Source organism: Papaver somniferum, chromosome 9 (assembly GCF_003573695.1).
Source record: "Papaver somniferum cultivar HN1 chromosome 9, ASM357369v1, whole genome shotgun sequence".
Classification (NCBI taxonomy): domain Eukaryota; kingdom Viridiplantae; phylum Streptophyta; class Magnoliopsida; order Ranunculales; family Papaveraceae; genus Papaver; species Papaver somniferum.
Window position 1 is genome coordinate 25,046,909 of NC_039366.1, and position 72,089 is coordinate 25,118,997.

At 35.5% G+C, this 72,089-nt stretch overlaps 1 protein-coding gene and 1 pseudogene across 1 annotated transcript; both read right to left on the reverse strand.

Annotated features, from left to right (window-relative positions):
* Nucleotides 1-24,192: 24,192 nt before the first annotated feature.
* On the reverse strand, nt 24,193-26,109 carry LOC113313520 (probable serine/threonine-protein kinase PBL7). The gene is made up of 5 exons (XM_026562304.1): nt 25,917-26,109; nt 25,484-25,653; nt 25,218-25,395; nt 24,746-25,140; nt 24,193-24,632 (listed from the first exon to the last, which is right to left on the reverse strand). The coding sequence occupies exons 1-5, from the start codon at nt 25,996-25,998 to the stop codon at nt 24,363-24,365; spliced, it is 1,095 nt and encodes a 364-aa protein (XP_026418089.1). The 5' UTR covers nt 25,999-26,109; the 3' UTR covers nt 24,193-24,362.
* A 660-nt stretch (nt 26,110-26,769) lies between these two features.
* LOC113307584 lies at nt 26,770-30,513 on the reverse strand (annotated as a pseudogene).
* Nucleotides 30,514-72,089: the final 41,576 nt, after the last annotated feature.

The following is a 72,089-nucleotide window of genomic DNA, read 5'->3' on the forward strand; positions in this document are numbered from 1 at the left end:
ACTTAGACCTTGACCTTGACTGGACTTAGACATTGACTGTTAGTTGACCTGTGACTGTTAGTTTGGCCGTTAATTTCAGATGGACTGGACCTTGGCTTAATGGGCATGTTTAGTGAACTTGGGTTTATAGCCAGTTTTCCTAATGAGCATATATTGGACTCTTATGGTTTGATTTAGCCTTTGGTTCCTTCTACAAAGTTGTAGATATTCTTAAGGCTATTCAAATGGGCTTAGAACCATTAGATAGACTTGTATGATTCTTGTGTGAGCCATTTTGGTGACTAGATTCTTAGACTTCTTGTGTGATTAACAATTAGTCTTTATTCACAACGATCAATTCAAAGGATGAACCAGTGGATCATGGATCTCGAGGTAGGCGTGGCTTGTCATCAAAAGAGGTGGGAATTTGTATTTAACTCTTTTGCGATTATTGTTGTTTTCTTTTACCAAAGTTTATGTTTAATAAATTCATGCATTGTCTGGTTGTGTATTCCTTGCATTGTTTAGTTTTAAATTCCGAAAATTCTGTTATCTCTTTTAATCTTTCCAGGGCGTGGAAAGAAAATGTAATGCTTTGTTTGTCTTTATGATTGTCTTTGGGAAATGAGAATTTCCAACTATGGTATATAGGATACGCTCCTTCGTTATTTTACTTTTGTGCTTTATTCGGCGTGGAATTGGCATCAATATTATGGGTGTGTACAGTCACCCACAGACTATCTAGGTGGTAATGGCCATCAATATTACGGTGTGTAAATGTCACCACAGAAAGTTATCAGGTGTGTAAATATCACCCCAGAAACTAAAGAAGGAGTTTAGGTCCATATACATGATTGTTTATTTCAGTGGTTTGGTTGTCTTTTAATGTTTGGGAAAACATGTATTGTTTTCCAAATCATGCCAATGATTACTTAAAAGTTAAATGTTATTCCTACGGGGCACCCCTTTTAGGGATCATGTGCTCACCCATTCCCACTTTCAGTTTCAGAGACAGATAAGAGTTGCGCAGTGGAAGCTTCGAGGAGTTAACTTCGTTAATTAGTCAAGTTCTGTTATATTTATTATGTCTGCAAACCAAATGACTATTATATATGTATCATTTGAGAGGAGTTCTTGTATATATTTCAGAGAGGGGCTAGTTTTTGGGTTAAGTTTTGTAACAGATTTATTAATTGAATGTTCATGTAAATGTTTTAGATCTTTAGTGCCTCTTCATTTAGTTAATCTCTTGGATCAGTCAGCTGTTAGCTTTGGGGGCGCTACAGTTTTGGTCAAAGGTCTTTTTAGGAAATTGTTCTTTATCTTCTTCCTTTTAAGTTGAAAGATTTCCTTAAGCAAGCATTTTATTTTCTTTATCCCATCATATCATCTTCAAGCCTTTACAGTAAAGAAGATGATGTCTGGATTGTTCTTTTTACCTCTAAGAAAGTTCGCTTTGGTTCCTCCGATTTAGAGATATGTCAAGACAAACGTGATTCCTCGTCTGATGTGAATCCTACCGTCTCTCACTTTGAATAACTCTCATTAACCATGAACCTTGTCTTGGAACAAGTATGTGCTTTGAAAAGTGAACTCGAATCTTCAACCAAAAGACTTGAGGACAAGATGGATAATCTCAAATCCATGATTGATCTAGTCGAAGATGAACATGATGATTATACGGAATATGAGAAGAGTCTTCAGAGTAAGTGAAATTTTGGTTTCTTGCTTAAATAATGTCTAGGAAACTTCTTATGAGAATTTCATTATTGTGTTTTTAAAAAGTATAACTAGGGTTTGGAATAACAATTATTGTGAGTACACATAGCTATTGCCAATGATTTTCATCTTGCAATGTTTTTAGATTTATTTATTTAAATTCTAAAGTTTATCTAGAAGATGATTTTGCAGTATTAATCTTTATTGGTTTTATATATTGCAAAAATAATATTACGGGATATGAGTGTTTACGTTCGTGAACAATGAGTGTCCCATATATGCCAAAAGTTAAGTTTATTGTGTCATTATGCAAATATTGATGGAAAATATAATTAACTTTTGATTGCAAAGATTAAGTCTATGAAATCATTATGCAAATATTGATGAAAAATAGAATGAATCTTTGAATATTCCGCAGTATTGAACCTTCCCTGATCCACTTCTATGTGAAATTATTGTATGGCTCCGTAAGTTTTCTTATGTTGAGCATTTCCGATTAAAATTAATTTAATTAATGTCCAAATAAATTAATTTAATTAATTTAAATTAATGATTAAATTAATCATTGAGGTTTTTTGTGTGGTTAATTTAATTGAGTTTTCTAGATACAGATTCATGTTTCATGTGATTTGTTAATGTCCAAAGAAATTGTTTTTTTCTTTTAAAAGTGAGGTCGCTCTTGTTGTTCTTTCGGGAATGACATTTTATGGGGGAGAAATTTTAATTGAACTTGTGCTTAATTGTCAAATTTTTCTGGGGAGTGCGGTTCTGGAATATTGTAGGAATTATCTTGTATCTTTATAAACTCCTTGATGAATGCATTTAGTTTCGACTATATGATTGCATCTAAATAAAGTTGATATGTTATCTTTTAGTCATGAAGTATCTGTATGAAAATTTCATTATGATCCCACTAGTTTTCGTACCTTTGCCAATTTATATTGACAAAAATGGGGAGAATTATTTTTTAGTTCACACTACATATACATATGGTTTACGGATCATTATGTAAGGGGGAGTGGTTTTCATTGTGAGATGAATTATTGACTAAGGGGGAGTGATACATATCACCGCAGTATTATTGTCAAAGTTGCGGTACAATTGAACTTTGATGTTGTGTAATAATGCTATGAAACTGTATAACAATGATTGAGAACAATTGTTTTCTTATTGTTATGGCTACGGATCTTCAACAACTATGATGCTGAGTTGAACATGTTCAGAATCACTGGAGTACTTTGAAGTGACGAATATTTCGAGTAATGTTGAAAAACCAAGGAAATCAAGCATTTGGATGAGAAGCTACAAAGTTTATTTATTGTGTAATCCATATGTATTGATAGTTTTGTCACTTAAATTGACAAAGGGGATATTGTTAGAGCAACGCTCGGTCGAACTCGCAAGTGTTGCTATCTCAATCTTGTTTGTCAAGTTTAGTTGTCAAAACTATAAGTCTTGATTTCTATACTACTTATAGCTATGTCTCAGATTAAGATAGAATGTGTAGTTGAGCTTTATACTTCACAGCGTTCATCGATTGAAAAAAAAGAACTACTAAGGGGAGCTTGTGGAATTTCATCAACAAAAGGTATGTGGAGACTTGAACTTATCTATCACTCCGAAGTCTATTTCTATTCTATCTCCTATTGAGACAAAAGTCGTAAAGCTATATAGACTTTACATTATACAATTTGATATTTCGAGCTGAGTTTAACTCGTTGACATATTTCTCGAAATACGTGTTGGCAAACTTTCGTTAAACCAAGTTCATCTTTTATTCTTGACGAAAGTCAAAAGATGATCATGTGAAGATCGCCTGGTAACATCTTGCATGATTTGTGTGAGACAGTCATTTGATGTATACTTGGAATGTTTCGATTAATTATTTGATCACTTGAAAATTGCTTTGAAGCTAATAGTTTGTGTGAGACAGCTATTCCCGTCTTCCAAGAATCTTTTAATGATTGAAATGGAGTTTAATACAATTAACCTTTCATTGGATACTGCACAGTATGCGTAATATTGCAGATATACTCCAAGTCCAAGAATTGAGTATGCATACCCATATGCGTACTGATTCAACAGTTGAACAACTATAATATGCATACCTGTATGCGTACTGATTTCAACAGAGTTCGGTCGTGAACGACAGTATGCGTGCCCGTTTGAATACTGGCGAACAAGACCAAGTCCGGGGGACTTAGGTATGCATACCTAAGTGGGTTAAGTTCTAAAATCGGTTATGTATGTATACATACTCATGAACTAATACATTTATATATAATAAGAAATGCATCTTTGCAAATTGTGGCTATAATGTCATGAATCGATTCAAGAGAATCAAAACCGATTTTGCTTCAATTGTGTCTTGTATACTTCTATGAGAATATAAACAGTTGAAAAACTCCTTAACTAGTTTCATTTGAGTCATTTTAACTAGTTGTGATTAAAATGAACAAGGTTAATATGAAGGTGTTCATATGGCTAACTTCGGTTAACTATTGTTGAGCAAACCAAGTGTATATGTTTAGGTACAGTTGGGTATATATAAATGAAGGTACATTTCACATGTGTGTAACAAGCTAAGACAATCTAACAATTGAAAGATATTATCTTGAATCTAATCAGTTTTTCATCTAACAATGAATATTGAATGCTTTGTTACCAAGGTAACATTGATTGCAAAACCTGATTTGAAGACTATATAAGGTAAACTCTAGCAACTAGGAAACCAAATACCTACACCTCCTGTGTGATAATAATTGCGACTAGAGTCGATTCTCCTTTAACCTAGGTTTTTCCTAAACCCATTATAGGTTAACGACTTAAGGACTTCATTGGGATTCTGAAGCCAGACCCAACTATTTTCTATGTAGTTGCGTGTTCTGATCTTACTTTGTTTTATTGTATTGAGTACTATCTTCTCTAAGATTTGCTCGAGATTTAATCTCCGATAGGGAAGATAAAAAGTAATCACAAAGCTCTTCATCTCATTCTTTGTGATTCCATAATATTTTGTTTCGCTTCCATACGATTAAGATTATTGTGAAGTGGTTGATATTACTAGGATGTTCTTCGGGAATATAAACCGGTGTATCAATTGGTTACTGTTCACCTGGATTTATCAAAATACGAAACAAAAACTCGTACTGTTCACCTGGATTTATCAAAATACGAAACAAAAACTCGTAGTTATTTTCTATGGGAGATAGATTTATCTATTCAATAGACTTTTCTGTGTGAGACAGATTTGTTTATCAAGTCTTCGACTTTGGGTCGTAGCAACTCTTGGTTGTGGGTGAGATCATCTAAGAGAATCAAGTGCGTAGAATCCGTCGTGGTTATAGAGGCGTAAGGAACGCGATTGTACCTTAATAAGTGTGAGATTGGTTAGGTCTCAACTACCTTCTAGTCCGAAGTTAGTTGGTAGTACGCTAGAGTCTGTAGCGGCTTAATACAGTGTGGTGTTCAAAACTGGACTAGATCCCGGGGGTTTTCTTCATTTGCGGTTTCCTCGTTAACAAAACTTCTGGTGTCTGTGTTATTTCTTTTCCACATTATATTTTATATATATTTGAAATATCACAGGTTGTGCGTAGTTCAATCAATTGGATAATCCAACCTTTGGTTGTTGATATAAATATATTGGAACTTGAACATTGGTCTTTGGTACCGTTCAAGTTGTTTCTCATATTAATCCGTCTCACAAATTTCCATCTGTTCGATTGCAGATTGATTTGAGAAACTGAGATATAACTCTTGGATGTATTTTCCTTGATTGAGTTTGACTGTCTAGTTGATTCTCTTGGAATTATATTGGAGTTAGTCCATACAGATTTCCTAAACGAAATATTGGGTGTGGTTGTTAGACCCTCGCTTTTTCAGATATCAATTCTTTCTCGTCCAATCATAGTCCTAAAGCACCACTTCTCAAGATTAACATAAAAAAATATTAGCATAAAATACTTTTGTAAGAAGGTCAAATCATTTTCCCAATCCAAAAAAGATATTTCCTAGTTGATATTTATCAAAACAAGCTAGATCTTCTCTTTTAACATATCCTTCTTCTAATTTATTTTCTATAAGAATTTCTCTAGTAGAAATTTTCTCATAGGTTTCATGACATTCCTTATTGACAAATATTACTCTATGTTTTTCTTGAAGATTGGATTCAAGAACCTACTTAGGGTTGAGTTTCTTACTATCTCCTTTGTTTCTTCTCATAGTTGTCAATCAAAAACACAAAGAGAATGAATTAGATCTTACTTGAGTGGTTCCTTTCGGAGATGATGATTAGATTGGATCCTTCTTGACAATCCTTCTAGCTATTAATAGAAAAGAGATAAAAAAAAACTGAGCAACAACCTTTAATTTATGAATACAACACAACGGTTCGTAAACCCTTACTCATCCTCAATTCGCGTTCGCGAACACAAAGATGAAGAAAGAGATAGGGAGTACACGTACCCTATTTATAAATCCTTAATGGGATTTTCCGAGTTCGGTGACTTGGCCAGGTTCAGGTGCGCGAATTATGAACATAAAAGAATTTTACATTTTTTGTTAGAGTACATAATTCTATTAAGTTAGATTCCCAAGACCAACTCTAAAAATAGAGAGTATCACTTTAATAAGATGATTAATCTTATTCTTAGCTCAATGAAGATGTTTCAGAGCACAAGGTAAATTGATATTTACATATAAAATTTTTGTAACTAATTGATCTAATAGTATCATAAATTGAATCCAACTCAAAAATGTGTAATATTATGATCACTTTTGATTATAAGAACCTTCCTTTATCCAAGGTCAATCAAACACTTGATGGAAAAATCATGGAACATAAAAACAACCATTTACAAATACATGCCCCATCTCAAGATAGTTACATGATCAGGGTGATGCCATAATTTTAACAAGAGGTTGAATGAGCAAAATGCTCACAAACTATTCTGGTATGATAGTTTTCTGGTATTGTTTCTTTATCCTCATAATGATCAATAGATGATATTCCGTAACCATCTGGAGTAGTCAAGTATGTTGCAGATCTGCAAGCCTTTTTGACATGCCTAGGTTTGCCGATTTAATAACAGGTTTTATCAGAGACTGGGACGGAAACCATAATGGACTTCTCCTTACACAAGATCACTGCAATGTAGTCCAAGAACTCGAATGTTTTTCAAAATCCAAAAAGAGGTCTTCGTCAACCAACCTTATTTTGTTGCATTCCTTAACTAGACTTTTTAACAATCTTTTAAGAAAGCGAAGCTTTTTACTCTTAACAAGACGTTTCTTGTTTTTCAAAATTGTAGAGGATTCTTTATTTTTTTCCTATAAATTCTTCACAAGCAATCAAGCTATTAGAAATCTTGAATGACTCGAGAGCATCCTGTGAAACAATAATTCTTGAAGAAAATAACCCCTGAAGAATCGTTATGGAATTCCAGTGTACGTCTTTAGAGATTTCGTCTATGTCCATATAGTCAGACTGCTTCAAATACAGACTTATTAGGTCTTAATGTGTTTTTCTGCTCTGATACCAATTGAAAACGCGAGGGTACCAAAATACACCACCGCGTTTTTCTTAGGAAATCCGTATCGATTAACTCAATACAATATTGAGAGTAATAACTCAATCAAGGAAAAGTACTTAGAGTTATATCTCTCTTTCTCTTGCGATTAAAATGTTTACAGAAACTAGTCTGTGAACCTAATCACACAGAGATTTCTCGGACGGTACCAAAGACCAATTGTCCAAGACTCAATCTAGTCTTATCCAACAAACTAGGTCGGATGTATCAACTAAGATTGATCAACATACAATCTGTGTTATTTCAATTATAGAGATAACTATATATTGCGGAAAAGAAATAATACAGACACCAGAAATTTTGTTAACGAGGAAACCTCAAATGCAGAAAAACCCCGGGACCTAGTCCAAATTGAACACCACATTGTATTAAGCCGCTATAGATACTAGCCTACTACCAATTAACTTTGGACTAAAATGTAGTTGATCCCTAAAAATGTATCACACCGATTAAGGTACAGTCGGTTCCTTACGTCTCTTGAACCACGCCGGATTCTACGCACTTGATTCTCTTAGATGACGTCATACCAACTATGGGTTGCTTCAACTCAATTGAAGACTTTGAACCAAATCTGCCTCCCACATATTAAACCAATAAAATTTCTTTCCTGATTACAATCAAACTTTTGACTAATCAAAGCGTTTGATAAAGGTGATGGAAATCGATAACAACTTGAAAAAAGTCTGTCTATCCTCAAAATTCGGACTTATGCAACCCGAAGTTGAGAAAACTTGTGTAATCAACAAAGTCTGAGACGAAGAGAACTTTGTGGATTAATATCTATCTTGATCGTTGGAGAAAGCTCAACAATCAATTAAGATCAGGATACTCAAGTTATCAAGGAAAGATAAGTGGACCTGGCTTCACGAATCCCTATGAATTCCTTATAGTCGCTAAACCCTAAAGGGGTTCGGAAGAGGACGACTCTAGATACAACTAGGACACACCAAAATGTAGTGCCGTGATTCAAAGATCCTAATTGCTTGAAGTTCCCCTTTTATAGACATTCAAAGCATAGATTGATTTCGGTTTAATCTAAGATAGCTTTGGAACCAAGAAAACGATATCCACCATTCGATGAATCTTTGAATGTGATTCACATAAGCAAGATATACACACAAGTTTGGTGAAACCGTACCTGAACCGTGTACAAAGACTATGTTCAATATGGTTATCCGAAACTAGCTGGTTTGAACTTAAAAGCTTGACATTCATTTTCATGAACACATACAACATTAACTTGAGTCACAATTACGTGATCAAATAAGTCTAGTGTTTTTGAGAATAAAAAAAATGCAAATTATCTCATAGAAATAATTTAATCGCATTTGAACACAATCCACATAATTTGTAAATGCACTAAGTACAAATACTTGAGTCGTTCGTGAATCGGTTGAGTCAAGCTACGCGGACTGGTTTTCCAACTTTGAGCAAAGGCCGAGTTCCAGAGTTATCAGAACATTTAGTTCACGTACCGTTTTTCCAACTGAGGTTCAAAATTGAGTTCCGGAGTTCACAGAACTTTTCAGTTTACGAACCGGTTTGCCAACCTTAAGACCCTACCGGTTCCGGAGTTCATATATCAAATAAGTTTACGTACCGGTTTGGGTACTAAACTGGTTTTAGAACACATAATTATATTGGTTCACACACCGGTTTGTCTACTTAAACCCGGTTCCATAACCATAGTTCCTAAATGGTTTTTATACGAACATAGATACCTATCCGGATCACGAAACAAACAGATTTTCCTATGATGTGCATACAAATATGTGTATCACACAAATATGTAAGTCGATATATAGATACTCCACTACGTGTACGACTACATGTAATACGGCTTCATATATATAACAGTTGTCTCAGTTTGTAAGACTGATACCACTGTCTTGTATCCCGAATATAGTAGTTCTATATTTTTCTGTAAGTCAATTCGAAACATTCCTGAATAATATCAATGACACATATCACTGTTCCAGGACATTTGCGAATGATAAACTTGAATCATGATTTGGTTCCGAACAATAAATTGTTCTCCACCGAAATTCATCAACCATGAACAAATATTCATTAAGCTTAGTCATTATATTTCTAGAAAACCTGTTAACTAGAATTAGTTATTCTGCTTGAAATTCTTGTATATGCAAACTAGTCTAATTAGTTATGCGACATCATATCAAATCATAGAAAGGTGAATATAACTTAAGATATAGGTGGTTTAGTCTTCACTTACCTTTTGTTGATGAATTTCTCCAAAAGCTTCGATTGATCTTCGCCTTCAAACGGTAGAATGCAATGATTGAAAAAGCGGGAGTCTAACAACCACACCCAATATTTCGTTCGGCAATCTGAATAGACAAACTCCAATATACTTTCAAGAGAATCAACTAGACCGTCATACTCAATCTATAAAAAAGTATATCAAAGAGTTATATCTCAATTTCTCAATTCAATCTGCAATCAAACAAATAGGAATTTGCGAGCCCAATTGAATAAGAAAAATGACTTGGACGGTATCACAAACCAATATCCAAGTGTCAATCAATTCAATCAACAACCCACAGGTCGGATTTAAGAACTGATTGAACTTAACGCACAACCTGTGGTATTTCTGTTATATAACAAAATATAATGCGGAAAAGAAATAACACAGACACCAGAAATTTTGTTAACGAGGAAACCGAAAATGCACAAAAGCCCTGGGACCTAGTCCAGCTTTGAACACCACACTGTATTAAGACGTTACAGACACTAGCCTACTACCAATGAACTTCAGACTGGAATGTAGTTGATACCTAATCAATATCACACTTATCAAGGTACAGTTGCGCTCCTTACGTCTCTGAACCCCAACAGGATTCTACACACTTGATTCCCTTAGCTAATCTCATTCACAACCAAGAGTTGCTACGACCCAAAGTCGAAGACTTGATAAACAAATCAGTCTCACACAGAAAAGTCTATTGGAATAGATAAATATGTCTCCCACAAAAATACCTATGAGTTTTTTTCCGTCTTTTGATAAATCAAGGCGCACAAGAACCAATTGATAAACCAGACTTATATTCCCGAAGAACAGCCTAGTATTATAAATCACCTCACAATAATCTTAATCGTATGGAAGCGAAACAAGATATTATGATATCACAAATGATGAGACGAAGATGTTTGTGACTACTTTTAATATTACCTATCGGAGATAAATCTCAAGAAAATCTTAGAAAAGATAATACTCAATCACGATAGTAGAAGTAAGATCAGAACACGCAACTACACAGAAAATAGTTGGGTCTGGCTTCACAATCCCAATAAAGTCTTTAAGTCGTTAGCCTACATGGTTTGGTAAAAAAGCTAAGGTTAAAGGAGAATCGATTCTAGTCGCAATTAATATCACATAGGAGGTGTGGGGATTAGGTTTCCCAGTTGCTAGATTTCTCCCTTATATAGTTTTCAAATCAGGGTTTGCAATCAATGTTACCTTGGTAACAAAGCATTCAATATTCATCGTTAGATGAAAATCTGATTAGATTCAAGTTAATATCTTTCAACCGTTAGATCGAACTTAGCTTGTTATACATAAATGAAATGTACCTTTATTTAGGTTTGAGTAACCGTACCTAAACATGTACACTAGGTTAGCTCAATAGTAGTTAACCGAATTTAGCTATATGAACACTCTCATATCAACCTTATTCATCTTAACCACAACTAATTCAAATGACTCAAATGAAACTAGTTATAGAGTTGTTCAATTGCTATATTCTCATAGATGTATACAAGAACACAATCGAAGCAAAATCGATTTGATTCATTCGAATCGATTCATGGAAATTAAAGCCACGGTTTGCAAAGAATGCATTCGTTATTATATAAATATATTAGTTCATGAATAAACCGATTTTAGAACTTTAACCACTCACGTATGCAAACGGGTACCCATACTTAAGGTAGCCGGACTGAGTTTGGGTTCGCCAGTATGCAAACGGGTATACATATTTCCAAACACAACAGAAATTCCCGGACCCAAACCCTTCGCCAGTACGCGTACGGGTATGTGTACTTAGGTACTCGGAATTTCACAACTAACAGGTACGCATACGGGTATGCATACTATAGTTCCGGTCATGGATCACATATATGCAAGAACACATACTGTGTTTATAATCTAATGATGGTTAAGTGTTCTAACTCTATTTAAATCATTGAAACATTCTTAGAGGATGAAAATAGCTGTTTTCACGAACTATTAGCATCAAAGCAATTTCCAAGTTATTGAAATAATCATTACGAAACATTCCAAGTCTACACCAAATGATTGTATCACACAAACCATTTAAGATGTTACTCGGCGATTTTCACATGATCATCTTTTGACTTTCGCCAAGAATATAAGATGAACTTGGTTGAAGCGAAAGCTTACCAACACATATTTCGAGAAATATGTAAGCGAGTTAAACTCAGCTTGAAATCTTAAATGTGTATAATCGAATAGTATATAGTAATACGACTTTTGTCTCAATCTAAGAGATAGAGTAGAAATAGGCTTTCCAAGTGATAGATGAGTTTTATACTCCACATACCTTTTTTTGATGAAGTTCCACAAGCTCTCCTTAGTAGTTCTTCGTCATCAAATGATGAACGCCGTGAAGTTTAATGATCAACTACACAATCTATACTAGTCCGAGACATCACTATAAGTAGACTAGAAAATGATGACACGATCCTGAACCGAGCTCGACAAATTGGAAAAATGATGTAGAAGGTCAACGTACTAACAAGTAAAGGGTAAATAAGTAAACTTTTAAGAAAGTAAACTAGTGTTGACTAATTAGGATGGAAAACTAAATACTTGGGACAATTTAGAAAATTTATACAAAACGGGGATAACAAAAAAACAAGGTCAAAAAAATGGGAGTACTTTATAAATTATCCCTTTTTTATTTAGTATCATTATTAAATCTCGAATGCAACGTAAGCCTAACTAATTGTCAATTGTCCATAATTCCACTAGCAACATCAGGAAAAATGAGTTTCCATGGATCGAGTCGTTAACTTCGTGGTGTTAACAGAAAGTAGAGCAAGGCATATTTCTTGATGTTTGAATCTGAAATTTAAGTTTGGATTTTCCACTCAATCTTTTTGAATTGTTTATTAAATCTACGAATTAATTTGTTAACAGATTATGAACTGGTATTACTAGCTTCTCCCAATCAGGAAGAAACGTTCCTTAATCACATCCAATAATCCAAATCCAAGAGTGGATAGAGAAAACAATTGGGGTTATACAGACTAACCTCAATAAATGAATATACTTGGGACCGGAAAGAAATATTCGTTCAGGAAGGTTATTTTTATCAATAAAGGACCGATATGTTTATATAGAAAGTAATTTTAGCTTTTACATTTAATATTTGATGTTCCGAACCAAAAATTGGTTAATCAATAATTAACTGATGTCATATCAAACTTTGTCGAAAAAAAAAATGTCATATCAAACTTATCCTACAGAAATTGAAGGGGTTGAACATTTTTTGCATTATTCTAACAAGAATATTTTTGCAACTTCGGAATAGCCTACAAATAGAAAAATTATTGAGTCAGTAATAAATGATGAGAATGATTCTGAACCAGATGATAGTACGTAGTGTTACGCCAAATGTGTCATCAAAAGAGGCATTTCAAGCATTAATCACCATAAAAAATGACTTGCCATAATATGAGCAGAATATTCCATAAATAATACATGTAATGCAAAACATTAAGGATGCGGTGCATTTTAGTTTAGGCGGAAGGAAAAAAAATCGAATTTAGATGCATTTTTCAAGAAAAAAATGACTTCTTATATGATTGTTGACTTTATGAAGTAATTTGGTTTATTTATACATACTTTTGTATGAAATCTAGTGATTATTCATTTATATTTTCATTGGGGCCTTTAAGGACTCAATTTTTTTATTCATTTAGCACCTTTGCCCAAGTAAGGACCGAGAAAAAGTATTCATTTGACGAGGCTACTGCTTCTTTTATTTATGAATTTAGATTGAGATCTGTTGAGATTTTTTTTTGCCAGATCCAAAATCAGTTGTTGCTTATGGTGGTACTCATGATTATTATGGTGAAGACCGTCCTACTGAATATTAACTTGTTCCTCGTTGAACTACCTCTATTTTTTTTTGACGAGGACAAATTTTTATTTATAGTAATCCTCATTAAAAAATGAGGTGTTGCATAATACAATCAAGTGCCTCATCATGATACTACCATCTGTTTAAAGAGTTTAAAATTGCGTATTGAACTAAGTCATGCGCAATAAAGTTAGCGTCTCTAGGAACAACTACAAAACTAATTTTGCTAAATTCCTTAACACGATCACGAATTGATAAAACCGTAGAGCGAATACTCCATGGAATTGCATCCGTATTCCCTCCTATAGCTTTTGGAATTTCATCTGCATCACCTTCCACAACTATTCTTGAAAGCTGCAATCTTTTCGCCAATTGAATTCCAAATCCATAAGCTTTTGCTTCAGCTACTGTTGAAGAGAAGTATCGAAGCATAGTGCACCACTTCCCATGTGGTTTCCATATGAGTCTACTGCCACTGCAGCCACATCACCTTTGCCATTGTTGAATGCAGCATCCACATTTATCTTCACGAATGAGGAAGGAGGAAGTTCCCAAACTGCAACAGTATTGTGATTTACTCCAATTCCTGAGCAGTAATTCAGAGCATGATGAAGATCAAAATTCTTGAAATCCTCGAGAGATTTATGAATGCAAAAATCAACCGCAACCTGAGTATTGTTGAAGATCAAATCATTTCCTGCCTTCCATATATTCCACATAAAAAATGTCCCCAAATTTAATATAATTCCCTGATCATGGTAAGATACCCAGTGTTCAACTGTTTGCAGAATATTTTCACCCTGAATCTCAATGAGAATTGGACTTGCCTGATAAATTGCCAATGAAAATTGACAATTAAACAGAAGATGGAAGCCAGTTTCTTCAACCATGTTGCATACAGGACAAATATTTTGAAACTGATGGTTAGAGCGCTTCAGATTTGTGTACACTGCTAGACCCTCATGCAGAGCCTTCTACAGAAAGTTCTGAGTTTTAGGTTGAATTTTTATCATCTTCCAAAAAAAATTCCACGGAAAAGCTACCACCAGAGAATTCACCGAGATATTGTCAGATAATAACTTATAACTCGACTTTGCAGTAAACTTACCTGATGGAGTTTTCAACCAAATTAAGTTGTCCTGAACTTCCTCTTCCTGGGGTATGTAAATACTTGAAATTATATCAACCTGATCTTGTGGAAAAATTTCCGTCATCAAATCAATGTCCCAAGTATTTTCACCTTGTATAAAAAGATCTGAAACCCAAGTTACCTGAATATTAGAACTCTGAAGCTTTTTAGGTCTAAAACCAGGAAGATTAAGAACCCAAGGATCGTTCCAAATATGAATTGAATATCCAGAACCTATAAACCAAAAACAATTGTTTAGAAGGATATCTATGACTTCTAACATGTCTTTCCATATGTTTGAGTCTCCCGGCATTGGCTGACAATCCCAGAAAGAAGTATATTGTAAATACTTAGCATGAAATAGTTGCACCAAAGTTGAATCTTGACTGGTTATAAATCTCCAAACAAGTTTTTTCACCAGTGATTGATTCACCAGTTCCATATTCCGAATACCTAAACCTCCATCCTCTTTAGGTTTCATTGATTTTTCCCATCTAAACAAGTGTTGTTTTCTTGTGTGAACATCATGTCCCCAATAAAAATCCCTTTGAGTCTGTGATAACTTATTAGTAACACCTTTAGGAAGAATGCAAGTACCCATCGATTAGTTTGGGATATTAGATAACACACTTTTAGACAAAATTGTTCTCCCAGCCTGATTAACGAAGAATGATCTCCAGCCTGATAACTTAGAATAATACTTTGTATTCAAAGGTTCAAAAGTATCAAAATTATGATCATATTTCAACAGATACGTTCCCAAGTACTTCTCTTCTATCTGCATTTCATTGGCCCCTAGTTTCTGAATAGTCATATATCTGTAAGGTATCGTACAACCTTTACTGAAGTAAACAGATGACTTCGAAAAATTAATAACTTGTCCAGAAAAAGAAGAATAAGTATCAATGATGAGTTTGAGTTGATCTACATTGTCTTCTGAATTTTTTCCAAAAAAGAATAAGTCATCAGCGAACATTAAATGACTAATTACTGGGGAATGAGTGTTAAACCTATAACCACTGTAAAGACTTGTGTTTTCAAATTTCTCCATAAGAAGTGATAATCCCTGAGAACAGATGATGAATAAAGATGGGGATAAAGGGCATCCCTGACGTAAACCTCTACCACTTGCAAAATTCCCATATGGAGCACCATTCAAGAGAATAAAAAAAGTTGATGAAGTAACATAATTCATTATAAGATTATGAGAGTAATTATGAATACCCATTTGGTGAAGCATATAATCCAAGAAAGACCAAGAAACTTTATCATACGCCTTCGACATATCCACTTTTAGTGCAAAAAATCCCTATTTAGACTTTGACTTGTGCATAGAATGAAAAATCTCTTTTACTATCATAATATTATATGTAATTTGTCTATTCTTCACAAAAGCATTCTGAGACCAAGAAATAAAAAACCTAGATACGGACTTAGTCTTATAGCAAGAATTTTTGCCACAAATTTATATAATACATTACATAATGCTATATGTCTATATTCTACATCCGAAACTGGATTTTTAACTTTTGAAATAAGACATAAGTGGGTATGTTTTATCTTACTTGGTATATCTCCTAAAATGAATATTTTCTGAATATATTTTGTAGTATCTTCTCCAACGATAGACCAACATTTCTTGTAGAACACAACTGGATATCCATCCGGCCCCAGTGAGCCATAAGAGTTCATTTTCCGAACTACATTCCAGATTTCATCAGCTGTGGGAATAATTGAAATGGAAGTATTTGCTTCTGGATCCAAAAAATTAAATAAGATTGTTGCATATTTGAAGGAATGCTGATGTTGGTATCTTCTTGAAATAGGGATTTGAAGAAATTGACCTCTTCTGCAATATTTGTTAGATTTGTGAGCCATTCTTGAGAAGAATTTTGAATGCAAGAAATATTATTCCTTTTTCTTCTTTGTTGCACAGATAGATGGAAATGTTTTGTATTTTGATCCCCAGTTTTTAACCAGACCCGCTTCATTCGTTTCTCCCAATATGTTGCTTCCATTAGAATATATTCATTTAACAGATCAGATATTCTTTTTTCTTTTTGAATAGAAGCCGGATAAGGTGGCAAACTTTATTTTTGATACAACCAATTTTTTCTTTACTCCAATTCTTCAGAAAACTTCCCAATGATCCAAGTTTGGATATCAAATCAACCGAGAGATTAATGTTCCAGTTTTCCAAAACTACTTTAAGAAAATCAGGGTGAGAACACCAGTAAGCTTCAATTCTGTAGGAAGGAGGATTTATTTGAATATTTCTCCTTGTATTTAAAATTATCACATCTCAGAAATCTTTTATTGGATTATCAAGCTTCTTCTGGTCAAATTATTAACACTGCCAAAAGTAGATGCTTTTTGGGTGGAACTTCAAATGCTAGGAATTGACAAATTGCTGGTTTTTTTAATATGGAAATATCTCATTTTCCTGACAAATATCTTGGGGTGATGTTGGTACAAGGGAAAGTCAAATCAGTTCATCTTTGGCATTTAGTGGAATACATGCAGAAAAGACTTGCAACCTGGAGTGGTAGACTATTAAGCTTTCAATGAGGCAATTGATTTCGACACAAGTCATCAAGAAGAGGACGACATTTGAAGAATTATATTCGAAGAACAATATGTGAAGCACTGCGTATGAAGTTCTATTGTACTGCACAAGGGGGAATGTTGTAAGGCCTATGGCCCATAGATGTGCGGCCCAATTAGGTAGTTAGGGTTTTCCCATGGTTGTATATAAAGCATACTCTGCTATGTAGTATGGATGCATCCTATCAATAGAATCTCTCTTGTCGTCTCTCATATTCTTGGTCTTCTCTCTGTTTTTCCCTCAAAGAATAAATAAATAAATAAATAAAATGGAGACGGTTCTTTAAGAGTTTCTTACAACATCCATCTACCGCCATGACTAAATCTTGATAATTCAATATCAAGTTCTGACCCGCGAAATATTTAGCCTACAAATTTCAGAAAAACAAAGTTACATGAACTTTACCAACCATTATTGCTTATAAAAAAGTTAACTGAAATTTATCTCTAAATTATGAACCCACTAACCATTATTGGTTGCTATAGCGTTATCAGCTTGTTCCCTGGTTTCGAAATTAACATGAACAAAATTATGGCAAGGATCATCTGGAGGAATGTAGTAACTATGATGATCAGGAAATAAACTCTTGATATCTTCTGGTGTTGGACGGTACATATTACGAACAATTAAGATGTATACATCAGACATAAATGGAGAATCAACTGAGAAGATATTGAAATAACCCTGAAACAAAGTAAGAATAGTTTCAATTATAAACCTGTGGTGAGTGATAATCAATCAATTATACCATACAACTCAAATCCAAAAAAAAAAAAAAAAAAAAAAAAGATATAATTTTCCTAACCACCTCCTCCTTCTTTTCCCAAATCATTACCTCCTGCTGTTGTTGAGAACAAAAATCATATATTGACTAAAACACCCATTTAAAAAAACCCAAATTGTAAAACCTAGGGTTTCGTTTTAAAATTGAAAGAAAATTGAACAGAAGTAGACTAAAGTTGAAGTAAAGAAAACAGTAATTAAACAAACCTAAGAAATTCTAACACGAAATTCATCAAATAAAGTAAGATTTACTAAAACTTTAATATTAATTTTCCCCAACTGAAAGGTGCTGGTGGTGATGGTGCTTATAGTGGTGCTGGTGGTGGTGCCGGTGGTGGTGGTGTAAAGAAGAAAAAGAAAAAGAGAGACGAGTGACGAGTAAGGGTTTAGATTCTTTTAAAAATTTATTGATTATTATCATCTCACGCACAAGGAGATGAGACTTGAGGAGGATTTAATAAGAACGATTTTTTAGGGATCATGGTTTTTTTGGGGGGACCATGGTCCTATTAGGCCACCTACCCTACAATTTTAAGGTATGTCCTAAAATCATGAGATTACTAATTTGGCACTTACCCTAATTAAAATTAATCCTAACTTAATAACTGCCTCTAATTTAATCTAAAATAAAACCTAAACTAAACCTAATTCAAAACCTAAACTAAACCTAGCCGCGCCCAAAAAAAAGGAAAAAAAAACACTTTTGAGGAGAAAACTATTCTCCCTCTTGTTCTTCTCTTCTTCCCCATTTCAACGTCATCTTCATCGATTAATCGTCGATTCATAACATTTTCATCGTCGATTAATCAATCGACTATAAGAATGGTTCTTCGAAAGAAAACCAAAAGACTCCCAGGAACAAGTCCCCCATTAGGACATCTAGCAAATCAGCCAAGTGATTTTGAGATTCATAAAGAAGTGGAAGAGCCAAGTGAATCCATAATCCAGTATAATAGACGCAGTAAGAAGCCTGATTCTTCCATGGGACCGATTCGCAGGTATTTCCCGAGAAACCCATTTCTTTTAATTTGATTTTCATCGATTCAATTGATTAGAAATCATCAAAATAGGGTTCAAATTGAAGTTATAATGTTTAGTTCGGTTAGAGCGTCTTTTATTGTTTCCCTAGTTTCTTAACCGAACTCCATGAAACGAAGAACACGGAGAACAGTTCGGTTTTATAGGATTGAAAACTAGGTAACCGAACTCGTGAGTTCGGTTGTTTTGCAAAAAAAATTGTTGAACTGCCATGTAACCGAACTATAGCCATATTACCAAAAATAGGAAAAAAATCCATGTAACCGAATTGTTTGATTTTTCCCAAAATTTCTAGTACCCACACTACCGAACTCTAGCACCTTTGTTCGGTTGTTTCGCATAAATGTTTAAAACTTCCATGTAACCGAACTATACCCTTATTACAAAAAAAAAAAAAATTCGCCATGTAACCGAACTGTTCTTTTTTTCCCTATATGTTTAGTACCCATATAACCGAACTTGTTCCAATATGTTCGGTTTGTTCGCAAAAAACTTTGACAAACCGAACTCTTGGCTATTTACATATATATGTGGAGTTCGGTTTTCTCGAAAAAAATAATTGAGTAACCGAACTCTACCCTGGAACACATTCTTGAGTTGGTTTTTTTTCGTGAATTATTCCTTATTTCTTTTGTTTTTTTTTTAGTGGCAAAGGTAAGAAATCTAACCAACCATTACCGGAAGATTTGAGAACTCCCACGCCTAGAGGACCAAAACACTTAGGTGCCGATAAGCGTGGAACCAAAAATACTAAGTATGGAGGTGGGTCATTACCGGGTGTTGTCATCCAAGATAGTGTCAATAGAGATAATGTTGACAACGTAATCCAACAAGTTAATGAAGAGATCGTGGAAGAGGTGAGCAGTCAAGAACATAATCAAGGTGGAGAATATGAACTAGCTCAAGGAGGAGGAAATGAGGGTGGGGATGATCAGGGTGAAAAAGATGAGGAAGGCGGAGACAAGGATGGAGATAAGGATGATGATGAATCAGAGGAGGGCTCGAATGAAGAGGAAGAAGAAGAGGAACAAGCAGACATAGTGGTAAAAAGACCTAGAAAGACGCCTAAAAATCCTTGTGCTAGATATTCGTACATTCCTCATAAGGATTTGTGTTTGCCGCCAAAGAATCCAACATATGGTACTCCAAGAGATGGCGGGGAGGTATTGATGGGCTACAAAAACTCATGGGCTGCCAAGATCTTTGCAACAAAGGTATGGTTCAATCTTAACCATCAAGATTTAGATTTCTCAGTAATTTTATTATATTTTGACATATGTTGTTCTTTTCTATATATATTAGTATATAAGATATGATGTTGTTTTTTTAGGATCATAAAAATGTTGTTCATGTTTTGAAACGTCAAAAGAACAAGGTATGAAATATAGAAAATGAGTGTGATGAGGTCCGCCTGGCGGTATTTGATTGTGTACTATGGAACGGGATACGACATGCGCACCAAAAATTTGATGATGTCACTGTTACTGCATTTGCTGAGAGGGCTTATCCAGAAACGGATACCTTTCATCTACCTTTTGGTGAGATGGCAGTAACTCCGGATGATTGTTTTAGAATCACACCCCTACCAATTACAGGAACAAGTGTTCGAGATGGCTACGATCCCTCGATGAGTTATGAAGTTCTTGAAAAACTAGTCAAAAGGTGTCTAGGATGGAGCGATAAAAAGGCACAATGTGAGTTTAGGCGAGCTAACAAAGAGCCTAAGGAAGGTGATGAGTATAATGAGTTTGAGGAAGACCGCACGTACAAGAAGAAATTGAAAAAGATCAATCTCAAAACCTTGTTTGACGAGTTTTCAGGGACGAAAGATTTGGTTGCTCAAGGAAAGTTGGTGATGACATAGGAGAAGACTAAGCACCATGTGACTGCTTATTTGTTATATCAACTTGGAACCATCTTCTTCCCTGACACTTCAGGCCACGTGGTAAATTCTCATTACCTCCATCTATTGGACCCCTTGGATGAGGTGAACAACTACTCTTGGGGCATTGCGGTTCTTTCATTCGTTCAAGTGGAACTCAGAAAAGCTTCGAGGCTTAGGAGTCTATATTTTGGAGGCTTATAGACCCTTGTTCAGGTACCCCGTTAAATTATCGTTTATGTGTTTGAATATATAAATGAATGAATGTATATTGTTACTAATCATATTGCGAATGTATTATTTTTTGCCTCTTCTCATAGGTTTGGGTGTACGACCACTTCCCTAAACTGCAATTGTCTAATGCTCGCACTCCTTGGCCTTATGGAAGCCTACAGCTGGTAAATATGAATTTTTGAACTCACAGGAAAAGAATAAGGAAAAAAAGGTGTTGGAGTTGAGGGAGACATTGGATAAGTTAACAGTGGAAGATGTGGTTTTCCATCCTTACAACATTGCATCAGATGAAGACGAGGAGGATGTTGATGTTATTAATTTCTCACATGTTGCGGGTTATAATGGACCGTTGTTTCATTATGGGGGTTGTACAATGTATAATCCTCGAAGAGTACTAAGACAACTTTATTGTGTCCAAAGTGTCCCACAAGTGGAAAAATTCAAGGGAAAGAAGGTCGGAACTAAGAACATCGAGAAGAATCTCATCCCCAAATACGATCTTGCTCCATCAGTGGACCACCGGAAGAACTTTGGGGATTATCTTGTTCCAGTCGAAGAGTTACAAGATTCGTTTGATGAGCCAAATGCCGCTGACGATGGATATATGGAATGGTATGAATATTTTTCTCATTCTCGTGTAATAAACAGTATCCAACAAGCCCGTGCTGATAAAGCAAAAGCGACGGCAATGGAGAAAGAGGCTTAGAAGATTATGAAGCCTACCCCTATGTGTGGTGATGAGGCCTTGATCTTGTGGAATTCGGCGGTAAGATATTTACTCTTATTTTTGTTTTTCAAAATGTTATAAAGTATTGAAAAATAATAGTGACTTATGTTTTTGATGAGAAAAGGTGAAGGCAAGTGCTAAATTGTTGAAGAAATTGATGGCAAAAATCCGGAGTGGAGAGCCGATGGACACTCGAGAACAAACAGACCTCTACAACCAAATAACTAATGTTTTTAATCCCGACCTTGTCGATATAAGCCAGGTTGATCCAAGCCAGACCATGTCGTTGAAAAGGAGTCGCCAACAAGGGGAAGGTTCAAGTCGGATGGTTCAACAACAAAGCAGTGGAGATGACACTCCTAGTGACGAAGGACGACCTCAACCTCCTAAACGCAAGAGTAGAAAAGTTTCTCATAGTAGTCGTGGTAAATGAGTGATTGCAACAATTAGTACTTTGTTTTCTTATGTTTGGAAGACTTTTTTATTGCGTATTTGGTAGTTTGTTTCCTTATGTTTGGAAGACTTTTGTTTTGCGGATTTGGTAGTTTGTTTTCTTATGTTTGCTTCCAACATTTAGTTATATGGATTACTAAATGAATTTCATAATTTGGTCTTATGTTGTTGTTGTTACAGTCATGCTTAAATTAAAATTTTGGATTCAACACAAGTAGTTAGGTTTGATCGCAAATTTACAGTGTAACCGAACTCAGCGTTCGGTTATATCGCAAATGTCCAGTGTAACCGAACTCAAGGGTTGAACAAAAACGAAAACATGCCAAAACATCCAGAGTCAGGTTCGTTTAACAAGGAAAAAACGGCATGTCACCGAACTGAACAGTTCAGTGACCTACAAAAAAATACGGTGTCACCGAACTCAACGTCCGGTTTTATCCCAAATTTGCAGTGTAACCGAACTCAGGGGTTGAACAAAAACGAAAACATGCCAAAACATCCAGATGCAGGTTCGGTTAACTTGGTTCTTGCTCGTCCTTTAGAAAGAAAAAAAAACGGTAAACGGTGACTTCGTCGACGTACGACCAACAATGTTCAACAATGGCATCTCGTATTTGTTTGTCTTGTAAGTTCAATCCATTATAAGAACTTAATGGAATGATTGAGCCAATTGAACACTCTTCGGATGGGCAATGAAGAGATGAGTTATGTCTTCTTCCGGACCTACCTTCTTTTGAACCGCGTAGCCTTTCTCTTGAGCCAAAAAAATTAATTGTTGCATTATTTTTTTATCCTTCCATTCATTCCTTTAATCATCTCAATTGCATTGTAAATGGTGTATAAAGATGATACGTTACCCGGGTTATCTTGCTTTAATAAGCGAAGCATTGTGGAAGGTGGAATCCACAATTTCCTATACTCGGCTATTTTTTCCATTTCTCGAGGAGTGAGCCTTGCGTCCATTGCATGCCCTTCAAGATCATCCGGACGAGGGTGGTTATGACGACCTACCACCTTATTGATAGATAGAAACCATTTCGTCGTTAATTTGCTCTTGCTAAATACTATCTTGAACGGACATTTGATTTTCTTTGAGCACGTTGTGTTCTTCCTCGTCGTCTTTCCTTTATACTCATAACCCTTCGTCTTGTGACTAACATCGGGATCTCTACTTCTCTCACAAACCATTTCAAAACGAGTGTTGCTTTCTTTTCCATTCAAAACCAAGACGCAATTGACTCTCTTGGCATGTTCTCTAACCCAATTCTTCGCATCAATAGGTAAGTCAAATACCAACTCATCCGCATAGTGAGTAGATGTATCTTCGAACAACATACCAATCAGAGAAGGTTGATCATGCATTGGTATAGGTTATGATTCCATCTACAAGAAATGTAACAACATCAATGCAATCATAAATAAGTTCGGTCACATAATAATTTTATCGGGGAAACCGAACTTATTGTTCGGTTGGTTAAGCAAGTTGCAAAGCAACCGAACAAATAAAAGGAACCGAGTTCGGTAACGTGTGAATTTTATCGCAACAACCGAACTAATAAAAAGAACAGAGTTCGGTTACTTTGTATTTTATGTAGATAACCGAACTAGACACTGGAACTTCAGATTTTGTTTGTTTGTTAAGTTCGATTGGTTATGATGTTAGGTTCAAGTTTGCGAAACAACCGAACTTATTAAACATAGTCCGGTTAGATAGTTGGTACATGCCGTTTGCGAACCAACCGAACTGTATACACTTAGTTAAACTTTATTTTTACGTAAAGTTCGGTTAACTTAGTGCCCTCTGCCTGCTCAGTGTTTATGCTATAAGAGAAGTGCACTATGATAGAATCATGCAAACTCCTCAAGTAAGCTATAAAAACCAAAGGCCACATCACCAGCAAAACCTCCGGCCAGAAAGCAGTTGATATGAATACGAAGAATAACTAAAAAGTACTGAATTGCTGACGAATTCAAGCTTACAATGTCAGACTAATAAAGGAGTTGTTTAATTACAACAAGGCAGGTCTAAATTACCAACATGACAGTCTTACATCGTTGTTCCATAACTTCACTAGACCTCTCACCCCATGATTCAAACTATGCAACTGCTACTGCACCGCGCCACATGGTTAAGGGAGTAAATGGATCAGCTTCGGTTGTACCCTGTGCTTCTTCAGAAATTTGGGAGCCTAAATTCGAAAGAGTAGTCACAACTTCTGCTATACGGGGTCTTTTGTGAGGTTCTGGTTGTACACACATTTTCGCAAGATCGAGAGCTTGGACAAGTTCACAATATGGATACTGTCCTTTCATGAGTGGGTCAGCAATTTCTGGGAACTTCTTACTGTCATCAAGTAATGGTCGTGCCTGCAAAGTCAACATGGTTACGCTAAAGAAATGCACGAGAAAAACAAACTTCTAACTCTCATCAGATTGGAAAACAAGAATAAAAAAATGGAGAAAGCGGAAAAAAAAGTTACCCATGAAGTAAGATCGTGCTTTCCAGAACCACGTATGTTTTCCTCAACTAGCTTCTGCCCAGAGATCAACTCCAGCAAAACAACACCAAAACCAAAGACATCAGATTCCAAAGTGAGTACGCCAGTCTTCATATACTCTGGACCAATATAACCACCTCCTCGCACCAATTTTGAATGTATCGCCACGTAATTACATTCAGGACCATGTATTGCACAGCTGAAATCTGACAGCTTCGGATTGTAATTCTCATTGAGTAAAATACTGGTGCTTTTCAAGCCACTGTAGATTACAGGAGGATCGTTTTGATCATGCAGATATTCTAGAGCCTTGGCAACACCCTCTGCTATCTTCATCCTAGTCTTCCAGTCTAGAGGCTCTTTGCCGGGTTTAAGGTCTACAACATAGAAGATCAAGTTAGTTCTTATAATTGCTTCACCATGTCAGGATACACGAGATGGTGAGAAACCTTACCATGTAAGTAAAGATTCAAGGATCGTGATGGCATCAGTTCAAAAACAATAATACGATCTTTCCCTTTATTACAGTAACCTATCATCTTGATGATGTTAGAATGCTCTACAGAGCTGAGCATTTTAACCTCTTTGAACAAATCGGCCTCCTCATCAAACATCTTTTTCACAGCAACTTCCTGAAAATTCAGTTTATTGGAACATTAAACAGTCATCTAATAACATTTAGGACTGAACTTGCTATGTATAGGTAACAACAACTCTCACCTGGCCGGTTTGGAGAATCCCCTTATACACACGCCCCAATGTTCCTTCACCTAAAACACATCTGGGATCGGACATATCAGGGGCGACAATTATCTCTGTTGATTCCAATAAACGAGCATTGGCAACACAACTAAGAAGTTTAGGTTGGTCTGCTTTAACACCTTTAGTACCTGAAATCAAAACATATGCCCTGCCCATCAAACAACATTAAAAATTAAACTTCCACCATTCTCAGTTGGAACACAGAGAACAAATGCTCCAGACAACAACAACCCTAAATATTCATTGAGCAAAAACAACAAACACCACAAAGTCATCACAGATGATAGAAAAATAAAAGTTACATTACATACAGAAAACAAACCCAATATGCATAAACTAATATTCAAGTAGAATAAGAAGTAATTAAGATATTAAAGGATGAATTATGTACCATAACGATGTTTTTTCTCGGAAGATTCTTCAGTTTCGCCATTAGTCGATCTAACACAGGAGAAAAATGGAAACCTAGACATACCCACAGCAGAACAAGCGCAAGCAAATCGAGGGAAAGATGTTTTAGAGCATCCACAGTCATGACCAAATTCGGGGACTATACCCAAATTTGGTCCAAAAACCAGCCACAGTGGAAGTGACTAAAGCTATATATAGTCTGGAAAACTAGGGTTTGAGACTAAATGTAGTCGTTGACCCAGACCAAATTAACATATAGTGGGGCGTAAGTATTAAGAGCGTGTGAGGATAGGCGTTAGTATAGTGAACGTTTCAGTCCAGGCGTGAGTATAATTAACGTATGAGAGCGGAGCGGAGGTGAAAATGAACGTTTCAATGGGACGCACTTATAAAGTACGCCAGAAAAAACGCATGCAATACCCACGTCCCATACATACGTTCATAATATCCTCGCCTCACTGTTGTACGCTCATTATACTCGTTCGCCCCACTAAATTTTAGTCTTTCACCGTTGTAGTTCACCTCCACGATACCCATTTTTTTTTTAGCTTTTGGTATGACTTTTAGTATTTAGTCCCCTCCATCACTGTGGTTGCTCTTAGAACGCGTAAACAAATACTCTAATGTCACGTGACCGAAACTCGTTCTTAGACAATGCCACGTAGAATTCTCAACAAAAAGAAATCTATATGTGATGCCCACGTTTTCGTCGCCTTGTGTAGAGGTTTTCTCCGACTGTATACGGCAGTGCTTACCCGCCTTCTTATAGGGTCTACCATTTCCCGATGATTGCGTGGTTCTCAAAATTATGGTGCAGACTGCAGAAAGTAATATGCTAAACGCTACTTTACCATTACAAAAGAACTTCATGTATTTGAAATTTGCTAAAACATGTGACCCAAAGGGTTTGAAAAGTATACAAATTCAAAATCACTAAAAAAATTGCTAAAACTAGAAGCCAAACTTAAATCTTTCCAGATTATGCTAAAATTGAAATAGGCTTCGTTCACTCAATTTGCATTCTGTTTTTCGGGTTTTTTTTCGTGGCTTCTTGGTGCCGTACTGGGATCTACCTCTTTTACGCTCTGGAACGCCCTGCAAGTCCCTGGTTCCTCGAATGCAGTGGTAATTCACACCTGGCAAATCTTTGACTCCACCTCCTCCAACTAAGACAATGCTATGTTCCTGTAAATTATGCCCCACGCCAGGGATGAGACAAGTTACGTCTTTGCCATTACTCAGGCGTACTCTGGCTGTCTTACGTTGGCCTGAATTTGGTTTTTTTGGCTGTCACCTGAACTTTAAAGCATACTCCTCGCTTCTGGGGACAATTACTCAATCTTCGACCTTGTGCTTTGTGCTGTTTCTTTGCTCTCCCATGACGAATCAATTGACTTACTGTAGCAAAGCAGACATGACGCTGAATGCGGTGAGCTGCCAAGTTTCCAAATGCAGAAACACCAATACGCCTTTTTGGAATAGTGTAATAACCAAATCCTGTAGGTGGTAGGTTACAACTGATGCTTGATGATGATACCTGGAAGTTTCAATTCAAAATTAAAATCAGAGTCACGATGCTGATTAGCAGTTCAAAATTCAAGTCACTGCTACCACATAAAATGGCTTTATCGACCTACTAGAGAGGCATCTGCCTCATCCTAGGACAATGTTACTAACACAACCTGAAATAGATTAAGTTTAACACATAAGAGATGGACAGAAGAATCAACACTGAATCTACCACACAAAGTCCTGCTCCAACAGCAATGCCAACAAGGGACTTAATTTTTAACTGGGAATTCTCATACACTGATTAAATTTTCAGTGAGAACAAATGTCCCCACTGAAATAGCAGTAAAAAGGGCCACAAGAATGATTCTTACTGAGCCGTTTTCAAAATTGCACCCGTATATAACGCACATGCTATGGTAACCGATATATTTTTGACTTGTGATCTCTAATAATGGCAACGTGTCGTAGTTTTATTTCTCACAACCTGCATCGCTTAAATAGCTAGTATAGGACGTCTATAACACTGCCTTAATGTATAACTACTCTCCCACCCTATGGTTGAAGAATTGTCAATGAAATTCATTTTAATAACGTTTTGCCATGCTTGTAAAGAAGTTCAAAAATAGAAATCCAAAATTTATTGTAACTTGCATAAATTTAAATATGGTTTAAAATAAAAAGAATATGAAAGGGTAAAATGTCACTAATGATCTTACTATTGAACTAGCATAATTTGGCCCAGAGACGTAAACCAAACCATCCTGAGAAATAAAATTAAGAGGAGTCTTCAAAAAAAATACTTCACCCTGAATTTACATTATCAATATAGATATGCAATTGGCTTTCATACCTTGGAAGTGAGCTTCATTTTTTCGAGACCGCTCGTGATTGCTGGAATGCTTAAGTTAGATTCTGGATGTGCTTCCTGTTAGACACAAGGACAACCAAGACGCGCTATGTAAGAATATGAAACAGCAATAACAAAATGGACTTTGCACATCCAAATGGTTCAAATGGAACGAGAAGTATCGAGATTTGCAATGAATCTTATTCTAAAACATGTATGTTTCTCACACCAAAGAAAAATGTTGAGGATTGGCCTAATCAAACACCTAAAAAGGGTGGCTTTGACAATCCAATGGTACTGTTAGAGAAGCATACACAAGAGTTCTATCATCTAGAAACAAATATGTCCCAGCAGGCAGATGCAACAATAGAAATGAATTTTGTAAGGTTTGTTAAGAGTCACCTATATCCAGCCAGATTGTTTTCTTCAAAAAGTATGGTTCACTCTGATCAAGTCTTTCAGATCTTCTGTATGTGCAATGTCTAGACCGAGCCAATACATGAACTCTTATGAATTCAAAGTGCAATGAACCTAACCCTTCATTCAAAATGTGAAAGATAAGCATCAGAACATATGCAGGACTGAGGATAGAACTGGGTGAGGCAACAATCCTCTCCCCTTAGAAGATCCAAATTACTGTAACCTTTAGACCTCATATCTACTCGTGCAAATAGTACACACTTGAAAAAAAGCTATTGTGAGTCATGTAGGTCAATAATCCAGTAGGGTCCAACTAGACAACGATGGGATCAACTAACTAAACTTGGGAATGGAACAGAAGTCAAGTTAATACGGAACTGGAATTCACTCTCCAAAACTGGCGAAGGAAAATCCCAAATGCTGGTAGTGGTAAAGCTAATTAATAAATCTCAGATGGATCAACTAAAACAAATTTGTTTTGGTGCCATAGCAACCCGCCTCAACCATAACCAATTAACAACCATTTGGGAAACAAAGGAAAGAATGAAGTCATAGGAGCATTTAAATACCATTCAACTAAAAATAGGAGCAAGAGAGTAAAACTTGATTTGTACATACCTGACTATGACCCATTGCTGGTGATACAAAATCAATCAGACGCGCATTAGATTGTTGTGCCATCCATGAATCTTTTTCCAAACCACTTAAACAGGAAAAAGGATATCCAGAGAATAAAGTTTTCTCTCGTTCGAATGCATTTTTCTTTACAACACATCTGTTGTGATTTCCTTGTTTAAGCAACGGGTGGCGCATCCAATGACCTGTTAAAACTACAAATCACTCGGACAGGATATTTGTAAAAGCAATGATAATTATATCCCCAAATGTAGAAAAGGAAAAAGAAGTTGTTTTCTGCTGCACCAGCTGCATTATGGTTTTGCTAGCATGTTGAGGAGACCAATTTCAATTGTGGACAAATGACCTCAAATGCACGTCAATTGATATGTTTAAGCAAAAACATCACATACACGTCCCATGTAACTCAACAGCTTATGTAGAAACCAACTGACCCTTAATTTCGCAAGCGGTCAGCACAGCAGACAACTTAACCTCTACTTTTAATTGTAACCTTACCACTGTATGTTCATTAGGACATACACGTACTTCTCTTACTAATGTATAAATAGTCCGTTTGGCATTTGGGCTATGTGTATCAGCATTCAGCACGGAGCGATTTTATGACCATGATTGAAAAATGACAAGTCCATCTAATTAAGAACTCCATTTTAACGTCAATTACATTCAGAGTACATAAAACTCCATTTTAGTACCTGAATTCTGTAGTGGGAGCATACCAAGCAGGCCCGAGTTTCCATTTGAATGCAATTGTTTCCCACTGTATCGAATTGGATCTATACAGCAAAGATACGAGTGGTGGACACAGCCTGCGAACAAAGTAAGCGGATCATGATGACAAAAATAATTGCAGTGTGCGAATAGTTCTAAGAATTATTTCCTTACAAAAATTCATAAAGAAAAAGAAAAGGGAGGGGTGGGGGAAGAACTGACCTAACATATTTTGTCCGATTTATCAAAGAAGGAGATTGGCGTCTTCCAAGTTCTCAGTAGAGTAATCATAGTGATGTTAGAGCCTCAGACGATCATACGAGAACTTGTGTCTTGTAAGAAGGAAGAGACCGAAGTCGCTCTGTCTGACTCTCAATAACACAACACCGGCGGTCCGGCACGCACAAGAAGATGAGAGAGATGGAGGAGGATGTTATCTTTTTATTTTATTTTTAATTGTGAAAAAGATTGTAATCGACTAATCCCCCCCGCTAGAACTTAAGCGTACGCCAAAAAAAAAAAAATTCTTACCCCGAGACCCACAATTAATTTCTGATACAGTCGCACCCATAATTATTTAAAAATATTTAAAATATAGTGAAAGACTCTATTACCCTTAATCGTTTTTGGGCATAATTTTTTTTCTTCTCCGCCGGTTTCTTTCCCTATTTTTCCATTAATCTTTGTAACGGATCTGCAAAGATTTTTTCTCCATCATTTAAAGAAATAAATCATTTAAAATCGATGATTCAAAGAAGTAAATCTTTTTTGACTAAATCCTAGAATACATTTCAACAAAAATGGATGAAACAGACGAAGAAGAAAAAATCAAGTAGAAGAAACAGAAAAAAAGTTATGCAGCTAAATTTTCCCTTATATTGTCTTATGCATTAAACAAAATGATGCAGAAGACATTATGCACGTGCATAAAAATCCATAATTCAGAAAAGTGAAAAAAGTAATGCATAAGACAATATGCAGCTAAAACAAAATAATGCATAATGTCTTATGCATCTAAAAAAACTGATGCATAACCAGAAAAAGTGAGAAAAGTAATGCATAAGACATTATGCAGCTAAAACAAAATAATGCATAATGTCTTATGCATCTAAAAAAACTGATGCATAACCAGAAAAGTGAAAAAAAGTAATGCATAAGACATTATGCAGCTAAAACGAAATAATGCATAATGTCTTATGCATCTAAACAAAACTGATGCATAACCAGAAAAATGAAAAAAGTAATGCATAAGACATTATGCAGCTAAAACAAAATAATGCATAATGTTTTATGCAGAAATAATAATGGCATAATGTCTTATGCACTAAACAAAATGATGCAGAAGACATTATGCACGTGCATAAAAATCCATAAATCAGAAAAGTGAAAAAAGTAATGCATAAGACAATATGCAGCTAAAACAAAATAATGCATAATATCTTATGCATCTAAAAAAAACTGATGCATAACCAGAAAAGTGAGAAAAGTAATGCATAAGACATTATGCAGCTAAAACAAAATAATGCATAATGTCTTATGCATCTAAAAAAACTGATGCATAACCAGAAAAGTGAAAAAAAGTAATGCATAAGACATTATGCAGCTAAAACAAAAATAATGCATAATGTATTATGCATCTAAAAAAAACTGATGCATAACCAGAAAAGTGAAAAAGTAATGTATAAGACATTATGCAGCTAAAACAAAATAACGCATAATGTCTTATGCATCTAAACAAAACTGATGCATAACCAGAAAAGTGAAAAAGTAATGCATAAGACATTATGCAGCTAAAACAAAATAATGCATAATGTTTTATGCATCTAAACAAAACTGATGTTATGCATAAGACATTATGCATAACATCTTTAATTCAAATCTAATCATAAATTTCCGATTGAGATCAAAAACATGGAGACAAATAAGGTATGAAAATTCCCAATTCAGTTGATATCGAAATACTGCAACACACTTCTTACCCTTTTCAACTTCAATTTTAATTTCTTTTTACTTCTCGAATAATCAAAGACAACAGAAACCCAAAATCCCCAGATTTAAACCGCAGATTTTGAAATAGAAACCCTAGTTTTATTGAGAAGATTATTCAGAAAAGGATTTGGGAAAAGATTTGACAAAGGCAAAAATCCAAATGTTAAAAACGAAGAATCGGAGTTCACCATTGTTTTCTTCTCGCTTCTCTCTGTTCGTCGCTCGAAGAAAGGGGTAGTTTGGCCTTTTAAAAACTGAGAAGCAGAATTTCATAAATTATGGGTCTGCTACGAATTTTTGACGGGAAAATGGGTGCGCGCCTGAACTTTTCTGTCCGTGGGTTTGACAGTGGAAAAATCTGGGAGAATGGGTCTCCCTGTAGTTTTCACTATATAGATTCGACATTGAGAGACCCAACAAAATGGATCCTTCGCTATCAACTCCATACTTTCAGATTTTGTTATTTCTAGGCCCAAAACTTTAAGTATAATTCAGGTCTTGTCAATAAAGTTTTCGGTTTGGGAAATTTGGTAATGTCAAGAATGCCCTATACTATATATTTCTAATGAAACTAGCTATACGGTTCATTTCCACATTCATTTTCTTTTTCACTTTCTTTCTCTCGGCTAAAGAATTCTAGGGTTTTTAGATCCCCATCAATCTCTGGTTATCTAATGATGAAAAGCAAATCTGAAACAACGAACCTAAATCAATCTCTGGTTTCTTTTTATCATCTCCAGTCAAATGAAAAAGTGTTGAGCAGATCTGAAGTAGAATCATACCAGTGTAGAATCAATCAACGAACCTAAATCTGAGCATAAAGAAACTCGATTCATTTCAATTGTAACTCGATTGAAAAACCTAAATCGCTATTAATTAGGAGTACCTGTTCTTGAAGGCAATTTATGAAATACAGGGAAGACATGTTGAGAATCAATATATATATATATATACAAAGATTCATCAACAAAAACGATTGGAAAGATAAGTTTATCTCTTTAGTCTTAGTTATTTGTTTGAAGTTCTTCGTTTGATTTCCAAAAAAAAATTCAGAAAATCTTTTACGGTTTAAAAAACCTAGCAACTTCAATTTTACCTTCAATTTTTAATTTATTTTGAAATCGATGTTCAGTTTTTTAATCTTCTTATCGTTATCTTTTATTTGAAGTAAATTTCGAAAGAAAAAAGTCAATCAATTTTTTTAACGTTTTTCGTTGTGATTCAACTAATCAAGAAAACTCTTAGTTTGCCGTTCTGATCTACATATTTATTCGAGAATGTTCTAATCTATTTACGAATTTTAGAGTTTCTGGAAAAGATTTTAATTGAATTTTTCCTAATTTTGGTTCTTCATCAATGTTATCTGAAATTCGATTGTAACAGCAGCTGAAGGTTGTTAATGGTTGAAAACAACTTATTCATGAACTATTTAACTTTAATCTTTTTTTCATGATCTTAGACCATGATATTTTTTTATGTTACAGGACCAACTTCTGCATCTTAGATCAAAGCAAGCTCTGAATGCTAAAGAAAACATGAGCCTCACCAATCTTAGCACCATTGTCATATCGTTAAAGTTCATGTGTTATTATTGTCTTAAAGAAAGCATCTTATAATTAAAAGGATTTCATGGAACATCTATGACAAAAAGATAAGTATTCAGTATCTTGCTTTAAATTTTTTTCTTGTTACAAAGACCTGCAGCTTGTGTTTCTTATCAATCACTAACTTTTCAAATGTATAATATGTATGTGTGTTTTATCACTTATTTTTTTAAGCCGCATATTGTTTAATAAACCTTTAAATTCTTTTTGGCGGAAAGTTTGCAACATAGATGTGTAACTGCCGCGTACACATTCTATATGCATGTGTAACTTCCGAGTACCGAAGTTATATGCATGTGTAACCTCTAAGTACACATCTATTTTCGTAATCTTATTGTTCTGATTGCTTTAAGTTATTTATTCATATGGTTTGGTTTTCATACTTCAAGTTAGTTTTGATATGTGTAACTCATAGTTGTTCAGGTTTAGGTTTAAATTCTCATACTTCAACTGAGATTTTTTGATGTTTAATTTTGTTGTTCAGGTAACTTTTCGTGTTGAATTGGTAAAGAAAATAGTAAACACAAAGTGTTAGGTTCCAAATACTGCAGTACAACTATGGGAGGTAAAAACTGAACTCTAGGAACTTTGATTGTCTTCTCAATTCTCAACATTCTGTGAGCAACTGTAACTCTCATTTATATTAGGAAGATGCATGTGTAACTGTGAATCATCTGTGACTATTTATGTGACTATATGTTAATTATTATAGAATTATATGAAAAGCCTGGAGCCTTGTGTTGGTATGAACCCATTTTTTTATGAAATTGTGCTGCTATAAGCATGTGTATCTACTAGTTACACATGCTTTTTAGGATGTGTATTTGCTGGTTACACTTGCATATTTGATGTGTATTTGTTGATTACACATGCATTTAGGGATGTATATCTACCATCCTTAGATGATTATTCTTTTAATCGAAAATCAACTATCCTCGTTTTTCATTTGAACCTTGCTTCATTTGAGATTTTTTTGTCGGTGAATTAATGCTGGTATAAAATTTCTTTAATTTGGTCACGACTAACTATAATGGTGGTGCATTTAAAAATTTTACACAGTTGCTACATATTAGAAAATTCATTTGTTGCTTATAGGTTGTTGTACCGGGGTAAAAGCTTGCATTTCATCGTTACGTGTGCATACAATACTTTCTAATTTAGTAGGTCTTACAACGAGATTTGTGAGAGAGTTGTCAATTATCTTTCCTGTACATGTTTTGTTTCATTTGTCTCATCAGCAACTGTAATCATTCACTGAATGACATGTTTACGTCTTCGTAGGTTTTGGATTATGTATAGGGCTAAGAAGGATGGCCCAGTAGTTTTGGTAAGCATCTGAGCATTTCACACTTTTTTTTACCTTCTGGACCTTTCAGTCATCACCCGTAGATTAACCTTCACCATCTTCTTGGTCCACAGGGTTGGAGACATCCTTGGGAGGGTCATGAAAATCACTCTCACGGGCATGGGCATGGAAATGGACAGGAGCATGGGGTACTATTTCTAGTTCGTGCTTCAGTGCATGTTACTCTGGCCAAATGACGTTCTTACAACTCTATGAAGTTGAAAAAAATATTGAACACAGTAGTTTTGGGATTAAATTTCAAGTCTAGTTAAATTCTAAGTCGTGTTTCATCGCACAGTCATGTTACTCTGGCCAGTTGACGTTCTTACAACTCTATGAAGTTAAACAAAAGATTGAAATCAGTAATTTTGGGATTAAATTTGAAGTAGAACTGTGTGAATTTGTAGTTTATGAATTGATCTCATCGTTCTATGTTCACTGCAGATATGGATTTGACACAATCCATCAGTTGGAAGGTAGTTGCAGAGACAACAGATTCATCAGTAATATAAGGGTATTATTTATTGAACAGGGAATGCAAGAAGTATACCTCCAAAATTAAAAGTTACCCAATATATACAAGAAAGGTTAGGACAGTATCACTGCACAAGGATAGCAAAATTATGACCGTAAACAATCAAGTTATTTCAAATGAATATTTGAAGTTATTAATTTTTGTGGAGTTACACAAGTGTACTTCGTAATTGCTGAGTACAGAAGTCATATATATATGTAACTGCAAATTACACAAGTAGGATGTATATGTAAATTCTAGTTACACAAGTAAGATGCATGTGTAACTTTCGGTTACACATGCCATATGCATGTGTAATTCCCAGTTACACGTGCATTTTGTATGTGTACAAGCTAATCACACTTTCTTGTTTTAGGAGTGTTTAAACTATGGTATCTCAATATTTCTATGGAAGTAAGTTCTGAATAATTGTAACCTTTTCTGGATCGATGTCTGTGCAGATCTCGATATGGTTTGCACGCACTGACATGAAACTAGCTTACTATTAGAAGCAAGAACATTTACCAAAGCTTTGGGTTTTTCTAGCAGTTTATGCCTGTATAGATAATGATGCTGGCTACTGTCAAGGTGAGCATTGTTGATCCTTAGATCTTTACAGTTGAGAATGTGTGTTTAATTAGGCTTGAATTCTTAACCAACCTTTCAATCAAATTATAATGGAGCAAAAGTAGATGCAAAGGTGCAGGTTATATTCTGATGAAAAAGTAGTATTTGATTTGGGTTCACCCGAATGCATGTTATTGTTGTTATGTTGCTGCATTTTCTTCACCTGTGGTCTTGATTAGGTTAGTTTACCTGACTAGAATAAGCTTGTAATAGTCTGATGCTTGTCATTTGACTTGTCAGTCCTTTAATATATCAATGTTGTTGTTTGACTGAAGTCGTTTCAAAGATTTCAGTAGATGGAGACCTAGGATGTAGAAATTAAATAATGAAAGTCATGCTACTAGAAGATGTTGATACTTGTTTGAATCGGGAAGAATGATTTTGGAAAATTCACATATTATATGCATGTGTAATTAAGAGTTACACAAGTCAGATGTATGGTAGTTACATTAGTCAGTTTCATATGAAACTGAATACGCATTGTTGTGTGTTGTTCATTTAGCTTTATAAAAACTGTTTTCTCTTGTTATATTTCAGGTTGTCGATAACTTCATAAAAGATAATTGCTTATTCGTGGTACTGGTCTCACTGGATTTGGAGTTGACGCTGATTACACAAGTCGAATGCATATTGTGGATCACCCTTGGATTTCTTGCTCATACATGATGTAACTCTCAATTACACTAGATATATGCATGTGTAACTCTCAATTATACTAGACAGATGCGTGTGTAAATCCTAATTACGTATGCTAAGAAATTATTGTAATTAAATTGTAAAGTAATACATGTATTTTTCATATGTTTTTTTTTATGTGTAACTGCCGAGTATACGTCCGTATGCATGTATAACTTCTCCTTACACATGACATATGGATGTGTAATTTCTGGATACACATATGCCATATGTATGTGTAACTTCTGTGTACACTTTCCATACACATGTGTAACTACTGAGTATACATCTATATACAAGTACAACTTTTGCATTACACATGCCATATGCATGTGTAATTTCTGAATACACATGCCATATGCATGTGTAACTTCTGTGTACACATCCATATGTTGGCGGTGGTGGGTGGTGGTCGGCGGTGGTGGAGGAGGGTGGTGGAGATTGATAACTTGAAAAGGATAAATAATCAACCAATTTAGTTTCTTCTACCCTTTGAATAAAGTAAGAACCTAAAAATGGAGATTCTTCTCAAATAACTTACAATTTCTACCAAATTAAACTGGAAACTATAAGATTATGAGAGGCATCTAGTTGATACTCTAGAATTAGATGATCTAATTCCCCCTAGATTTAACAATTAGGTTTGAAAGAAGAGAACCTTTCATTCTTCGCATAATATTCTAAAACTCCAAAACTTGAACTCCCCCTTTATCCTTATGTCTTCTAATTTATAATAGCACCAAGGGCATACTTGGCATATTCAAAGTAATTCTAGGATGGACTATAAATGGTGCTTCAATATAGATATGGGACATCCACAATACATCATCCCCCCTTCTTTAAACAAATTCGTCCTCGAATTCTTCAAAGCGTATTCTCCATTTGTGCTTGAACTTATTCCTTGCTTGAAGACAATTCTACCTCTACACCTTCCATTATAATTACTCACCAAATGTAGCACTTTTTGGTTGTAGTAGAGAGCATCCCCAACTAGTGATGACATACCAAGTATTTCTTCGTCTGTAAATACATCATCCTCCCCTTGTTTGAACAAATTCGTCCACGAATTCTTCAAAGCATATTCTCCATTAGTGCTTGAACTTCTTCCTTGTTTGAAGGCAATTCTACCTCTACACCTTCCATTTTAATTACTCACCAAATTTAGCACTTTGTGGTCATAGTAGAGAGCATCCCCAAGTATTAATGACACACCAAGTATTCCTTCGAACCTTACACGATGACTAAAATCATGAAACTTGTCTTCAGTGAAATCCCAAATTGGACCAACATATATTGATTCCACATTTTGTTGTATTTTGAATAAAGGCTTGCTTCCGGTAGTCGGTTCACATACTTGAAATTTTTCTCGACATGCTTCTAACATAGCATTTTCCAATTCAATATCATACCTTGGTACACCAAAATCTTTTACTTCACTACCATTAAATACCTCATAAAAAATTGAACACAAAGGATTGTATTCTTCTTTCTCTTGATTCTTACATGATAGCACTTGGTCCATGATAGTAAAATAATCAAATATTTGATCCACATTCATACCATCTTGATATATTGGAAGAACACCTGCTATTTCATTTTCCTCACGACTCAAATAACTATCAAATTTTGGTGGAGACATTTTATCAAACACCTTGTGGGCACTTTGTTTATCCTCACATCCACCAACCAAAATTGATACATCTATTTCACTTACATCATCACAATCATTAGGTATAATCCTTTGTTGGTTATGGAGACTTACAATTTTCCAATAATATTCTTCAAAAATTTCTCCCATTCTTAGATACATATCATCAAACACTTCATGTACAATATTCATTAACACATCCTTTGAATGAACCCTACCCAAATTAACTTCTCTTTTGTAAACCATGGTGAAATCAATATAAGATTGAAAAACCCAATTTTAAAATACTATCAAAGAACATAAAAATCAACCCAAAATACTTGAGAAAGAGATTAGTAGTGTTCACCTCAAAAACAAATATCTTCACCGATCACACCTTTTCCCCTTTAGAATCAAACCAAAGCTCTTGATGCCAAATGATGAGAAGCGGAAGCTTATAATTGAAACAAATTGAAATTGATAAATTAAATGGATAAATAATCAACCAAATTAGTTTCTTCTACCCTTTGAATAAAGGAAGAACCTAAAAATGAAGATTCTTCTCAAATAACTTACAATTTCTACCCAATTAAATTGGAAACTATAAGATTATGAGAGGCATCTAGTTGATACTCTAAAATTAGATGATCTAATTCCCCCTAGAGATAACAGTTACGTTTGAAAGAAGAGAACCTCTCATTCTTCACACAATATTCTAAAATTCCAAAACTTGAACTCCCCCTTTATCCTTATGTCTTCTAATTTATACTAGCACCAAGGGCATACTTGGCATATTCAAAGTAATTATAGAATGGACTATAAATGGTGCTTCAATATCGATATGGAACATCCACAATACATCATTGTGGGAGGTGTTGGGTGGCGGTGACGGTTGTCAGTGGCGGTGGTGGTCGAAGGTGGTTGGTGGTTGTGGTGGTGGTCGGAGGTGGTTGGTGGCGGTCGGAAGCGGTTGGCGGTGGATGTGATTGTCGGAGGTGGTGGGAACATCATCACACAAAATTTTAATATTTTTGGGCTTAAATTCAAATTTTATTTAATTATGGACTTGCCAATATACATAAGGGTATTAATGTCTTTTAATATTTTGGGGCCTAGATTTAAATTTCTTTTAATTAAGGGCTTGATATTATGGGTAACCCATGGGTGGGGCCCAAGCCTAAATTCCCCTTTTTAATTTAGAGCAAACATCTGGAATTCCGTGAAAAGCTCCGGGCAAAAAAAAACTCTTCTCTCCTAAAAAACGCTATGCATAACCGTTTTCTCTCTTCCTAAAACTTCTCCCTAAACTAAATATTCAAAATTTGATTTTCCTAATCCAAATCTGTTTGGTGATCAACTGATTTATTCATATTTTCTAGCAAGATTTGGATATAATAAATTAATAGTCGTTAGATTATAATTTTAAATAAAATAATCGTTATTCTTAGGTTTTTCTTCGTCAATTTCATTCAACTCTCTAATGGTGTTATACCCATCAGAGGTTTATTATAGCCTTTATGGCATCTCCGTTGGTTGCAGCAATCGTTTCAAATATGTTAACAAGGACGATTTTTCCCGTTGTGACGTGATTCTACATCAACGGCTACCGAAACTAATCGTGATAATGGTGTTCTATGCGTATTGTTCCCTTTTGGAGCAACTTTTTCTTAATGAAGAAGACAGTGAATAACAAAATTTCTTCAAATTAAAATGGCATAATCTTAATTCAAAAGCCATTATTCAAATATCATCAATTTCCTTCTGAAATTCATGTATTTATATATGATGTATTGCAATTTTATTTTGATACAAAACACTTGTATTTTATTATGTTTTTCATCTTTGATGTATTTGATCTTGAAAAAGCGGGGGTCTAACAACCACACCGAATATTTCGTTCGGCAATCTATATGGACAACTCCAATACATTTCCAAGAGAATCAACTAGACAGTCAGACTCAATCACGAAAAAGTATCCAAGAGTTATATCTCAATTTCTCAAATCAATCTGCAATCGAACAGATAGGAATCTGCGAGCCGAATCGATATGAGAAATAACTTGGATGGTACCAAAGACCAATATCCAAGTGTCAATCAATTCCTATCCAACAAGCAATGTCGGATTTACCAATTGATTGAACTACGCAGAACCTGTGATATTTCAATTATATAAACAAATATAATGCGTAAAAGAAATAACACAAACACCAGAAATTTTGTTAGCGAGGAAACCGCAAATGCAACAAAAAAAAAACCGGGACCTAGTCCAGATTGAACACCACACTGTATTCCCGCTACATACACTAGCCTACTACAAGATTAAATTCAGATTGGAATGTAGTTGAGCCCTATCCAATATCACACTGATCAAGGTTGAAAAAGAGGGGGTCTAACAACCACATCCAATATTTCGTTTAGGGAATATGTGTGGACTAACTCCAATATATTTCCAAGAGAATCAATTAGATAGTCAGACTGAATCAAGCAATATACATCCAAGAGTTATATCTCAATTTCTCAAATCAATCTGCAATCGAACAGATAGGAATCTGTGAGCCGGATCGATATGCGAAATAAGTTGGATGGTACCAAAGATCAATATCCAAGTGTCAATCAATTCATATCCAACAAGCAATGTCGGATTTACCAATTGATTGAACTACGCACAACCTGTGATATTTCAATTACATAAACAAATATAATGTGAAAAAGAAATAACACAGACACCAGAAATTTTGTTAACGAGGAAACCGAAAATGCAAAAAAAAACCGGGACCTAGTCCAGATTGAACACCACACTGTATTCCCGCTACATACACTAGCCTACTACAAGATTAAATTCAGATTGGAATGTAGTTGAGCCCTATCCAATATCACACTGATCAAGGTTGAAAAAGAGGGGGTCTAACAACCACATCCAATATTTCGTTTAGGGAATATGTGTGGACTAACTCCAATATATTTCCAAGAGAATCAACTAGACAGCCAGACTCAATCAAGGAAAATACATACAAGAGTTATATCTCAATTTCTCAAATCAATCTGCAACCGAACAAATAGAAATCTGTGAGCTGGATTAATATGAGAAATAACTTGAATAATACCAAAGACCAATGTTCAAGTGACAATCAATTTATATCAACAACCAAAGGTTTGATTATTAATTGATTGAACTATGCACAACCTGTGATATTTCAATTATATAGAAAATATAATGAGGAAAAGAAATAACACAGACACCGGAATTTTTATAAAAGAGGAAACCGCAAATGCAGAAAAACCCCGGGACCTAGTTCAGTTTTGAACACCACATTGTATTAAGCCGCTAAAGACTCTAGCCTACTACAAGTTAACTTCGGACTGGAATGTAGTTGAGCCCCAACCAATCTCAAATTCATCAAGGTACAGTTGCGTCCCTTAAGCCTCTGAATCTCATTAGGACTCTACGCACTTGATTCCCTTAGCCTATCTTACCCGCAACTAAGAGTTTCTACGATCAAAAGTCGAAGACTTGATAAACAAATTTGTCTCACACAGAAAATTCAATTGAATAGATAAATCCGTCTCCCACAGAAATACCTACGAGTTTTTTGTTCTGTCTTTTGATAAATAAAGGTGAACAGGAACCAATTGATAATCCGGACATATATTACCGAAGAACAATCTAAAACTATAAATCACCTCACAATAACTTAATGATATGGTAGTCGAACAAGTTACTGCGGAATCACAAACGATGAGACGAAGATGTTTGTTCATACTTTTTATATCTTATTTATCGGAGATAAATCTCGAGAAAATATTAGAGAAGATAGTACTCAATACGATAGAACAAAGTAAGACCAGAACACACAACTACAGAGAAAATAGTTGGGTCTGGCTTCACAATCCCAATGAAGTCTTCAAGGCATGAACCTATAATGGTTTTAGTAAAAACCTAGGTTAAAGGAGAATCGAATTTAGTCGCAACTAGTATCACACAGGAGGTGTGGGGATTAGGTTTCCCAGTTGCTAGAGTTCTCCCTTATATAGTGAAAATGCGGGGGTCTAACAACCTCACCCAACATTTGTCTTAGCAATCTGTATGGACTAACTCCAATATACTTTCAAGCGAGTCAACTAGACAGTTAGACTCAATCTTAAGAAAGATATATCAAAGAGTTTATATCTCTATCTCTCAATTCAATCTGCAATCAGCAAATAGAAATCTGCGAGCCCGATTGAATATAAGAGATATAAACTTGAACGGTACCAAAGACCAATGTTCAAGGACCAATCAATTTCAATCAACAACCAAAGGTTGGATTTCACAATTGATCGATATAACACACAACCTGTGATATTTCAATTATATGACAAAATATAATGCGGAAAAGAAATAACACAAACACCCGAAGTTTTGTTAATGAGGAAACCGCAAGTGCAGAAAAACCCCGGGACCTAGTCCAGATTTGAAAACCACACTGTATTAAGCCGCTACAGACACTAGTATACTACAAACTAACTTCGATCTGGACTGTAGTTGAACCCCAATCAATTTCACACTGATTCAAGGTACAGTTGCGCTCTTGACGTCTCTGATCCCAACAGGATACTACGCACTTGATTCCCTTAGCTTATCTCACCCACAACTAAGATTGCTACGACCCAAAGTCGAAGACTTTAATAAACAAATCTATCTCACACAGAAAAGACTATGAGAATAGATAAATCTATCTCCCACAGAAATACCTACGAGTTTTGTTTCGTCTTTTGATAAATCAAGGGAAACATGAACTAATCGATAACTCAGACTTATACTCCCAGAACAACTAGAATTATCAGTCACCTCACAATAATCTTAATCAACTAGCGAAACAAGATATTGCGGAATCACAAACCATGAGACGAAGATGTTTGTGACTTCTTTTATCTTGCCTATCGGAGATATGAATCCCAAGCCAATTCTTTCAATTGAGCTTATACGATAGAAACAACAAGATCAGATCACGCAACTACATAGAAAATAGTTGGGTCTGGCTTCACAATCCCAATGAAGTCTTTAAGTCGTTAACCTACAGGGTCTCGTGAGAAACCTAAGGTTAAAGGAGAATCGAATCTAGCTAACACAACTAGTATCACACAGGAGGTGTGGGGATTAGGTTTCCCAGTTGCTAGAGTTCTCCTTTATATAGATTTCAAATCAGGGTTTGCAATCAATGTTATATTGGTAACAAAGCATTCAATATTCACTGTTAGATGAAAACCTGATTAGATTCAAGATAATATATTTCAACTGTTAGATTGACTTAGCTTGTTACACACAAATGAAATGTAACTTTATTTAAGTATAGGCAACCATACCCAAACTTGTACACTTAGTTGGTTCAACAATAGTTAACCGAAGTTAGCCATATGAACGCTTTCATATCAACCTTGTTCATCTTCATCACAACTAGTTCAAATGACTCAAATGAAACTAGTTATAGAGTTGTTCAATTGTTTATATTCTCATAGAAGTATATAAGATACAATTGAAGCAAAATCGGTTTTTGATTCATAAACACAAAAATCAATTCATGAACATTATAGCCACGTTTCCAAAGATTGCGTTCCTTATTATATAAATATATTTATTCATGAGTTTGTAAACATACATAATCGATTTTAGAACTTAACCCACTCAGGTATGCACACGGATACGCATACTTAAGTTCCCGGACTTGGTCTTTGTTCGCCAGTATACAAACGGGTACGCATACTGTCATTCACGACCGGACTCAAATGAAATTAGTATGCATACTATAGTTCCCGGACTTCACCTGTTGTATCAGTACGCATACGGGTATATATGCATACAATATTCCCGGAATTGGAGTACACATATGCAAGTAGCATAATGTTTATTCCAATCAAAGGTTAATTTTTCTAAACTCCTATTTTAATCATTGAAACATTCTCGAAAGACCGGAATAGCTGTCGCACACAAAGTATTAGCTTTAAAGTAATTTTCAAGTGATCAAATGATCAATGTCAAAAATTCCAAGTCTACATCAAATGACTGTCTCACACAAATCATGTAAGATGTTACCAAGCGATTTTCACACGGTCATCTTTTGAATTTCGTCAAGAATAAAAGATGAACTTGGTTAAAGCGAAAGATTACCAACACATATTTCGAGAAATATGTAAGCGAGTTAAACTCAACTCGAAATATCAAATGTGTATAAGATAAAGTCTATATAGCTATGCGATTTTTGTCTCAATAGGAGATAGAATAGAAATAAACTTCTGAGTGATAGATGAGTTCAAGTCTCCACATTCCTTTTGTTGATGAAGTTCCACAAGCTCCCATTAGTACTTCTTCGTATTTAATCGATGAACTCTGTGAAGTCTAGAGCTCAACTACACATTCTATCCTAATCCGATACATAGCTATAAGTAGACTAGAAATCAAGACTTATAGTTTTGACAACTAAACTTGACAAACAAGCTTGAGATAACAACGCTTACGAGTTCGACCGAGAAGTGCTCTAACAATCTCCCCCTTTGTCAATTTTAATGACAAAACTTCAATACATTTGGATTACAAAATAAATAAACTTTGTAGCTTCTCATCCAAATGCTTGATTTCTTGGTTCTTCAAAATTACTCAAAATCTTCATCACTTCCAAGTACTCCAGTGATTCTGAACGTGTTCAACTCGACATCATATTCGTTGAAGATCCGTAGCCATAACAATATATAAAAACAAGATATTTTCGTATTGTTATACAGTGTCATAGTATTATTACACAACATCAAAGTTCAATTGTATCACAACTTTGAAAATAATACTATGGTGATATATCTCTTTCTCCCTTAGTCAATACTTCATCTCACAATGAAAACCATTCCCCTTTACATAATGATCCGTATGTAGTGTGAACTACACAATAATTCTCCCCCTTTTTGTCAATATAAATTGACAAAAGTACGAAAACTAGTGGGATTATAATGAAATTATCATAGAGATACTTCATGACTAAAAGAGAACATATCAACTTTGTTTCGATGATTTCACATAGTCGAAACTTTGTGTATTTACTAAGGAGTTTATAAAGATACAAGAAAACTCCTATAATATTCCACAGTCGCACTCCCCACAAAGATTTGATAATTAAGCACAAGTTCAATTAAGAACTCTCCCCCATAAGATGTCATTCCCGAAAGAACAACAAGAGCGACCTTACTTTCACAAGAAAAGAAGGATTTATTTGGATAATTTGATAATAAATAGAAACAAACTACCAATACTAGAAACAAATGAGGAATTGAAACAACACTTCACTGAAACTTCAATATTTTATTTCCCAAAAGATATTGATAGATCCAGAGGCAATAAAACATCTAGAAATCTAATGAACCAAAACAACATCAATACCTTGTCGTAAGTGTTAAAACATAGCAGTATCTAGAGGTTTGTGAGAATATCAGCCACTTGTTGTTCGGAAGGCACAAATTCCATATTAATGATACCATTTTCATAGAGATCTCTAATAAAATGATACATGATGTCGATGTGCTTAGTTATTGAGTGCTCAACAGGATTCTCAGTGATGCGAATCGCTCTAGAGTTATCACAAAATATTTTCATTATTGCAGTGTCAATTCCATAATCAATAAGCATTTGTTTCATCCATAGAAGTTGAGTACAACATGATCCTGCAGCAATGTATTTTGATTCACACGTTGAGAGGGACTGTGAATTTTGTTTCTTTCTATGCTAAGCTACAAGATTTAATCCTATATAATAGAAACCCTCAGGTGTACTTTTTCTATCTTCTACACATCCTGCCCAATCAGCATCTGCATGGGCAGTAAGATCGGTGTTAGTATCAAAAGTATAAGATAGATCATACCCGATAGTGTGTTGAATGTGTCGCATGATCCTTTTTGCAGCTGCAAAATGAGACTCCTTTGGATTATCCTGAAATCTAGCACAACATCCAACACTAAAAGCAATATCAGGTCTAGTAGCCGTGAGATATAAAAGCCTTCCAATAATAGATCGATAAAGTTTTTGATCCACATTCACTCCTTTTATCATCTCGATGTAGTTTACCAATGGTGGGCATATGAGTCAGTTTTGGAGTTGACTTATCAATACCGAACCTTGTAAAAAGATCCTTAGCATACTTTTCTTGATATAATTAAATTCCATCCTTGTGTTGTTGAATCTGTAATCCTAAAAAGAATTTTATTTCACCAACATTACTCATTTCAAATTCCATACCAAGGAAAGGGGTGAAACATACCCCCTTTATTCCTCCTAAGGATGGTGTTATGATAGCTAGTCTCAATCTAAACAAGAATTTAGAAGATGGAGCAGTAATGGGAAAGGAGTTGACTGAGAATGCTAGACTTGGAAAAATACAAAGGAGCTCAACTGATCCTATAAGTATCTCCAAAAATGATGGTCAGATTTCTCCCAATCATACTCAAGCTAAAACTGAGGATTCCACAACAATGAAAAAATGCACTAATGAAAGGAGCAAGTTTTTGCTGTGAAAGAAAAAATCTTTGCAACAAATGGAGAGAGTCAGGTATCCACAAAACTTTATAAATCCTTTTCTTTCGTGTCTTATATTTTCTTGCCTCACTTTATTCATAACAATTTTTGCATTATAAAATCTTTTTTATCGTTTCAACCATGAAAATTTTATCTTGGAATGTGTGTGGCTTTGGTAACAAAAATACTAGAAATCATTTAAAAGATATGATTAGGTCAGAGAGTCCAGATATTATTTTTCTAATTGAAACTAGAAATGTTAGAAAGAAAATGGACCTATATACTGCTCCTTTGAACTATCCCAATGCTTGCTTTTTTGAACCACTAGGCTTATCTACAGGACTTTGTTTGCAGTGGAAAGATGGTATTGACCTTCAAATCCTTGAAAATATCTCTGAAAAATATCCTTTGCAAAGTAAAAATTGATTCTAAAGTGGATTTTCTTTGATTAACTTTTTGTATAGTGCACTAAATGATCATAGTAGAGCTCTCCAATGGAGTCATATGCAGGACACTGCTATTCAAGCCAATCTTCCCTGGTTATAAATTTCATCATTAAACAGGAAGAAAAGGAAGGAAGTATCCCTGTCACTCAAAATACTTTAGATTATTTCAATGATTTGCTTGATTGTAATGATATTCATACTCTTCCTTATATAGGTAATCCATTTACATGGACTAACAGAAGAAAAAATCAAGAGCTTATCCTTGAAAGACTTGATAAAGTTGTAGCTGACACTAACTTGCTATTTAATTTTCCTAAGGCTATTATATATCACATGATCCTTTAGCTAATGACCATTGTCTCATCATGTTTGTCACAAATAGAGAAGATTCTAGTACTTATAAGTCATTTAGGTTAAATAAAATGTGGTTCAGAGATGCTACTTTTAAAGAGTTAATTTCCCATAATTGGAATGTTAGTGATAGTGGTCATGCTGCTTTCAAGTTTTCCAGAGGTTTATTTCATACAAAACAGATTTTGAAAAAACAGAACTATGAGTATTTTGGAAATTTCAATACTCAAATTACCAAGGTTAAAGCTCAGATTGAACACTTATTATCTTTGAATAATAGTCATACTGGTAGTCAGTTAGTTCAGTTACAAGATAGTTTAACCTATTGGTATAATGTTGAGTCAGATTACTATGGTCAGAGAGGTAAGGAAGATGATTTTCTACTAGGTGATAAAAAAAGTGCTTATTTTCATCATAAAACAAATTTTAGGAGAAGAAGAACACGGATAGATACTTTACAAAATGCTCTAGGTAACTGGCTTACTGAAAGAAAGGATATAGCAGATTGTTTACAGTCTCATTTCTTCTCTATGAGTAGAACAACTAATCCACCTGATGCTAGTTCTTATCATTCATTTATATCTTCTTGTATATCTATTGAAGATAATGAGATGTTAACAAGATTACCTTCTAATGATGAAATTAAAAAAATAGTCTTTGACATGAAACCATGGACTACTCCAGGTCCTGATGGTTTCCCCCTGGCTTTTATCAAGTCATGTGGGATACTGTAGGTGAGGAAATAGTCAAAGTTGTTCAAGATTTTTTTCACTCTAGTCACATGTTGAAACAAATGAACCATAACTTTATCTCTTTAATTCCCAAAAATAATTGTCCTAAACAGGCTTCAGACTTTAGGCCAATAAGTCTTTGTAATACTTCTTACAAAGTAATTTCTAAGCTTCTTGCTTCTAGGACTAAACAAGTTTTACAAAAAAGTCACTCCTTTTCAAACAGATTTTATATCTGGTAGGTTTATTATAGATAACATAGTTATTGCTCATCAATTAATAGACTCAATGAAAAAAAGTAAAGCTAGTAATGGATCAATGGCGGTGAAACTTGACATGTCCAAAACCTTCGATAGGATAGAATGGGCTTTCTTGATCAATGCTCTGAAAGTTATGGGATTTTGTGATAAGTTCTGTAACATGATTTATGAATGTATTAGTACTGTGTCAACTTCCATCTTATTGAATGGCAGCCCTGGAGATACTTTCAAACCTCAGAGAGGACTAAGGCAAGGGGATCCTCTTTCCACTTACTTATTTATTCTTTGTATGGAATCCTTCTCTAAAGCACTAATTCAGGATGAAAGTAGTAATCATATTCATGGAATGAAAATAAATCAAAATTGTCCTGCTGTTTCTCACCTCTTTTGCAGATGATTATCTGATATTTTCAAGAGCCAACTCCACTGAGGATAGACACATAACAGATATCATAGAACAATTTAGTAAGTTTTCTGGGCAATCTGTTAATTTCTAGAAATCGAGTTTGAATTTTAGCTTTGGAGTTAGAAATCATGTTAAGAATGAGGCTTCTGACATTCTAAATATTAAAAAGATAGCTCTCAATGATAAATATTTAGGAGTCCCTCTTCTGCTTCAGAGAAGTAAAGTTCAGTCCTTATCTCCTTTGATGGAGAATTATGATACTAGATTGGCTAACTGGAAATCCAAATTTGTGAAACATCCAGGTAAAACTGTTTTGGTTCAATCTGTCTTAGGCAGCCTAGCTACTCATCATATGTCTGTGTTTCCTATTCCCAAACAGCTAAAAGATAAAATGGATAGTGTTCAGAGAAGATTTTGGTAGAATAAGAAAAAAGGCCAGAAAGGTATTACTCTTAAAAAATGGGAATCAGTTGCTCAACCAAGAGTTCTAGGAGGTACGAATATTAAACAATCTGTTGTCCTAAGCAAAGCTTTGCTTAATAAATTAGATTGGAGGATGTTAAATTCCAGGGATGAGATTTGGGTCAAAATCATGGAAGGTAAGTATTTCTTCAATTATAATCCTGATATGGTGTCCAATGAAGGGTCTTGGATCTGTAAAGGTATATGTGAGGGTATTGTATAGTCAGGAAGTATGCTATATGGGAGGTAGGTGATGGAAATTCTATTAATATCTGGAAAAATAGGTGGATACCTAGTATAGATACTTTGGTGAATTCTCATTTCTATTCAGCTAATATGAAAACAGTGTCATAACTTATTGATAGTGATTTTAGATCTTGGAATATCACAATTTTGAATAGTCTCTTTGATACCAATATAGTAAATAAAATTCTGAATATTAGGATTCCTTTTATAGGTACTGACCATATTAGATGGCAGCCTAGTGCTAATGGTGAGTTTAATGTCAAAACAACTTACATAGTTATCCTAAATGAGGTTAACAATGCCAATGGCTTTACTGCTGATACATCTGTTAACTGGTAAACTTTTTGGAAAACCAGATTACCTCAAAATATCTTGTACTTCTTACGGAAATGTATCACTTATTGTTTGCCTACCAGTGATAGAATGGCTAGATTCCGTCAGAATATCAATACTTTGTGTCCTAATTGCAATAATAGTAATGAAACTGTTCAACATTTGTTTACTGAATGTGACTATGCTAAAGCTATCCGGTCCTCTGTGGATGCTAATTTTATACATGAACTTTCTAATGTAAACTTTCAAGATTGGATTGTGGAAATGTTTCAGGTAAGTAACTCTATCAATGTTAATGTAGCTATGCTTAATTGGTATGGTTTTCTGCTCTGGAAGATATGGAAAAGTAGGTGCAAAAAAACTTTTGATAATATTACACTGATTTTCTCTCAGGTAGTTCTCTTAATTAAGTCAGACTTCTCAGAATGGAACAGATTAGGCATTAGACCCGATATTCCTACACCTGTTCCTCCTAATATTAGTCACTGGACTGTTCCTTTACCAATAGTAATAAAAGTGAACTTTGATGCTTCATATAAAGAACTTACTAAGGATGTTGGAGTGGGACTAATAATGAGAATTATGCAGGTAATTTTGATGCAAGTAAATGATGGCGCACAAAAGCTTTAGACCCAGAACAGGCGGAAGCTAAAGCTCTTCTTGAAGCAATAATATGGGCAAAAAGAAAAGGAATAAGGAACTTGCATCTGGAAGGGGATTGTTCTAATGTCATAAGAGCTTTGAATGGCAGTAGTACCTCAATAAAATGGACCACCAAAAACTTAATTTTTGATTTTTTAAGTTTATTAATATCTTTTGATTCATGGATTAACACTTTTGTGCACAGAAACATTAATCATGTAGCAGATGCTCTCGCAAAATATGCAAGAAATATCTACAATGAGGAATAATGGTCAACTAGTATGCCTTCCTGGTTAGCTCTTTGTCTCCAGAGAGATTAAATTTTGTAATTCATCCTTTTAATAAAATTTATCTTTCGTATTAAAAAAAAACTCCTTACCAAGGGAAACTTGAAAATCTTTAGGAAGTTTCTCTTAAGTTGATCCACAGATGATATCATCTACATAAACTTGAGCGATGATAACATCTTTCCCACTTCAATTGGTAAACAAAGTTTTATCAACTCTACCTCTTGAAAAATCTTTCCTAAGAAGAGAAGTAGTTTGTTTTTCGAACCAGGCAGAGGTGTTTGTTTTAACCCATATAATGCCTTTTTGAGCCTAAGGACATGATCTGGGAAATCAGGATTTTCAAATCCTGTAGGTTGAGCGACATAGACCTCTTCCTTTAAATGTTCATTTAGGAACGCGGATTTTATGTACATTTGAAACAGCTTACCCTTAAGAAAACAAGCATTGAAAAAGCGGCGGTCTAACAACACCACCCAATATTTCGCTTAGCAATCTGTATGGACTAACTCCGAAATACTTTGCTAGAGAATCAACTAGACAGTCAGACTCAATCTAGATAAAAGTATCTCAAGGAGTTAATATCTCTCTCTTGATTTGATTTTTACTCAAGCTAAAAACAATAGCGAGTCTTTATCAAATACAAGGAATACTTGGACGGTACCAAAGACCAATGTCCAAGGATCAATCAATATCAATCAACAACCAAAGGTTGGATTTCCAATTGATGATCACGAACGCACAACCTGTATTGTTTCAATTATATAAAATATAATACGGAAAAGAAATAACACAGACACCAGAAATTTTGTTAACGAGGAAACCGCAAATGCAGAAAAACCCCGAGACCTAGTCCAGATTGAATACACACTGTATTAAGCCGCTACATACACTAGCCTACTCCAAGCTAACTTCGGACTGGACTATAGTTGAACCCCTATCAATCTCCCACTGATACAATGTACAGTTGTACTCCTACGCCTCTAATCCCAGCAAGATACTGCGCTGCGCACTTGATTCCCTTAGCTGATCTCACCCACAACCAAGAGTTATTGTAACCCAAAATCACAGACTTGATACTAAACAGATCTGTCTCACACAGAAAAGTCTATCAAAGGATAAATCTGTCTCCCACAGATAAACCTTAGGTTTTGTTCCATCTTAAGATATGAAATCAAGGTGAATAGGAACCAATTGATAATCCGGTAACAACCTAGATTAATCAATCACCTCTCTATAATCCTTCCTGGCTACACAGGCGGATTGTCGAGGAATCAGAAACAGTGAGACGAAGATGTTTGTGACTTCTTTATCTTGCCTATCGGAGAACTCTCACGATCTCAAGCCAATCAATCGATTGTACTCGTACGATAGAAGATGCAAGATCAGATCACACAACTACGATAAAAGTAGTATCGGTCTGGCTTCACAATCCCAATGAAGTCTTTAAGTCGTTAACCTGATTGAAGAAAATCAAAGGTTAATGGAGATCGACTCTAGCGAGCACACTAGTAGCACACAGAAGTGTGGGGATTAGGTTTGCTCAATGCTAGATGTCTCCTTTATATAACCTTCAAATTAGGGTTTTGACTTGGGTACAAAGCAATCCTTATTCACTGTTAGATGAAAACCTGATTTAGATTCAATCTAATATTTCTCAACCGTTAGATCGAAAACTTAGCTTGTCACATACACTTGGGTAGACGTTTACTGGGTTCGTGAAAACCATGCCCAGACGTGTACGTTCATGTTGGTTCAACATAGTAACCCAAAAGGTCAACCATATGAGCATTTCATATTAACCTTGTTCTTCTTCACCATAACTAGTTCAGTTGACTCAAATGAACTAGTTAGAGAGTTGTTCAATTGCTATGAGATCTTATATAACTACACAAGACACAATTGAAACAAAGATGATTCGATTCGATTGAATCGGCTCATGAACATTATAGCCACGGTTTGCATAAAGCATTCCTTAGTAATTTAATGTTTCTTGTTCAGAGCACATCTTTAGATCATAACCTCTTAAGTTCACAAACAAGTTCGCGGACTTAAGTTAATCGGTTGAGTTTTCCAAACTCAGTAGAAATTCTCGGTTCGAGAAATTCCGCCAGTTCGCAAACTGGGTTCACGGACTAAGCACACACACGAGTTTTGGAAAATCCAGCAGAAATTCTCGGTCGAGAACTTCCGACAGTTCGCGGACTGAGTTTGCGGACTGGGTTCGCGTACTTGGCAAGCTAATTCCACAATCCTCCCGATTTCTCTTGATCAACAAAGTTCGAAAACTTCAATTCAAGGAATACATGGTTATGTAATCTAAACTCTCATTTCAATCATTGAGATATTCTCAGAGGACGTTATGTAGCCGTTATTCACAGACCGATTCACGTCAGAGCAATTCTCAAAGTGATTGAAACTTTCATGACTTTTGTCACTAGGTGAAGATAAACCTGATTAAAGCGAAACGCTTTACCGACACACGATTTCGAGATAAAAGATAAGCAATGAATGCTCAGCTCGAAATGTCAAGTGTGTATGATCTAGTCTATATAGCATACGACTTTTGTCTCATAAGAAGTAGGAGATAGAATATATAGACTTTTGAGTGATAGATAAGTTCAAGTCTCCACATACCTTTTTGTTGATGAAGTTCCACGGTTCCTTGTATAGATCTTCGTCGTTGTATGATGAATCGCCATGAAGTCCTTGAGCTTAACTACACTTTTCCTATCCTAGTCCGAGACTTAGCTATGTAGGCTAGAAATCAAGACTCATAGTTTTGATCACGAACATTGACAAACATGCTTGAGATAGCAACGCATGCGAGGTTCACCGAGCTATGCTCTAACAATCTCCCCCTTTGTCAATTTTAGTGACAAAACTATTAATAAATATGGAATACAAAAAAGATAAACTTTAGTGGCTCCTATTTCATAGTCTAATCTTCAACGTTCCCTGAAATCTTTGTCCTTCCAAGTACTCCAATGATCCCAAAGGTTGTAAGTTTAGCATCACCGTTGTTGAAGATCCGTAGCAATAACAATGAGAGAAATCGAGATTCTCGATAATTATTATACAGTGTCATAGTACTATTATGTAACATCAAAGTCCAATTGTATCACGACTTCAACAGTAATACTATGGTGATATGTATCACTCCCCCTTAGTCAATACTGCATCTCGATCATGGAAACCACTCCCCCTTATACAATGATCCGAAAACCATATGTATTTGTAGTGTGAACTACAATATTTCTCCCCCTTTTTGTCAATAAAATTGGCAAAGGTACAAGAACAGGATCATAATGAAATTTCCACAAGAGACTGATTAAAGATTTAATGGGGGTTGTAGTAATAAAGGTTCGAACTCTAAGACTTGTGAAGGTAAAGGATTTTTTTAGACTTATAAAAATATATATACAAAATATTAACAATTTTGGGCGAGAGGTAACCAAGACACTAGATTCCACTACTACGCAAGATTGAATGATAAATATTTCAAAACTCTATTCAATTCTTAAGTCCTCTTTTATCTTTAATTCACTATCAATCATACAAATTCTCAAACATTATTTGTAAACCTTAAGCATAGATTATCAAGAGATTAAACCAAGAATAACCTATCAAACTGAATAACAAATAATTAAGACAATCATTCAAACAATTTAAAACTCTGCAAAAGCAGCGATTAGGTGAATTATATAATTAAATGAAATAGTTACCCATTTATGTTGCGTGAATAGCTTCCTCCATTTCCTTGGTTACGAGGGAATTAACTCATCATGTTGGAAAACCTCTCAAAATATTTTATTAAGCTCAATTGATGTTTACAATAAAGAGAAAGATAAGTAAATGTTCTAAAACAGGATTCTGCGACCCACAGAAGGCGTCCAAATTTAACGACAAAGCTGAGGTGCTGTTGTCGCTGAAATGCTAAGACCCACACCTACGACCCACGGGTGTGAGTCATTTTCACTGTTGATAAACGACTGCTTCTGCGAGTCCGTTCTTCGTGTTCTTGGTGTTCTTCATCAGCAGCAGCAGAGTTTGATCAACTCTTGATTTCTGCGTCTGTGGCTCTCCTCTCTTCTCCCAACTCTCGACCGCCTCTCTAGTACTCCCAGGGAACATATTTATACACCTACAGCTCGTTGAATCTCCCTCAATTACTCCATATAATCTTCATTACTCGGTGTTTAAAGAAAATATTTTCCGAATATTTTCTTCCCTGAAATGATTCTCCACGCGTAAACAGCCTCTGATACTCCCTTATTTAGCTTCTACACGGTCCAAAAGTGTGCTAGAGTCCTCCATGCATCATCATAACACGTCCGAATCCCTCAAAAAATCCTCTCAAACCCGTGACTGCCATGTTCTCTGATGATGACTTGTTTAGCCGATTCTAGCCAAATTCGATCGATTCTGACACACATAATGTATTCCTTAAGCTATATCACATCTTCCTACCAATTTTTAGCCATTGAATCGCACCACAACACCTTCATTTTGTTGATTGAAAATCTGCCAGAGAGAGAATATATTTTCCCGCCAAAAATGAAATTTGAATTATGAGAAGAAAAGTGTCCTCCCCCTAATCCTGTACGGGTGTCCCTTTAGCAATTGGGGTGGAAATAGTAATTTTGGGGTGGAAATAGTAATTTTTCTGGGTTCCTCCGGTACATTTCTGGGACGCTTCCGGTGCATTTCTGGGGTGCCTTTAGTACTTTTCTCCGGGGTGTAAATCATCAATTTTTTGAGCTCATTTCGCCGCAAAGGCTTATTTCTCTAAAAACATCTACAAAAACACAAAATAACACAATAAGTACTTAATCGAGTCTAACAATACAGAATATTGAGAACAAAATAGACACATAAATGCGTCTATCAAATACCCCCAAACTTATTATTTGCTAGTCCTCGAGCAAAATTTATTCTTGAAAAGTGACCGAGTTAATCTCGGGTGGGTTTATCAGAGGTGTACCCACAAAAACCAATACTCCAGACCCTAGCTATCTACGCAGAACCTTGGAAAGCACTAAAGAACCTCCTTGGTTGGCATACAATTATTGACTCTAAGAGGAAGAACCCTGATGCGAAATTCCAATTGGTGTACACGAGTTTGCACTCAAGCATACTAAAATTCATATAAGTGACAGAGCTCTACTAAGATAGTTTCACGATGGACATCATACTCGGAGTCATACTAATCACATGAAAAGATTAAGAAGATGGAAAAAGAAAAATGTAGATGGTTGAAAAGTGAACGGTGTTTCCCATATCTGTCTGAAGGCCTCTGCCAAGATGAACCTAACCTAAATGACTGAGATACCGGTCTGACTAATATTAACACACTGGCATATACAAGGGAACCAGTGGTCAATAACTTAAATTTAGATCAACAAACTGGCAAATACAAGGGAACCAGCAGTTGACTACACATAACAATAACCATTTTTTTTTTAACTTAACGGCATGAATAGATCTTTTGGATCCAAGCGCATGCTTCTTGTCAGCAGATTACACGATAGTTCCCACGGGTCCTGCATTCCACGCTTGCTTAGGCGACGGAAACAGGGAGAACACACGCATATTGCTATCCAAGTGTTAATACTTATTCCGATTGGTCTAACTGGTCCGGTCTATTTTTTTTTTTTTTTTGAAAAGGTAACTCAGTCACTCTATTTCACCCTAGCAAAGGTAACAACTTGAATCGTGTGCCCCACCAAATCACTTGAAATAAAAGAAAACTAAAAATAGAAAGTGAAAAGGACTCGACGAGATATGGCGAAACTATCATGTTATTTCTAACACCTGAGCTCTGTGCTTTTATGAATAGACTCTATAGATGTTTCCATCTAGTCAGATTGGTCCCTCAACTCCTAAAACAAAAATGTTTCCATCCACTTAGATTGGTTAGTGCTATCCTTAATAGGCGTAAATTTCTAGGCTCTGGAGTTTATTTATTACGCAACTAAAAAGTTTCTCCCCATACCCCCAAACTTAAATCTAACATTGTCCTCAATGTTCTAAAGATAAAATTAAAAACATGAACAAGGAGAAACGGTTACTATTTGAAGTAAAAGATTTATTGAAGGATATTACCGTGTTGCGTGAGATTGGGTTACCTCCCAAGAAGTGCTAAGTTTAAAGTCTTCAGCCAGACTAAGAAAGGTTTAATCTCCTCGAATCATATAGCAATAGCCGAAATAATTGTGGGTTATCGAAACCAAATAGAGCTATCACAAGTAAAAGGAATCTGCAACAAGCCAAGAAAATGAACATGTACTGCATACCCTTATCTAGTTTCCTGATTAAGATACCTATGTCCCATTGTGGTTCAGGTTCAGGTTCTATGAAAGGATCTTGATAGAAAATTTTCATTGGATGCACTTCCTCATAGCTAAGATCCAACAGTTCAGGTTTAAAAGTCTGGAAAAACTCAATTAAAAATAATAACAACCTGAATAAATGGGGATCCTTAAAGTCAATCAGATTTGACTTACACAGTTGACCACAAAGAGAGTGGTGGTCTTCCTTAAACAGATGTGTCGACCCTAATCTCCTAAAGTAATTAGGTTTAGTCTCAAAACTTAATAATTGACACATCTGAAATTTATATGTTCCCACAATTGGTAGAAAAGTATTTGGTGGGAAAACAAAGTCAATCTGGGTATCATATCCTGGGCAAACCACATCAACCAGAGGATGGGTTTCTAACGACTGAAATTCTTCCTGGACATCATGAGGTTCGGGAAAACGAGTATGAAGATAATCTTGTAAGATGGTTGAGGCATTGATGTCAAGTCCCAAGTAAGGGATCTTTCTAAGAGTTAAAGTACACGGAGAATGATGATTACCCCCAAACTTAGAGTCTTCAGTGTCTCTAGATAGACTGGTCACAACTTCCCTAATTTCTATGTCATCAGATTCTTGAAAATGGGCAATTGATTTTTCTAAGTTGTAATCTTGTGGGTGATTCTCAGGATAAACCGGTTCCTCTAAACCACCATCATATAAAGGATTATGAGAAAAAGTTTCTAGTAAAGGCTCATTAACTAAGGTGTTAATCATAGTTACTTCCTCCGATCCACTAATAAGTTCATCAAATAATGGATTGTCCAATACTATGTAGGCTAAAGGATCATGAACTACATCGTCTAAAAAGGTGGTATCCCTAATCAAATCCTCGTCCTTTTGAATAGGTGAATAATCATAAAAATTATTTGGATTTGAACTAGAAATAATATAATCACTATAAAGCTCAATTGGATTAATAGATTCCTGATCACTATGCCTACATATTTCAGATTCTTCATTACTACTATTCTCATCATCATCATCATTATAATAGCATGAAAATGATCGAACCTTATCAAAACAAGTAGTGTTACCAATTCTAACCTCGTCCTCTAAATTAGGCAAATATTCACTATTGATATCAAGGGTAGAATTAGAAACCCTATTTTGGAAATTTAGATTATTTCGAGCAGCATTAGCTAACTGTTCATTTTCTGCCTCTAAACGTGCTTGAATTTCACTGAGCATAACACTTATATGTTCACAAGTCTCATTGAATATCTTAGACCGTTGTGTACTCTCTTCTCTTGAACTATCTGCACGTTCATACTCCCTTCGAATTTGTTGGTAGGTTTCTTCTAGAGATTGAACAGGTTTATAAATGTCATAATCAGGACTAGTTTTTAAGTAATTTTCCAAAAACGCATGACTAGTACTATAATATTCCTGATTTTCTTGCTCGTAAGACCAATTCGTGTGTGGATAGTAATTGGGCTCACTATGGTATGAACCATAACCTTGAAAAGGTTGGCGTTCCCAACTACTATTCCCACCATGGTCATAAAACTGATGATGTCCATATTCAAATTCAGGTCGATACTCATTGTATTGGCTTCTATCATACCAGTTCGACATTCTTAATTGCAAGGGAATTCTACACAACCACAAACAAAGCCGACTCGACTCCACCAAAACAAACCTAAAGATTTCTAGCAAACAAAAAGCATGATGGCTCCACTTAGATTGTTTCTAGACCAGCTTCTATCTTTCGAAAGGGAATTCGTTGCAATTTGAGCAAACCCCTCTGGAATCAATCCGAGTCAAAGTAAGTTGAATTGAGGCGAGGGAAGCTCAGTGGAGCTTTGATACCCAAGGCCTCACCGCTATCACAAGGCGGCGCAGTCACGCATTCAACTCACAGAAACCATCATGAACTTTGGAGTTTGCTTAAAGAGCAACCAATATTTTTCGAACGAGTTTCCTATTAAGCTCGTTACCCTATCGGTCTCGTTCTATTCCAAATTTTAAAGCTTAGGTTCGCGTTCGGTTTCGTTTTCCTAAGGCGGGCAAGAAGAGAACGGTGATGAAATCCGAACCCTTATCTTGTTTAGGCCAGGCCTTGCCCTTTACTAGGAAAATAAAGACAGTCCGGTTCGTCCTCAAACAATTATCACCTTAAGGCAGACAGTAACCCGCTTGCAGGAGATTCGCGGGTGTTTCGATTGGACTTACCTCCCGTACCAGACGGGCGATGAACCGTTGTCGTCGACTCGGGCCACGACTCCTATGCCGTGTGCGAACCCGAGGGGCCGAGACGATATAGTAATCGTCGTCCTTCCCTGCAAACAGTTTGTATTTAATTTTTTTTTTTTAATTTATAACCCTTCCGTAGGGTTTTAAAAATAATGTCCAAAGTCCAGAATAAAGTCCAAATAAAAAAGAAAGTCCAAAATAAAAAAAATTACAGTTTTCCTCACACACTCTAAAAAAAAAAATTAAAAATTAAATCCTAAAATTGTCCTTTTTTCTTCTCTTTTCGCTTTTCGCTTTAAGCTTTTTCCTCTCCAAGTCCTTAGTGCTCCACTTCGAACCTGTAAATCAAAGACAAAAAGACAAAGTAAAAAGGAACAAATAATTCTAAAAAAAAATAGTAAACCTAAAAAAAAAAAATTCTACCTAAGCACAAATCCGCGTCGGCGGCGCCAAAATGATTAAAGATTTAATGGGGGTTGTAGTAATAAAGGTTCGAACTCTAAGACTTGTGAAGGTAAAGGATTTTTTTAGACTTATAAAAATATATATACAAAATATTAACAATTTTGGGCGAGAGGTAACCAAGACACTAGATTCCACTACTACGCAAGATTGAATGATAAATATTTCAAAACTCTATTCAATTCTTAAGTCCTCTTTTATCTTTAATTCACTATCAATCATACAAATTCTCAAACATTATTTGTAAACCTTAAGCATAGATTATCAAGAGATTAAACCAAGAATAACCTATCAAACTGAATAACAAATAATTAAGACAATCATTCAAACAATTTAAAACTCTGCAAAAGCAGCGATTAGGTGAATTATATAATTAAATGAAATAGTTACCCATTTATGTTGCGTGAATAGCTTCCTCCATTGCCTTGGTTACGAGGGAATTAACTCATCATGTTGGAAAACCTCTCAAAATATTTTATTAAGCTCAATTGATGTTTACAATAAAGAGAAAGATAAGTAAATGTTCTAAAACAGGATTCTGCGACCCACAGAAGGCGTCCAAATTAACGACAAAGCTGAGGTGCTGTTGTCGCTGAAATGCTAAGACCCACACCTACGACCCACGGGTGTGAGTCATTTTCACTGTTGATAAACGACTGCTTCTGCGAGTCCGTTCTTCGTGTTCTTGGTGTTCTTCATCAGCAGCAGCAGAGTTTGATCAACTCTTGATTTCTGCGTCTGTGGCTCTCCTCTCTTCTCCCAACTCTCGACCGCCTCTCTAGTACTCCCAGGGAACATATTTATACACCTACAACTCGTTGAATCTCCCTCAATTACTCCATATAATCTTCATTACTCGGTGTTTAAAGAAAATATTTTCCGAATATTTTCTTCCCTGAAATGATTCTCCACGCGTAAACAGCCTCTGATACTCCCTTATTTAGCTTCTACACGGTCCAAAAGTGTGCTAGAGTCCTCCATGCATCATCATAACACGTCCGAATCCCTCAAAAAATCCTCTCAAACCCGTGACTGCCATGTTCTCTGATGATGACTTGTTTAGCCGATTCTAGCCAAATTCGATCGATTCTGACACACATACTGTATTCCTTAAGCTATATCACATCTTCCTACCAATTTTTAGCCATTGAATCGCACCACAACACCTTCATTTTGTTGATTTAAATCTGCCAGAGAGAGAATATATTTTCCCGCCAAAAATGAAATTTGAATTATGAGAAGAAAAGTGTCCTCCCCCTAATCCTGTACGGGTGTCCCTTTAGCAATTGGGGTGGAAATAGTAATTTTGGGGTGGAAATAGTAATTTTTCTGGGTTCCTCCGGTACATTTCTGGGACGCTTCCGGTGCATTTCTGGGGTGCCTTTAGTACTTTTCTCCGGGGTGTAAATCATCACTTTTTTGAGCTCATTTCGCCGCAAAGGCTTATTTCTCTAAAAACATCTACAAAAACACAAAATAACACAATAAGTACTTAATCGAGTCTAACAATACAGAATATTGAGAACAAAATAGACACATAAATGCGTCTATCAGAGACATTTCATAGACTAAAAGATAAATACATACCAACTTAATTTAGATGCAATCATAAATCCGAAGCTAAACGCATTCATCAAGGAGTTTTAAGATACAAGATAACCCCTATAAAATTCCACAGCCGCACTCCCCACAAGATATTACCATTAAGCACAAGTTCAAAATAACTCTCCCCCATTTGATGTCATTCCCGAAAGAACAACAAGAGCGACCTTAATTTCGAAAGAAAAGAAGGATTTTTTATTGGATACCAAAAACCATGAGAATGATTTTCTGTATCCAAAATTCAACCAAATTAACCACAAGTAAACCTATGATTAATTTAATTGGAATACACAACTAAATCAAATCATAAAAGTGATCAATTTAACTGAAATTTCTCAACATAAGTAAACTCACGGAGCAACAATCTACGACTAAGTTAACCATTTAGAGGTGACTATCTTAACCGTTCAAGTACTCAACATAAGGAAAACCTTACGGAATATGCGACTATATTAACCAATAGAACATGATTAGTATAGTCGCTCATATACTCAACACAAGACTTTATGGAATATATGAAAACTCAACTAGACTAATTACAAGAGAACCTATAATTAATCCAATTGGAATACCAATAACCAAACTAATCACCGAAGTAATCAATTCAATTATTTTGGGCTCAACATAAGAGAACTTATGGAACCCCGACTAAGTTCATCATAGAAAATGACAACCTTAACCGTACATGTACTCATCATAAGAAAGAAAAATTATGGAGTACAAACTAAATAACCAAACTAGTTGATTAATTTAGTTCTTAATGCTCAACATATAGCATCTTATGGAACAACCAACAAGCCAATAAGAAAAATCAACTTAGTTGTATCGTGCTCAACATAAGACACACAATGGAGCCTTCACGGTAAAACATAATAAGATGGTTCAATGAAGATCAATACCGTGGATAACATACAAGGATCTATTCTATTTTCCATCATAACGATACAATAGACTTTATCCTTGTCAAACAAAAGATTTTATCCTATTTTCCATCAAATACATGATTGTATAGGCATAACTTTTGTAATTGTCAAAAGTCCATTCGTTCTTTCATCAATACGAATACTAATTCATGAACGACTTTACTTTTGACCGCAATATGGGACCTTCAAGTTCACGGACGCAAACAATACATATCCCATAAAAATATTGCAATATATCAAACCATTAAAATACTGCAATAACATCATCCTCCAAATATTTTTAGAATTTAATACCAATAAACCTAAAAAATAACATAAGAAGATGAAAACAAAAATAGCTATGTGTAGTCACAATCATCTCTATCAAAACGCTAGTTATTCTTCCAACTAATCCAAAAAGAAGACATACTAGGTATCTAAAAAGACAAGCTAGAGAGAATCAGACTCCATTGTTTCCCTGATAGTGAATAGGGATAAGGGCAGTACATGATCCTCACAAGACATGGCGTCTTCGAGCTTTTGAACGACAACCTTCTCTGCTTCATTAGAGAGATGATTCTCTTTACGAAGATCTTTGATTTGAGATTTTATGAGACCAAGGTCAGACACAACCTTTTCCAACTCAGTTTTCACTTTATCAAGACCTTTTAGAGTATCAAAAAGTTGTTGTTTTGCTTCCCCAAAGTACTTAATAAAGTCATGAACGACTTCAGCAGAGATCATATCATCCTTCTCAACATCTTCATGAGAATAAGCAAAGAAACATGAAGCGTTGGGATGATCTTCATCTACAAGTGTTCTCTTCCTCCTGGAATCAACCTCAACACTTTTGTCAAGAAACCCTTTTGCGAAACCACCATAGCACGAAGAGGAGGAAGACATTCTTTGAAAATCCAAAAACCACCAGAAGTACACGAACGTGACTTGTAACCCTAAGAGGTTGGATATTTTATCCTTGGGGACAACAATTTTAGGGTTAAAAAAAAACCGTTGACTCGGGCCAGAACGGAATCCGTTCGAGTACAACAAATACCCAAGAAATAAAGTCCTTCAAATATTTTGAAAACAGGACCTAAAAAACAAATTTTAAGACAGTATGCAACATCTTCTTTTGTCTTAACCAATACTTGATCTTAGCGGATCTGTCAACACAAGTTTAGCTATGGACGATAAGAAAATAGCTTAACTTAAAAGATGCAAGTAACAAGTATACATGTTTTTAACACAACTTACTCAACAGGATTTCATATGAGTAAGTTCTCGAACCTTGTGATTAATTAGCACAAGTACGAGCCACAAGCTCATTACGAGGTTTATGCCTTTGGTTAAGTTTGTTTTTCCTCTTAGTCTTAAAGAGGGATCCTGTTTGACATGAGAAATTGTCATAAAATTTATTGTCATCAAAATAAGAGACATAGTTAGAGTTCTTAGCATAAGTTCCTTGACATGAGGAAGTAGATAATCTGTTGACAAGCTCTTTGTATCTTACAATTATATTTTTAATATCTTTTCTTATCTTGTCAATCTTCCTTTCTTCTGGAATGACTTTCTCAACAGGAACAATGTTGATTTTAGAGACAAGGAATTTAACTTCCTTTGGACGATGTTTATTAAGACGTCTATTCTTCCTTTGAACATTGGAGGAACTCACTATACTGAGTTTCCTGGTTGCATACACAGGATAGGTATGAAAACCAATTGGATCAATCATACGGATGTCAGTCACACCTTTGAGAATCAAATCTAGTGTGTGTTGAAGTTGAAATAAGGAGTTTTTATTCAACTTGGAGTTTCTCTTTTTTCTAACAGAACACTTGGTCTCACAAACAAGACATACCTTTTGATCATTGGAATGATTGGAGGATGTAGTATTAATATCATCGTCAGAAGAGTTGTCTCTTTTACATAATGTCCCAAGTTTATGATTGGAAGAAACATTAGGAACATTTGTATTTGCTTCTGAAAGTAAAGCATCAGAAGTTCTTGGAACATTAGATTGCTTTGACCATCCTTGAATGGAGAGTTTATTCAAGCAGTGTTTAATATCCAAGGCATCCTTTTCGAGGCTTGCCTCAAGAGTCAAGCATGAAGACTGATCTTCAGCGTTGCCATGGACTTCGCAATTTCTTACAGTACCAAGAATAACATTGACATGGTGTTTTAACTGGTTCATTCTAGAAGCATGAATTCTAACAAGATTTAGAATCAATTTACTCTCTTCAGTTGTATCCCATTCATTAGAAGAGAAGGTCTCTTTCGAAGGGTAATCATGAACACTCATGCCATTGTTTGTCTGTCTCGTCGAACCACAAGGTTTCTCTATATTCAAGATCGAACTTTTCTCTTTAATAGATTTAGACGAGAGAGAATCTTAATTACTGGTGACGCATTTATCAGAGATAGTACTCTTGTCCATAGAGTCAGATCGCTACAAACACAGACTTGTTAGGTCCTAAACGTGTTTTCCCGCTCTGATACCAATTGAAAAAGCGGGGGTCTAACAACACCACCCAATATTTCGCTTAACAATCTGTATGGACTAACTCCGAAATACTTTGCTAGAGAATCAACTAGACAGTCAGACTCAATCTAGATAAAAGTATCTCAAGGAGTTAATATCTCTCTCTTGATTTGATTTTTACTCAAGCTAAAAACAATAGCGAGTCTTTATCAAATACAAGGAATACTTGGACGATACCAAAGACCAATGTCCAAGGATAAATCAATATCAATCAACAACCAAAGGTTGGATTTCCAATTGATGATCACGAATGCACAACCTGTATTATTTCAATTATATAAAATATAATGCGAAAAAGAAATAACACAGACACCAGAAATTTTGTTAACGAGGAAACCGCAAATGAAGAAAAAACCCGGGACCTAGTCCAGATTGAATACACACTGTATTAAGCCGCTACAGACACTATCCTACTCCAAGCTAACTTCGGACTGGACTATAGTTGAACTCCTATCAATCTCCCACTGATACAAGGTACAGTTGTACTCCTACGCCTCTGATCCCAGCAGGATACTGCGCACTTGATTCCCTTAGCTGATCTCACCCACAACCAAGAGTTGTTATAACCCAAAATCACAGACTTGATAATAAACAGATCTGTCTCACAAAGAAAAGTCTATCAAAGGATAAATCTGTCTCCCACAGATAAACCCTAGGTTTTGTTCCGTCTTAAGATATGAAATCAAGGTGAACAGGAACCAATTGATAATCCGGTCTTATATTCTCGAAGAACAACCTAGATTAATCAATCACCTCTCCACAATCCTTCCTGACTACACAAGCAGATTGTCGAGGAATCACAAACAGTGAGACGAAGATGTTTGTGACTTCTTTATCTTGCCTATCGGAGAACTCTCACGATCTCAATCCAATCAATCGATTGTAGTCGTACGATAGAAGATGCAAGATCAGATCACACAACTACGATAAAAGTAGTATCGGTCTGGCTTCACAATCCCAATGAAGTCTTTAAGTCGTTAACCTGATTTTAGAGAAGAAAATCAAAGGTTAGTGGAGATCGACTCTATCGAGCGCACTAGTAGCACACAGGCGTGTGGGGATTAGGTTTGCTCAATGCTAGATGTCTCCTTTATATATCCTTCAAATCAGGGTTTTGCCTTGGGTACAAAGCAATCCTTATTCACCGTTAGATAAAAACCTGATTTAGGTTCAAGCTAATATTTCTCAACCTTTAGATCGAAAACTTAGCTTGTCACATACACTTGGGTAAACGTTTACTGGGTTCGTGAAAACCATGCCCAAACGTGTACGTTCATGTTGGTTCAACATAGTAACCCAAAAGGTCAACCATATGAGCATTTCATATTAACCTTTTTCTTCTTCACCATAACTAGTTCAGTTGACTCAAATGAACTAGTTAGAGAGTTTTTCAATTGCTATGAGATCTTATGTAACTTCACAAGACACAATTGAAACAAAGATGATTCGATTCGATTGAATCGTCTCATGAACATTATAGCCACGGTTTGCATAAAGCATTCCTTAGTAATTTAATGTTTCTTGTTCAGAGCACATCTTTAGATCATAACCTCTTAAGTTCACAAACAAGTTCGCGGACTTAAGTTAATCGGTTGAGTTTTCCAAACTCACAGAAATTCTCGGTTCGACAACTTTCGCCAGTTCGCGGACTAAGCACACAAGCGAGTTTTGGAAAATCCAGCAGAAATTCTCGGTCGAGAACTTCCGACAGTTTGCGGACTTGGCAAGCTAATTCCACAATCCTCCCTATTTCTCTTGATCAACAAAGTTCGAAAACTTCGGTTCAAGGAATACATGGTTATGTAATCTAAACTCTCATTTCAATCATTGAGACATTCTCAGAGGACGTTATGTAGCTGTTATTCACAGACCGATTCACGTCAGAGCAATTATCAAAGTGATTGAAACTTTCATGACTTTCGTCACTAGGTGAAGATAAACCTGATTAAAGAGAAACGCTTTACCGACACACGATTTCGAGATAAAAGATAAGCAATGAATGCTCAGCTCGAAATGTCAAGTGTGTATGATCTAGTCTATATAGCATATGACTTTTGTCTCATAAGAAGTAGGAGATAGAATAGATAGACTTTTGAGTGATAGATAAGTTCAAGTCTCCACATACCTTTTTGTTGATGAAGTTCCACGGTTCCTTGTATAGATCTTCGTCTTTGTATGATGAGTCGCCATGAAGTCCTTGAGCTTAGCTACACTTTTCCTATCCTAGTCCGAGACTAAGCTATGTAGGCTAGAAATCAAGACTCATAATTTTGATCACTAACGTGCTATTCTCTGAAAAGGATGATCTAATAACATACGAATGGACTAAAGGCGTGCCACTGGAGCAAAGGTTTCGTCCAAATCGATACCTTCAATCTGTGAATATCCTTGAGCGACAAGTCTGGCTCTATTTCTAACAATTTTTCCAAATTCATCAGACTTGTTCTTGAATGTCCATTTGGTACCAAAAATATTGATATTTGAGGGACAAGGTACGAGTTCCCATACATCTTGTCTTTGAAATTGATTTGACTCTTTATGCAATGCATTAACCCAAAAGGGATCACTAAGAGCTTCATCAAATTATTTCGGTTCTTCTTGCGATGGATAACAACCAAATTGCAAATATTTTGAAGTTGTCCTCTCATCTTAGCTGTAGAGTCCTTTCCTCCAATAATACTGTTAGTATCATGATTCGTTTGAACCCATAGGTGCCGAGGAGGAGAACGTTCTTGTTCAACATGAATAACCTGATTAGGGATTTTCTCCTCGTCACTAGAAGTGTCAGGATCAGCAATTGTTGGAACAACTTATACTGATTCTGGAATTTCCTTAACTTTCTCAATTGTCTCTGTTGGAGGAACTTCAGCAGGAGAGTAATCATGACGAAAATTTCTTAGATCATCGATGATCACATTTGTCGATTTCATCATAACTTGGGTTCTGAGATTAAATACTCAAAAACCACGACTATCAGAAGCATAGCCAAGAAAACTACCTGCATCGCTTTTAGAATGAAACACTCTAAGATAGTGTAGGTTGGGTTTCTTACCGTACCAAAACTCATAAGGAGTATTTAGGGTTCTTGACCGTAGGTAGACACGGTTGATCAAATAGCACGCTGTGAAAACAACTTCTCCCCAAAACTTCAATGGTAAGTTTTTGTTATGGAGCATTACCCTAGCCATTTCTTGAATGTTCCTATTCTTCCTTTCTGCAAATCCATTAGCTTGTGGAGTAATAGGTGGTGAGTATTGTTGAATAATCCCCGGTTTTTCACAAAATTCAAATACCTTAGTATCTTTGAATTCAGTTCCGCGGTCGTTTCTAATTTTCTTTAGCTTGCGACCTTGTTCATTCTGGATTCTATTAAAAATAATATTGAATTCAGCAAGGGTTTCATTCTTATTACCATAATTAAAGCATACTTCTTTCCAGCAACAGTAGGTTGTTGAATAGGGCCGAAGAGATCCATTAGAATTAAATAAAGTGGAGTTTTAGTGAGAATATCTCGGGATGATTTGTGTGGAACTTTCGTTTGTTTACCCTTTTGACAGGCACCATAGACACCCTCATTCTTGGCATTGATTTTGGGAACACCTCTAACAAGTTCTTTATTGATGATCTTATTTAGAAGGCGATAATTGATGTGACCAAAACGTTCATGCCAAAGATGAGTAGATTCTACCTTAGTCAGATTGCAACAACCGCTAAAATGAGTATCTAAGAGATAACAATTATTTTTACCACGATTTCCCTGAAAAATTACTTTTCCAGTTTTGTCTACAATGTCACATCCATTTGCATTGAAGACAACTTTATGGCCTTTGTCATAAATTTGACTAACAGAAAGAAGATTAGTAGTCATACCCTTAACGTATATTACATCATGGATTTCAGGAACGCCAGGTAGTTTGATCATCCCCTTCTTGTTTATATAGCAACAACTCCCATATCCGAATGTTACTGATCCTCCTTCAAAATCGTTTGAATTCACAAACCACGAAAGATCTCCAATCATGTGTCGGTTACATCTACTATAAAGAAACCATTGAAAGGGTGATGTTGATTTTAGAGCAAAAGCTCCCATACTAACGCTACCAACCCGATTGGGTTTTCTTGTTAGATTTGTACGCCTTTTGAGAGAAGAAAACAGTTGTTCATATTTCTTGTGAAGATCACTAACAACCTTTAAAATTTTCTTGAAGGACATACACGGATGTTGAAAATGATTGTGAGAATCACAAAACATACATAAACCAACATCTTTAAACTCATCTGAGAGATTCCGAGTCGCATCAGGTTTCACAAAGCCTAAACCTCGCTTATCTCCTGACTTTCGACAATTCTTCATGGAAGAATTAGAGGAGTTATTCATATCCATATAAGTAACTTTGACAGACTTAAAATCCTTAGAAATTGCAATATCTGCAACAAAGTTAGAATTGATCCGGATTTGTTCATCCAACTTCTTCTGGAGATTAACTAGCTCTTCAGAATGTTCTCGAAGATCAGAGTTTTTGATGTAAATTTCGCAATGAAGGCCATCAATTTTCCTTATTAATACCTATTTTTCACGACAAATATTTTTGATGATTTTTTCTAGAGCAAAGCACTCAACCTCATCGATGGTTTCTAGAACACACTCGGAGTTGAATAGATCTAACTCTGGTGAAGCGTTTATAGAGACTTTACTATCCATATAATCGGATTGCTACAAACACTGACTTATCAGGTCTTAAACGTGTTTGCCTGCTCTGATACCAATTGATAAAGCGGGGGGGGGGGGGGGGGGGGGGGTATAACCACACCAAATATTTCGTTTAGGCAATCTGTATGGACTAACTCCAATATATTTCCAAGAGAATCAACTAGACAGTTTGATTCAATCAATGAGAATACATCCAAGAGTTATATCTCAATTTCTCAAATCAATCTGCCATCGAACAAATAAAAATCTATGAGCCAGATTAATATGAGAAATAACTTGAACGGTACCAAAGACCAATGTTCAAGTGTTAATCAATTTATATCAACAGTACCAAAGGTTGGATTATCTAATTGATTGAACTATGCACAACCTGTGATATCTCAATTATATACAAAATATAATGCGAAAAAAGAAATAACACAGACACCGGAAGTTTTGTTAACGAGGAAACCGAAAATGCAAAAAAAAAACCGGGACCTAGTCCAGATTGAACACCACACTGTATTCCCGCTACAGACACTAGCCTACTACAAGATTAACTTCGGAATGGAATGTAGTTGAGCCCTAACCAATCTCACATTAATCAAGGTTGAAAAAGAAGGGGTCTAACAACCACACCCAATATTTCGTTTAGGCAATCTGTATGGACTAACTCCAATATATTTCCAAGAGAATCAACTAGACATCCAGACTCAATCAAGGAAAATACATACAAGAGTTATATCTCAATTTCTCAAATCAATCTGCAACCAAACAGATAGAAATCTATGAGCTGGATTAATATGAGAAATAACTTGAACAATACCAAAGACCAATGTTCAAGTGTCAATCAATTTATATCAACAACCAAAGGTTTGACTATTAATTGATTGAACTATGCACAACCTGTGATATTTCAATTATATAGAAAATATAATGTGGAAAAGAAATAACACAGACACCAGAAGTTTTATAAAAGAGGAAACCGCAAATGCAGAAAAACCCCGGGACCTAGTTCATTTTTGAACACCACACTGTATTAAGCCGCTAAAGACTCTAGCCTACTACAAGTTAACTTCGAAATGGAATGTAGTTGATCCCCAACCAATCTCAAATTGATCAAGGTACAGTCGCGTTCCTTATGCCTCTGAATCTCATTAGGACTCTACGCACTTGATTCCCTTAGCCGATCTTACCCACAACTAAGAGTTTCTACGATCAAAAGTCGAAGACTTGATAAAAAAATCTGTCTCACACAGAAAAGTCAATTGAATAGATAAATTTGTCTCCCACAGAAATACCTACGAGTTTTTGTTCCATGTTTTGATAAATAAAGGTGAACAAGAACCAATTGATAATCCGGACTTATATTACCGAAGAACAACCTAAAAATATAAATCACCTCAAAATAACTTAACGATATGGTAGTCGAACAAGTTACTGCGGAATCACAAACGATGAGACGAAGATGTTTGTTCTTACTTTTTATATCATACTTATCGGAGATAAATCTCGAGCAAATCTTAGAGAAGATAATACTCAATACGATAGAACAAAGTAAGACTAGAACACACAACTACAGAGAAAATAGTTGGGTCTGGCATCACAATCCCAATGAAGTCTTCAAGGCGTTAACCTACAATGGTTTTAGGAAAATAGGTTAAAGGAGAATCGACTCTAGTCGCAACTAGTATCACACATGAGGTGTGGGGATTAGGTTTCCCAGTTGTTAGATTTCTCCCTTATATAGTCTTCAAATTAGGGTTTGCAATCAATGCTACCTTGGTAACAAAGCATTCAATATTCACCGTTAGATGAAAACCTGATTAGACTCAAGATAATATATTTCAACCGTTAGATTGACTTAGCTTGTTACACACAGATGAAATGTACCTTTATTTAAGTATAGGCAACCGTACCCAAACGTGTACACTTAGTTGGTTCAACAATAGTTAACCGAAGTTAGCCATATGAACACTTTCATATCAACCTTGTTCATCTTCATCACAACTAGTTCAAATGAGTCAAATGAAACTAGTCATAGAGTTGTTCAATTATTCATATTCTCGTAGAAGTATACAAGACACAATTGAAGCAAAATCGGTTTTTGATTCATAAGCACAAGAATTAATTCATGAACATTATAGCCACTGTTTGCATAGATTGCATTCCTTATTATATAAATGTATTTGTTCATGAGT

Coding starts and splice junctions, on each gene's coding strand:
- LOC113313520 (XM_026562304.1), bottom strand. CDS start 25,998: ATGTCTAGGTTTCCATTTTTCTCCTGTGTTAGATCGACTAATGGCGAA. Junction 25,396..25,483: donor GGATTCTCCAAACCGGCCAG/GTGAGAGTTGTT, acceptor CTGAATTTTCAG/GAAGTTGCTGTGAAAAAGAT. Junction 25,141..25,217: donor CTTGAATCTTTACTTACATG/GTAAGGTTTCTC, acceptor TCTATGTTGTAG/ACCTTAAACCCGGCAAAGAG.